The sequence below is a fragment of the Vulpes lagopus genome, chromosome X, assembly GCF_018345385.1.
Source record: "Vulpes lagopus strain Blue_001 chromosome X, ASM1834538v1, whole genome shotgun sequence".
Classification (NCBI taxonomy): domain Eukaryota; kingdom Metazoa; phylum Chordata; class Mammalia; order Carnivora; family Canidae; genus Vulpes; species Vulpes lagopus.
Window position 1 is genome coordinate 97,706,767 of NC_054848.1, and position 72,089 is coordinate 97,778,855.

The window sequence follows — 72,089 nt, forward strand, 5'->3', positions numbered from 1 at the left end:
TAGGTTAGTTTGTTAATCTAGTCAAATGTGGACAATGATTGAATGACTGCTATCTTTACTGAACTGCTTTAGGTGATGTGATAAGATACAGTAACTGTCTTTCTGTACATAGATGAGAAACCTATAGAACACACACACACACACACACACACACACACACACAGATTGGAGGAATATATTTCAATGTGAAAATAGCACTAGAAGAGAAGTCAAAGGATAATTTAACCCAGGCTCTACTGCTTGTCATCTGTGATTTTGCAAGTTGTTTAAACTTTCTATCAAATTTTCAGTTTCTGCCTTTACAAAAAATGAAAAAAAATAATAAGAAAAAAATATGTGTTTGGTATTAAGGGAGACTAAAGACACATGCAACTAAACAGAATGAGTAATTTTTGAGTGGGACCTGGACATTAGAATGACAGTAGCAAGAATTGAATAAGGTGAGTCTTAATTTCCAGATTTTCAAAATTATGCTGTAGTTATATAAGATAATGCCCCCCACCTTTTTTTTTGAGAGGAGGGAGTTAAGTATTTAAAGGTAAAGTGGCATCATGTATTCAATTTATTCTGAAATTCTACAGAGAGAAGGAGAGGGGAAAGAACAAATGGCTAGCAAGTATGTTAAAGCATTAACATTTGGGGCATCTGGGTGAAGGACATAATGCAATATTTTTTACTATTTATTTAATTTGTTACTTTCTAGTTTAAGGTGGAATCAAAGGTGGTTGATTTGAGACCTGTCTTTCTTTCTAATATAAGTATTTAGTACTAAACATTTTCTATTAAATACTCCTTTAGTTGCATCCTACACTATTGTATATGTGGCATTTTCATTTGAATAAAAACTAATTTCTAATTATTTTATTAATTCTTCTTGGGCCCATGGGTTATTTAGATATGTGTTATTTAACTTCCAAACAATTGAAAAATTCCTGGACAAAATAGCATCATTGGTAATTTGGCCAAACATTTAAGGAAGAAACTATAACAATTTTAGGGAAATTAGTTAATGTAGTTGAATAGAAGGGGGATCCTGAGTTTGCCTCATCCCACCAACACAGCTAAATCAATAGCAAATAATTTTTAGCAACTAGGAAATTGATCTGAGGATTAAGAAAACAATCTACACAGTTGGAGGGAGAGAATACAGTAGATGCAAGGTTTAGAGCCATGGTACAGTGAAGGGGAGGGAATTCTTTTCATGGAGCAAAGCCAGGCAGAAAGGGAGAGAGTAGGAGAGAAAGCAGCAGGTAGTTTTCACAATATGCCTTGGTGAGGGGATCCCCTGGGTTGCACTGGGAGAAAATGCTCCCCTTCCTGCAGTATGTTTGGAAGAGGGTATTTTGCCTCTCTAAGGTCAAAAGTCCTGCCAGGAGCCATTAAGTGGCCATTTAAAAGCAGGGAACAGAGGTACATGCACAGCGGGCAGAAAACCTGGTTGCAGCTTTTCACTTCCCAGCCACCATGTGCATGTGTGTGACAGCTTTTGTGGGACAGAATGGTACCAGGCACAGTGCAAGGCTCTCCTCCAGGAGAGGGAACTGGGCCCCCATCTCACCAGGTCCTTTAAGATGTGGAGGTTTGAATCCCAGCCACCAGCCAGAGGTAAAACCTAGGAAAACTGTGCCACCAGGCATGCCAATAGGTGGGCACAAACAGATAAAGGGTGGGGGTCTGATAAAAGCCTGGTACAAAAGAGAAGAGATGATTCCCTTTTCTGGGAGGGCCTCCTCAACAGCACTGCCTTGAGTTCCAGTCCCCAGTGACTAGAAGGAGGCATGATGCCATCTTCCACCCCCTGACCACCAGCAGGTCAGATTTCAGAGAGAAACAGCATCTCCAGTGGAGGCTGGAGTCCCTTGCATCAAACCACCACCTCCTTGCACCCAGCAGAAGCATTTTTGCAAAGGCAGGTCTGACTGTAAGCCAGCACTATGGGCCTCTCTTAGAAGACCAAAATAAGCCCGTGAATATACCAAGTCTACTGAATATAGAATGCTCCAAAGTGTCACTTCAGTTCTAGTGGAAACACTACCAAGATTTCTTTTTTTTCCCCTTTTTTCCTTTGATTATTTTTCTTCTTTTTCCTTTGGTATCAGGGTTATAGGTTTTTGTTCATTTGTTGGTTGATTTGTTTGTTTCCTTTTCTCATTTTTTGGATCAGGTTTCAATTTTTTTTCACCCTTTCTCCCTATTCTTTAAATCAGGCTTATAGTTTTTTGTTTGTTTGCTCGCTTTTCTGTTCCTTTTTCCTATTCTTTTTTCTTAGATCAAGCCTGCTTTTTTTCCAGGCTTATCTTAATAAACAGTTCAAAGCACACACAGTTAAAGGTCCAAAAACTCCACACTGCAAGCAAGAAGGAACTCTACAGAGGCCTGATCTGTGGGATGAACAGCCAAAACATAACAGCATACACCAAAAACACTTCCTGAAGTGCCAGATCCTGTACGTATAGGAATGTTTTTTAATATAGTATTACTATCAGGAGCAAGAAACATAGCAAGCTTTCATAATATGCAAAAGACAAAAACCTAGACAAAATAACAAGACAGAGGAATTCTCTGCAAAAGAAAGATCAAGAAGAAATCACAGCCAGGGATGTGCTCAAAAGAGATAAAAGTAATGTATCTGAACTAGAATTTAGAACAACAGTCATAAGAATACTAGCTGGATTGGAAAGAAGCATCACTACACCATAGAAAACCTGGTTGCAGAGATAAAAGACCTAAAAGCTAGTCAAGCAAATTTAAAAATGTTATAACAGATGCAAAACTGACTGGATTTAATCACAATGAGGATGGGAGAAGCAGAGGATTGAAGAGGTGATAGAGAAGATACATTTATGCACAATTATGAAACTGAAAAAAAGAGGGAAATAAAACTTTTCAGTTTTCATAAATATAGACTTAGGGAGTTCTGAGATTCCACAAAGCACAATAATATCTGTATCATAGGATTCACACAAGAAGAGTGGGAAAATGGGGCAGAAGTTTTATTTGAAGAAATTATTTATAGCAGAGCAGTTATCTAATCTGGGGAAGGAAACAAGCATTTTAGTCCAAAAGGCACAGAGAACTCACCTCAAAAATCAACAAAAATAGGTCAACATAAATTCATATCATAGTGAAATTTGTAAAATACAAAGATAAAGAGGAAATTCTGAAAGCAACAAGGGACCAAAGATCCCTAACCTACAGGAGAGACACATAAGTTTAGCTGCAGACCTGTCCACAGAATCTTGGCAAGCCAGAAAGCAGTGGGATGATATGTTCAACATGCTAAATGGGAAAAATACACAGCCAAGAATACTCTATCCAACAAGGGTGTCATTCATAATAGAAAGAGATAGAGTTTCTAAGATAAGCAAAAACTAAACCAGTTTGTGAACACTGAACCAGCTCTGCAAGAAATGTTAAAGAGGACCCTCTGAGCAAGAAAAAAAGGCTGAAAGCAACAAAGATTAGAAAGGAACAGAGACAAAGTATAGGAACAGTGACTATACAGGTAATACAATGGCACTAAATTCATCTCTATTAATAATCACTCTGAACGTAAATGGACTAAGTGCTCCAATCAAAAGACATAGGATATCAGAATGGATAAAAATATAGACTCACCGATTTGCTGCTTACAAGAGACTCATTTTAGACCCAAAGACACCTACATATTGAAAACGAGGGAGTATAGTATAGTATAATGTCATGCCAATGACATTAAAAAAGCTGTAATAGTGATATTTATATCATGCAAACTTGTTTCTAAACCAGTGATTATAAGAGATGGTGAAAGGCACTATATCATAATAAAGGGGTCTATCCAACAAGAAGATCTAACCATTGTGAATATTTATTCCCCTAACTTGGGAGCAACCAAATATAGAAATCAACTAATAGGAAGCATAAAGAAACTCATTGATAATAATAAAATAATAGTAGGGGACTTTAATACCCCACTGGCAGCAATGGACGGATCATCTAAACAGAACATCAACAAGAAAACAAGGGCTTTAAATGACATGCTGGACCAGATGGAACATTCTCCAGAATAGATCACATACCAGTCACAAATCAAGCTTCAACAAGTACAAAATGATTGAGATCATACCATGCATATTTTCAGACCACAACCCTATAAAACTTGGAGTCAACCACAAGAAAAAATTTAAAAAGACCACAAATACATGGAGGTTAAATAGTGGAGCCCACTATAGAATGAGTGGGCTAACTAGGAAATTAAAGAAGAAATCTTAAAAAGACATAAAAGCAAATGACAATAAACACACGGCAGTCCAAATGTTTGGGACATAGCAAAGGAAGCCATAAGAAGAAAGTATGTAGCAATACAGGCCTTCTTCAAGAAAAAAAAAAACACACAACCTAACCTAATGCTTAAAGGAGGTGGAAAAAGATTGGCAAATAAATAAAAAACAAGCAGAATAAGGAAAATAAGATTCAATAAAAAATAAATGATATAGAAATTTAAAAACACTAGAACAAATCAGGGAAACCAGGAGCTGTTTCTTTGAAAGACTTAATAAAATTGACAAACCACTAAGCAGACTTATCAAAAAAAAAAAAAGAGAGAGAGAGAGAGAGAGCGAGAGAAAGGATCCAAATAAATAAAATGAAAGACACAAATGAAAGACAAATTTGTGTCTTTCACAAATGAAAAACAAAAAGTTACAACCAACAATGCAGAAATAGAAACAATTATAAGAAAATATTGGGAGCAATTATATGACAAAAATTAGGCAATCTGGAAGAAATGGATAAATTCCTAGAAAGATATAAACTACCCAAACTAAAACAAGAAGAAATAGAATACTTGAACAGACCCATAATAAATAAATAAATTGAATCAGTAATCAAAAATCTCCTGACAAACATGAGTCCCAGGGGAGGGTGGCTTCCCAGGGGTATTCTACCAAACATTTAAAGAAGAGTCAATACCTATTCTTCTGAAACTGTGTCAAAAAATAGAAATGGAAGGAAAACTGCCAAACTCATTCTACAAGGCCAGCATTATCTCAATTCCAAAACCAGAAAAAGACTCCACTAAAAAGAAGAGTTACTCCAATATCCCTGATAAACTTAGATACAAAAATTCTCAACAAGGGGTACCTGGGTGGCACAATCAGCTGAGCACCTTAGGCTCAGGTCATGTTCACCATATCATGGGATTGAGTCCCCCTGCCTCTCCCTCTGTCTCTGCCTCTCACTCCCTCTGTCTCTTATGACTAAATAAATAAATAAAATCTTAAAAAAAAACTCTCAACAAGAAATTAGCTAATCATATCCAACAGTCCAGTAAAAGGATTATTCACCATAATCAAGTGGACTTATTCCTGGGCAGCAGAGCTGGTTCAATATCTGCAACTCAATAAACATGACACAACACATTAATAAAAGAAATAATAAAAACCATATGATCCTCTAAATAGATGCAGAAAAAGCATTTTACACAATACTTCATCCTTTCTTGATAAAAACCTTCAAGAATGCAGGGAAAGAAGGAACATAGCTCAATATCATAAAGGCAATATACAAAGACCCACAGCTAATATTCTCCTCAGTGAAAAACTGAGAGCTTTTCCCTAAGGTCAGGAACACCACAGACATGTCTACACTCACCACTGTTATTCAACATAGTACTGGAAGTCTTAGCCTCAACAATAAGACAACAGAAAGAGATAAAATCACCCAAATTAGCAAGAAATAAGTCAAACTTTCACTAATTGCAGATGATATGATACTAGGTGTAGAAATCCTAAAAGATTACACCAAACGTTGCTAGAACTTTTACATGAACTCAGCAATTGCAGGATATAAAATCAACCCACATTTCTATACACCAATAATGAAGCAGCAGAATGAGAAATCAATGAATTGATCCCATTTACAACTGCACCAAAACCATAAGATACCTGGGAATAAACCTACACAAAGAGGTAAAATATCTGTATACTTAAAAGTATAAAACACTTATCAAAGAAATTGAAGACACAAAGAAATGGAAAAATGTTCCATGCTTATGGGTTGGAGAAATAAATATTTTTAAAATGTCTACACTACCCAGAGCAATCTACACATTCAATGTGATCACTACCAAAACACCATGTACATTTTTCACATAACTGGAATAAATAATCCCAAAATTTGTATGGAACCAGAAAAGATCCCAAATAGCAAGAGGAATGTTGAAAAAGAAAACCAAAGCTGGAGACATCATAATGCCTAGCTTCAAGCTATATTATAAAGCCGTGATCATCAAGATAGCATGGTACTGACACAAGAACAGACACATAGATCAATGGAGCAGAATAGAGAACCCAGAAATGGACCCTCAACTCTATGGTCAACTAATCATCAACAAATCAGGAAAGAATACCCAATGGAAACAGTCTCTTCAATAAATAGTGCTGCCAAAATTGGACAGCCACATGCTGAAGAATGAAAATGGACCATTCTCTTACACCATATGCAAAGACAAACTCAAAATGGATGAAAGACCTAAATGTGAGAGGAATCCTTCAAAATCCTGGAGGAGAACACAGGCAGCATCCTCTTCGACCTCAGCTGCAGCAACTTCTTGCAAGACATGTTTCTAAAGGCAAGGGTAACAAAAGTAAAAAATAACTATTGGAACTTCATCAAGATAAAAAGCTTCTGCACAGCAAAGGAAATTGTAAACAAAACTAAAAGGCAGCCTACAGAATGGGAGAAGATATTTGTAAATGGTGTATCAGATAAAGGGCTAATATCCAAGATCTGTAAAGCACTTAATCAAACTCAACACCCAAGGAACAAACAATCCAGTCAAGAAGTGGGCAGAAAGCATGAACAGACATTTCTCCAAAGAAGACATACAAATGGCCAACAGGCACATGAAAAACTGCTCCACATCACTTGCCATAAAATAAATTCAAATCAAAACCACAATGAGATACCACCTCACACTAGTGAGAATAGCTAAAATGAACAAGACAGGGAACAACAAATTTTAGCGAGGATATGGAGAAAGGGAAACCCTCTTACACTGTTAGTGGGAATTCATGCTGGTGCAGCCACTCCAGAAAACATTGTGGAGGTTCCTCAAAAGTTAAAATAGAGCTACCCTATGACCCAGCAACTGAACTACTGGCTATTTACTCCAAAGACACAGATGTATTGTAATGAAAGGGCACCTGCACCCCAATATTCATATCAGCAATGTCCACAATAGCCAAACTATGGAAGGAGCTGAGATATCCTTCAACAGATGAAAGGATAAAGAAGAAGTGGTATATATATATATATATATATATATATATATATATATAGTAATATTACTCAGCCACCAGAAAGGATGAATATCTACCATTTACATCCATATGGATGGAACTGGAGGGTATTATTTTGAGTGAAATAAGTCAGTAGGAGAAAGACAATCATCATATGGTTTCACTCACATTTAGAATGTAATAAATAGTGAAAGGGACTATAAAGCAAAAGAGGAGAATTGAATGAGAAAAATTAGAGAGGAAGACAAACCATGAAAGACTCCTAACTCTGGGAAACAAACCAAGGGTTGCTGAAGAGGAGGTAGTTGGAGGGATGGGGTACCTGGATGATGGGTATTTAGGAAGACACATGATGTGATGAGTACTGGTGAATTAATGAAAACCATATCTGAAATTAATGATGTACTATATGTTGGCCAATTGCATTTAAAGTTAAAAAAAATAAAGGGGAATACAAAAATGTAAGGTTGATTTAACATTTGAAATTCAATGGATATTAAGAAATTCAAAATAAAAAAGTATGGTAATCTCAGTAGATGCAGAAGAAGTTTTTGATAAAATCTGTCATCCATTCATGATAAAAACTCTGAGCAAACTGGAATAAAATGGAACTTCCTCAACCTTATAATGTACTATGGCAAAACATATGGCTAAGATCATACTTAATTGTGAAAGACTGAATGCTTTTCTCATATGATGATAAGAAAGAATGTTCATTTCTACTACTTCAATTAACATTATAGTGGAAGTTCTAGTTATTGCAATGGGGCATACAAAAGAAATAAATTCATCCAGATTGGAAAGGAAGAAGTAAAATTCTTTACGGCTACAGAATAATTTCATCTATGTATAGAATCCTGTAAAGTCTTCAAAGAGGTGCAAAAACAGTCATAAAACATTAAGCAAAACTGATTCAAGATCACCAAAATATAATTTGTATTATTATATAAAAACAATGAGAAATAATATATTCAAACAAAAACATACCATTTATAATAGTAATAAATTTAGTCATACTTACTAATACATTTGACAACCTATCTGCAAGAACTATGCATTGAAAAGTATAAAGCATATTTGAGAGTTATTTAAAAGACCTAAATAAATATATCATTTTTATGAATTAAGAGACTCAGTTATTGATAAAGTATTAATTCTCTCCAATTTGATCTATAAATTCAGCAAAATCCCAATCAAAATACCAACTTTTTCAGAAATTGACAAGTGGATTATAAAGTTCATATGGAAATTCAAAGTCCTAAAATAAGCAAAATACCTGTGGGGGAAAAAAAGAACAAATTTTGAGAACTTATACTGTGTGATTTTATTTTTTTTAATATTTATTTATTAATTCACGAGAGACTCAGAGAGAGAAATAGAGGAAGAGACACTGGCAGAGGGGGAAGCAGGCTCCATGCAGGGAGCCTGATGTAGGACTAGATCCTGGGTCTCCAGGATCACACCCTGGGCTGAAGGCAGCACTAAACCACTGAGCCACCAGGGCTACCCTATGCTGTGTGATTTTAGAACTTCCTATAAAACCACAGTAATCAAGGCAGTATTATGTTGTTATAGAGAGACAAATAAATCAATAAAAAATAATATCAAGTCCAGAAATACACCTACACATATAAGCTCAATTTGATTCTTGACAAAGTTGCCAAGATAATTAAATATTTTAAATAAACTTAGAAGCCTTTTCAACAAATAGTACTGGAAAGATTTGATAGCCATAATAAAACTGAAAGAAGAAGAGAAAAAGGAATATAGGTCTTTATCTCACGCCCTGCACTAAAATTAACTCAACAAAAAAAAAAGGGGGAGGGATTTTTGGGTGGCTCAGTGGTTGAGCATCTGCCTTCGGCCTAGGGCGTGATCCTGGAGTCCCAGGGTTGAGTCCCACATTGGGCATTCTTCATTGAGCCTGCTTCTCTCTCTGCCTATGTCTCTGCTTCTCTCTCTGTCTCTCATGAGTAAATAAATAAAATCTTTTTTAAAAAGGGGGATTAACTCCATTGGATTAGAAACCTCACTTTAAGAGCCAAAACTGTAAAATTTCTAGAGGTAAACAGAATAATGATTTAGTAATCTTGGGTTTATTAGTTACAACATAAAAGTATGAAGTGACATCTGGGTGGCTCAGTCAGTCAAGTGTCTGCCTTCAGCTCAGATCATGATCTCAGGGTCCTGAGACTGAGCTCCAAGTCATAACTAAAGTGTTTGCTCTTCAAAGGACACTATTAAGAAATAAAAAAGCAAGCTGTAGTTTGGAATACAAATCCCAATCCTAACAAAGGACTTATAACTAGAACATATAAACAACTATTTTGACTCAATAAGAAGACAAAGGCCTCAATGAAAAAGGGACAAATAATTTGAAAAGATGTATCTCTAAAACAGATATACAAAGGACAAATAAACATGAATTAGTCATCAGGAAAGTGCAAAATAAAACCACAACTAGGTATTACTAAAGACCTATTAGAATGGGTAAAACTAAAAACACTAACTTTACCAAATGTTGGCAAGAATGCAGAGAAACTGAAACACTCCTAGTGGGAGCATAAATTCGTAAAGCATAGTTGGACAACAGCTTTATAATTTCTTATAATGTTAAACATACTCCTACTATATAAATCAGCTATTCCACCTGTAGGTAATTAACCCAGAGAAATTAAAACATATGTCCACACCAAACACATGTGGATAAATGTCTATAGCTGCTTTCTTTGTAATAGCCCCAAAGGGGAACAGCCCAAAGTTCATGAACAGGTGAATATATAGAATAGTGCTCAGCAATAAAAGGGAATTCGTTATTTATATACATAACAGGATGGATGAATATCAAAATAATTATGTGGAGTGAAAGTAACCAGACCAAAAAGAATATTATTCCATTTACATAAAATTCTAGAAAGACAAAGTAATGTATATTGACAGAAAGTAGACCAGTGGACCTGCAGACCTGGACAGAAGTTGGAGGTTTGGCTAGAGGGAGGAATAAGAAATGAGCAAGTGGCAGCTTTTGGGGGTGATGAATATGTTTATAATCTTCAGTGTGGTGATGGCTCCATGGGTGTATTTCTATGTCAAAATCCACTAAATTTTGACCATGTGCAGTTTATATCAATTATACCTCAATAATGATATAAAAGAATCAAAACAGGACACTTTAGAAATAGAAGACATTCCTCAGAAGATATTTGAAAACAAAAATGAGATCCTAGAACCTAATGAAGTTTGTCTAAATCTCAAAGGTTTAGCTTAATTCATAAAAGAATATTGTACAGTTTTATATACTACAAATATGTAACATGATTTTTTAGTTATTAGTACACCTAATTAATAACACTTACAATCAGAAATGAAGACTGCTGATGGGGATGCATATTGTTCATTGTTTCCTGCATTCTGCATTGTAATTTATGGGAAGATTATAATTGCAAATAATTATTAGAAGAAACCCCTAAAAATGCTCCGCATCACTGGCCATCAGGGAAATAAAAATCAAAACCACAATGAAATACCACCTCACACCAGTGGGAATGGAGAAATTTAACAAGACAGGAAACAACAAATGTTGGAGAGGATGTGGAGAAAGGGGAACCCTCTTGCACTGCTGGCGGAATGTGAACTGGTACAGTCACTCTGGAAAACTGTGTGGAGGTTCCTCAAAGAGTTAAAAATAGATCTGCCCTATGACCCAGCAATTGCACTACTGGGTATTTACCCCAAAGATACAGATGCAGTGAAACAGCAGCACACCTGCACCCCAATGTTTATAGCAGCAATGTCCACAATAGCCAAACTGTGGAAGGAACCACAATGTCCTTTGACAGATGAATGGGTAAAGAAGATGTGGTATGTATATATATAATGAAATATTACTCAGCCATTAGAAATTACAAATAACCACCATGTGCTTCAACATGGATGGAAGTGGGGGGTATTATGCTGAATGAAATAAGTCAATCGGAGAAAAACAATAATTATATGGTTTCACTCATATGGGGAGTATAAAAATAGTGAAAGGGATTACAGGGGAAAGGAGACAAAATGAGTTGGAAAAATCAAAGAGCGGGACAAAACATGAGAGACTCCTAACTCTGGTAAATGAACAAGGGGTAGTGGAAGGGGAGGTAATCTGGGGAATGGGTGATTTGAGGACGGGCACTGAAGGGGGCACTTGATGGGATGAGCACTGTGTGTTATACTGTATGTTGGCAAATCGAACTCCAATAAAAATATACATAAATAATAGAAAACACTCTCCTGGGACATGTTAATAGATGTGTCACAGAACAGAGTTTCAGGGGTTGGATAAACATGGAAAATGCTATATAATATATTCTTCCTCTTGAAGATTTACATAACCTATTCACATAATATGTCTCTGAATGTCACTTACATAATATTTCACTGATCTTTCTCATGTATGGATATTCACTATACTATAAGAAAATATGCTATTGCTTGAGAAAAGGCACTGGACTCAGAAAACTGACAGCCCTTGTTCTAGCTCTGTGGACTTTGACATGACACAACTTCTTTGACAATTAATCTCTTAGTAGGAAAGAAAGCACTAATGATACTTGCCCTAGTAAAAGACTACTAGGTAGTCTTATTATTATCAGGTAGAAATAAAGTATATATGTATAATCACTTTAGAAGTTATAAGCCAATATAAAAAGAGAGATTTTTATACACACATACATACATACATACATATACATAAATGTGTATATATATATATATATATATATATATATATTCAATATATATATATTCATATACTATTTTGATCTCTTTGGGCTGCTATAATAAACTTCCATAAACTGGGTGGCTAAGCAACAAACATTTATTTCTCACAGTTCTGGAGTGGAGGCCTGGAAGTCCAAAATCATTGCACCAGTAGAGTCAGTGTCTGGTGAGGGCATACTTCCTGGTTAACAGACAGCATCTTCTCGCTGTGTCCTGACAGGGCGTAAGGAGTGAGGGAGCTCTCTAGAGTGTCTTTTATAAGGACACTCATACCATTCATGAGGTCTCCACTGTTATGCTCTAATCACCTCCTAAAACCCATCTCCTTATACCATCACATTGGAAGTTAAGATGTCATCACGTTTACTTTGGAAGGAAACGAAAATTCAGTCCCTAACTGAAAATTAATGATGTATTAGAACAAAACAGTTTGGTTATTTGGATATTAATTTGCCTATGATTCATTGTAAAATATTTCACCTGTTGATGGTGAGAAATGTGGGCAGACACAGGATATAAAAATCTTACATATGATTTAGAAACAAATACAAGGATGAGCACTGGGTGTTTTTCTGTATGTTGGTAAATTGAACACCAATAAAAATTAATTTTAAAAAAAGAAACAAATACAAGAAAAATAAAACACTATACTTTAGTAAAAGTCATCCTAAGAAAGAATATGAAGAATAAATTAAGTAGAGATAGAAAGCAAGGATAGAGAAAAAAAAAAGAAGGAAAGGAGAGCAATATCCCCTTAGGCTTAGTTGCTAAGCAATTATAGATCTGTTATACTTAAATAATTTAACAAGGTAATGTCGAAAAATAAGAAGTGAAAAATTTGACCTTCTCCTCAACTTGGTTTTGAGAAACTATGAGGAAAACATCCCAGAAAGCCACCTACATAACAAATTTGTAAAATGAGATTCTGTCACAGTGAAATGCCACCCTGTATGTTCATGTGCTTGAGAGTTAATGTCGTTAGGAATTACCTAACTTACTTCCTATACTAGTAATTTATCCAAATGGCAGGCAAGGATGAACATAAAGAAAGTATAATATAAATTGTTTAATATAAGTTAGAAATCCTAATCCTACATTTTTCTGTTTTATTTTATTTTTTTTACTGCAGTTCAATTTGCCAACATATACCATAACACCCAGTGCCCATCCCACCAAGTACCCCCTCAGTGCCCGACACCCAGACACCCTACCCCCTGCCCACCTCCCTTTACACTACCCCTTGTTCCTTTCCCAGAGTGAGGTGTCTGTCATGTTCTGTCACCCTCTCTGATATTTCCCACTCATTTTCTCTCCTTTCCCCTTTTATTCCCTTCCACTATTTTTTATATTCCTCAAATGAATGAGACCACATAATGTTTGTCCGTCTCCAAATGACTTACCTCACTCAGCATAATACCCTCCAGTGCCATCCATGTCGAAGCAAATGGTGGGTATTTGTCATTTCTAACGGTTGAGTGATATTCCATTATATAATATACCGCATCTTCTTTATCCATTCATCTTTCGATGGACACCGAGGCTCCTTCCACAGTTGGGCTATTGTGGACATTGCTGCTATGAACATCGTGGTGCAGGTGTCTTGACTTTTCATTGCATCTGTATCTTTGGGGTAAATCCCCAGCAGGGCAATTGCTGGGTCGTAGGGCAGATCTATTTCTAACTGTTTGAGGAACCTCCACATGGTTTTCCAGAGTGGCTGCACCAGTTCACATTCCCACCGACAGTGCAAGAGGGTTCCCCTTTCTCCACATCCTCTCCAACATTTGTTGTTTCCTGTCTTGTTAAATTTCTCCATTCCCACTGGTGGGAGGTGGTATCTCATTGTGGTTTTGATTTGTATTTCCCTGATGGCAAGTGATGTGGAGCATTTTCTCATGTGCTTGTTAGCCATGTGTATATCTTCCTCTGTGAGATTTCTGTTCATGTCTTTTGCCCATTTCATGATTGGATTGTTTGTTTCTTTGGTGTTGAGTTTAATAAGTTCTTTATAGATCTTGGGTACTAGCCTTTTATCTGCCATTTGCAAATATCTTTTCCCATTCTGTTGGTACTCTTTTAGTTTTGTTGACTGTTTCTTCTTCTGTGCAGAAGCTTTTTATCCTGAATAAGTCCCAATAATTCATTTTTGTTTTGTTTCCCTTGCCTTCATAGACGTATCTTGTAAGAAGTTGCTGTGACCAAGTTCAAAACTGGTGTTGCCTGTGTTCTTCTCTTGGATTTTAATGGATTCTTGTCTCATGTTTAGATCTTTCATCCATTTTGAGTTTATCTTTGTGTATGGTGTAAGAGAATGGTCTAATTTCATTCTTCTGCACTTGGCTGTCCAATTTTCCCAGCACCATTTATTGAAGAGACTAGCCTCTTTCCAGTGGATTTTCTTTCTTGCTTTTTCGAATATTAGTTAACCATGGAGTTGAGGGCCCATTTCTGGGTTCTCTATTCTGTTCCATTGATCTATGTGTCTGTTTTTGTGCCAGTACCACACTGTCTTGATGACCACGGCTTTGTGGTACAACCTGAAATCTGGCATTGTGATGCCCCTGGCTCTGGTTTTCTTTTTTAATATTCCCATTGCTATTCAGGGTCTTTTCTGTTTCCACACAAATCTTAAGATAATTTGTTCCAACTCTCTGAAGAAAGTCCATGATATTTTGATAGGGATTGCATTCACTGTGTAAATTGCCCTGGGTAGCATTTACATTTTCACAATATTAATTCTTTCAATGCATGAGCATGGAATATTTTTACATCTTTTTGTGTCTTCTTCAATTTCTTTCAGAAGTGTTCTGTAGTTCTTAGGGTATAGATCCTTTACCTCTTTGGTTAGATTTATTCCTAGGTATCTTATGCTTTTGAGTGCAATTGTAAATGGGATTGACTCCTTAATTTCTCTTTCTTCAGTCTCATTGTTAGTGTAGAGAAATGCCACTGATTTCTGAGCACTGAGTTTGTATCCTGCCACATTACTGAACTGTTGTATGAGTTTAAGCAAACTTTGGGGTAAATCCCCAGCAGTAGAAGCACAAATTCTTCTCTCTGTAGCATTCCAGCTATTCTCTCTTTCAATCTCAGTCTGAATTTATAGGTTTTCAGGATGATTTGAAAATTATCTAGGTAAGTTGGTGGGGACAGGTGACTGAGACCCTACTCTTCTGCCATCTTGCCCCACTCCCCAGTACAAGAGGTTTTCTTTTTGGTTTTATATATTTTTAATAACACAGTCATGATCATATTTTCTCTTCCTAAGAACAGACACATTTTTTCAGTGTGAAATCAGAAAGGTGGCAGTAAATGGTCAAATTTAAGAAGGAAATTAATATTTCTTCAGAGAAAATATAATGACTAGATTTATTCATTCTAAAGACACTGGAGGTGGCTCATATCTCAATCTTGGTAACAAGGTGGGGGTTTAAAGATGAAACAGCTTTTAGTAGGAATTTAAATTCTAGTTTTTTAATTCAGTAGGACCTGTGAGAACATTTTAGATTTTTGAGTTCATACAGATTTACAAAATCTCCAGGGTCACTGAAGAGAAATCGTCTTTATTTTTAAAATTGGGATTTTTATATTCACTTATATAGAGAGGGAATATCTAAGCTTCAATTGTAGTAGCTATAGTAAGATGCAATATTTTTTCTAATCATTGTATGTAAGTCATCAAAGTTGGCAGAGAAGCAAAGTTTCTAGATCTGACTAAATGAAAACTCTTTAAGTATAAAAAGTATTCACATTATCAATGTATATAAGCTATGGATATACAAATTATGTATTTTTAAATTTTCTTACTTTCATACATAATCATCATAACACAGCTATCTTATGTAGAATACATTGTTGGACAGAAGAAATAAAAAGAATACTGTTAGTAGATAGATGTAAGCTCAATTCATTTCAGAGTGTAAGCTCCTTAAGGACAAAAGTTGTATATTTCAATAGTTTCACTTTCTCCTTAATATCAAAGTCTAGGATGACCAGGGCAGTCCAGAATAATTCAGAATATGTGTATTGAATAAATAATTTCATTTGTCTTTTGTCTTAAAGTATTAGTTACAGAAGTTTAGGAAAAAAGACTTAATGACATCAAATATACAGAAGACTATTAGTAAGGATTACACATGAAAGGCTAAAAATGAAAGCACAAAGTATTAGTTTTTGAAAACTGCAAACCCAAATAAATCAGAAGAAATATTAATATGAAATGAAGAATTAAAATCAGCAAATCATTGAATGGGAAGAACAGATATATTTTATACAAGTTGAGCATACACAAAATGGCGAAGGTATGAGACATGAATGAATAACACTAACACTTATTCCTTATTAGGTGTCAGGTGTTATGATAAGTCTTTAGGAAATATCTCATTCAATCATCACAATCATCCTATAAAATAGGTACCATTTTACATATCAGGGATCTGAGTCTAATGTTGAGTAACTTGCCTAAAGTAAAAACAAAAACAAAACAAAACCCCACAGATTACAAGTGTCTGACTCCAGAGTTATATTGTCACCTTAGGCTACTAAATTTAAAAATCTCACTTTATTTTTTTAATATTTTATTCATTCACTCATTCATGAGAGAGAGAGAGAGAGAGAGAGAGAGAGAGAGAGACAGAGATAGAGGCAGAAGGAGAATCAGGCTTCGTGCAGGTAGCCTGATATGGGTCTCGATCCGGGGTCTCCAGGATCAGGCCCTGGGCTGAAGGCAGTGCTAAACCACTGAGCCACCCAGGCTGCCTAAAATCTCACTTTCAAGGAATGCTAATTTTTTGGAAAATATAAATTCCCAAAATGCTTTCCCTTAGAAATGTAAGGATGACCTAATGTTAAGAATCTCTCAATGTGTCATGTTAATAGGTCAATTTCAGATACTGAACAATTACTTGATAAATTCCATTCCATACCAAATACTAAAGAAAGAATACTTACTAATTTGACAAATAATAGCTCTTATGTCAATGGATAATACGATACTTCCTGTGAAACAACAAAGGTAACCCCACTAAATTAGAAACAAAAACACTAGTTAATATTGGCTGGGAAATTCCATCCAGTGTGATTGAGATATGAACTAAATAAATAAAAGGTGTAACTGTTGCAAAGATGAGGACAAATTTTAAGTACTTACACATAATTAAATTATGTACCTAGAACCTCTCTGAAAACAGAAAAACAAAAACAGTTGCTAATGCTTACAAAGCATTCTAAATAATTTACATGAATAAATAATTTAAGCTTATAGCAAAACTATGAAGTAAATACTATTTTTAGCATCTCCATTTTACAAATAAGGAAACAGAGGCACTAATCATGTTAGATTACTAGCTTAATGTCACACAGTTAGTAGCTTCTGGCTCTAGAATCTGTATTGTGAAACCCTGCACTGTATACCCTCTATTATTTTTCAGAGTTACAGAATTTGGATTAAAATTCAATGTCAGAAAGTCAATTCAGAAGCACAATTATAAAGCTACTGGTGTCTCTGGATAAAAGCATAAAAGATTCAAGAGATTTCATGACTGCCGAATTTAGATCAAATCAGGCCGAAATTAAAAATCAATCAAATGAGATGCAATCCAAACTGGAGGTCCTAACAATGAGGGTTAATGAGGTAGAAGAAAGAGTGAGTAATATAGAAGACAAGTTGATGGCAAGGAAGGAAGCTGAGGAAAAAAGAGAAAAAAAATTAGAAGACCATGAGGAAAGGTTAATGGAAATAAATGGCAGCCTCAGAAAGAAAAATCTGCATTCAATTGGGGTTCCAGAGGGCACCAAAAGGGAGAGAGGACCAGAAAGTGTATTTGAATATATCATAGCTGAGAATTTCCCTAACTTGGGAAGGAAAACAGGCCTTCAGATCCAGGAGATAGAGAGAGATCCCCCTAAAGTCAAAAAAAAACTCTTCAACACCCCAACATTTCATAGTAAAACTTGCAAATTCCAAAGATAAAGAGAAGATCCTTAAAGGAGCAAGAGACAAAAAATCCCTAATCCATATGGGGAGAAGTATTAGGTTAACAGCAGACCTATTCACAGAGACCTTGCAGGCCAGAAAGGGCTGGCAGGATATATTCAGGGTCCTAAATGAGAAGAGCATGCAACCAAGAATACTCTATACAGCAAGGCTCTCATTCGGAATAGAAGGAAAGATAAAGAGCTTCCAAGATAGGCAGAAAATGAAAGAATATGTGACCACCAAACCAGATCTGTAAGAAATAATAAGAGGGATTCTGTAAAAGAAAGAGGAAGTCCAAAGAAACAATCCACAAAAACAGGGACTGAATAGGTACTATGATGACACTAAATTAATATCTTTCAATAGTAACTCTGAACGTGAATGAGCTTAATGATCCCATCAAAAGGCACAGGGTTTCAGACTGGATAAAAAAGCAGGACCCATCTATTTGCTGTCTACAAGAGCCTCAATTTAGACCTAAGGTCACCTACAGCCTGAAAATGAAAGGTGGGAGAAAAATTTACCATTCAAATAGTCCTCAAAAGAGCAGGGATAGCAACCCTCATATCATAAAATTAAAGTTTATCCCAGAGACTGTAGTAAGAGATGAAGACAGACACTATATCATACTTAAAGGATCTATCCAACAAGAGGACTTAACAATCATGAATATTTATGCCCTGAATGTGGGAGCTGCCAAGTATATCAATTAATAACCAAAGTTAAGATATACTTAGATATTAATACACTTATACTGGGAGACTTCAACATGGCGCTTTCTGCAAATGACAGATATTCTAAGCACAACATCTCCAAAGAAACAAGAGCTTTAAATGATAGACTGGACCAGATGAATTTGACAGATATTTACAGAACTTTCCATCCAAACACAACTGCATACACATTCTTCTCAAGTGCACATGGAACTTCCTCCAGAATAGACCACATACTGGGCCACAAATCAGGTCTTAACCTATCCCAAAAGATTGGGATTGTCTCCTGCATATTTTCAGACCATAATACTTTGAAACTAGAACTCAATCACAAGAAGAAATTTGGAAGAAATTCAAACACATAGAGGTTAAAGACCATTCTGCTAAAAGATGAAAGGATCAACCAAGAAATTAGAGAAGAATTAAAAAGATTCAGGGAAACTAATGAGAATGAAGATACAACCATTCAAAATCTCTGGGATACAGCAAAAGCAGTCCTGAGAGGGAAATCCATTGCAATACAAGCATTCCTCAAAAAACTGATCATCTCAAATGCATGTTTACAATAATGCTACAATTCAACCCCAGGTCTTTCTATTTTGTAACTCTACCATGTTCATAGATATCCTCATTCCCAAAGAATTTCCCATTCTTTTAAGTTATTTCCAGGAAATAAGATATTTTCCGTAAAAGACATCATTATTGTTAAGCACATTGGTCGTTTTTCCCATAAGCTTTTCTTAAACAAAAATTGGTATATAATTGACATAACATTATATTTGTTTCAGGTGTACAACATAATGATTCAATTTTTGTATGTATTACAAAATGATTTAGTTCACATCTTTCACGAAACATAGTTGATTTTTTTTCTTGTGATGAGAACATTTTAAATTTGTATTTAAATTCAACTTGCCAGCATATACTCTAACATCCAGGGCTCATCACATCACATGCCCTCCTTAATGCCTATCACCCAGGTATCCCACCCCCACACCTACCTCCCCTTCAGCAGCCCCCAATTTGTTTCCCAGAGTTAAGAGTTACTCATGGTTTGTCTTCCTCTCTGATTTTTCCCCATTCAGTTGCCCCTCTTTCCCTTATGGTCCCTTTCAGTATTTCTTATATTCCACATGTAAGTGAAACCATATGATAATTTTCTTTCTCTGATTGACTTATTTTACTCAGCATATTAGTTCCATCCATGTTGATGTAAATGGTTGGTATTCATCCTTTCTGATGGCTGAGTAACATTCCATTATATATATATATATATATACACACACACACACACACACACACACACACACACACACACACACATACTGCTTCTTCTTATCCATTCATCTGTCAAACTATATCTCGGCTCCTTCCATAGTTTGGCTATTGTGGACATTGCTGATATGAACATTGGGGTGCAGGTGCCCAATGTATTCATTACAATACATCTGTGCCTTTGGAGTAAATAGCCAGTAGTGCAATTGCTGGGGATCATAGGGTAGCTCTATTTTAACTTCTTGAGGAACCTCCACAATGTTTTCTGGAGTGGCTGCACCAGCTTGTATTCCCACTAACAGTGTAAGAGGATTCCCCTTTCTCCAAATCCTAGCTAAAATTTGTTGTTTCCTGTCTTGCTCATTTTAGCCATTCTCACTAGTTGTGTCTCATTGTGGTTTTAATTTGAATTTCCCTGATTACAAGTGATGTGGAGCATGCTTTCATGTGCCTGTTGGCCATTTGTATGTCTTCTTTGGAGAAATGTCTGTTTGTGTCTTCTGCCCATTTCTTGAGTGAATTGTTTGTTTCTTGGGTGTTGAGTTTGAAAAGTTTTTTTTAATATTTTATTTATTCATGAGAGACACAGAGAGAGAGGCAAAGACATACGCAAAGGGAGATGCAGGATCCCTGTAGGGAGCCTGATGCAAGACTCAATCCCAGGACCCTGGGATCGTAACCTGAGCCAAAGGCAGACACTCAACCACTGAGCCACCCAGGGGCCCGAGTTTGATAACTGTTTTTTATAGATTTTGGATACCAGCCCTTTACCTGATATGTTATTTGCAAATATCTCCTCCCATTCTGTAGGTTTCTTTTAGTTTTGTTGACTGTTTCCTTTGCTATGCAGAAGCTTTTTATCTTGATGAAATCCCAATAGTTCATTTTTGCTTTTGTTTCTCTTGCTTTTAGAGATGTATCTTACAAGAAGTTACTGCAGCTGAGGTCAAAATTTGCTGCCTGCATTCTCCTCTAGGATTTTGATGATTTCCTCTCTTTTGTGATGAGAACTTTTAAGCTAAGAGTTCTTTATATATTCAAATATAATCACATTATCAGGTATATTATTTGCGAATAGTTTTAATAGTATTTGACTAGCTTTTTCATTTTTTTATTTTTTATTTATTTTTTAAAGATTTTATTTTTTTATTCATGAGACACACACACACACACACACACACACACAGAAAGATAGAGAGAGAGAGGTATAGACACAGGCAGAGGGAGAAGCAGGCTCCATGCAGGGAGCCTGACGTGGCACTTGATCCTGGATCAAGCCCTGAGCCAAAGGCAGGCACTAAACCATTAAGCCACCCAGGGATCCCGACTTTTTCATTTTTTAATGGTATCTTTGGAAGCACAAAGATTTTCAACTTGGCAAAGTCTAATTTGTGGTTTTTAAAAATTTTATGTGCCATGATTTTTGTTTTGTATCTAAAAAATCCTGGGCCAAACCAAGATTTTGAGTATTTAGTCTTATGTTACAAAGTTTTAACATTTTAATTTAGGTCTATTACCCATGTTGAGTTAATTTTTGCATATAATGTGAGTTAAGGATGTAAGTCCATTTTTTTTTTTGTATCTGGCTATCAATTGTCCCAGCATTATTTGTTAAAAAGCCTATCATTTCAGGCATCTGGGTGACTCAGTCAGTTAATAATCCACCTTCAGCTCAGGCCATGATCCCAGGGTCCTGGGATTGAGTCTCACATCATGCTTCCTGCACAGTGGGAAGTCTGCTTCTCCCTCTACCCTTCTCCCTTGCTCATGATCTTTCACTCTCTCACTCTCATGCTCTCTCTCAAATAAATAAATAAAATCTTTTTTTAAGCCTATCAGTTCCCCCATTTTATTGCCTCAACACCTTTGTCTAATATCCTTTGATCATAAACATAAGGATTTTTTCTGGACTTGCAATCCTGTTGCATGTCTATAATTTTAAGAGCACCATATTATATGGATTATTATAGTTATAAAGGAAATTATGGAAAAAGGACATGTGAGTCTTCAAACTTTGCTCTTTTCTTTCCAGATTGTATTAGCTATTCTGGTGTACTGCTTTTCTATTTGAATTTTACATTTGACTTGTCAATTTCTACAAAGAAGCCTGCTGAAATTTTGACTTTTTTTGGTTAAATTTATGTATCAACTTGGACAGCATTGCCCTTCAGATGGTGTTTAATCTCCCAATCCATGAACCTGAAATACTCATATTAAATTTATTTGAGTAGTTTTTGAGGTTATTACAACGGGAATTGCTTTTTTAACTCGATTTTATGCCTGTTAGTATATAGAAATGCAATTGATTTTGTAAAGTGATGTTGTGGCCTGTGATTTTGCTGAACTTGTCTATTAGTCCTTTTATTTTGAGGGGATACTCCTTGGGATTTCCTATATGCAGAATCATGGCATCTATGAATAAAGAAAGTTTTACTGCTTATTTTCTGATCTGGATGTTTTTATTTTTCTTGCCTTATTTTACTGGCAAAATCTCAAATATTATGTAGAACAGAATTGGCAAAAGCATATATCCTTTTCTCATTCCCAAACAATAGGAAGAAGCATTCAGTCTTTCACCATGAGATAGAATACTAGCTGTGGGTTTTTCATAGATGCTTTTTATTGAGGAAGTATTCTCCTATTGCTAGTTGTTTGTTTTTATCATTAAATGATGTTGGACTTTGTTAAATGATATTTCTGTGTCTATTGAGATATGAATATATTTTTGTCCTTTATTCTAGTGTATTAAATTTGTTGATTTTGAGATGTTAAATTATATTTCCCTTCCTGGGATAAATTCCACTTGGTCATGGTGTGTAAACTTTTTTTTATATATTGCAGACTTCAGTTGGCTAATATTTTCATAAGGATTTTTGTGTCTATAGATGAGTTATGGCATATTTCCTTCTCTGTGTTCTAAAATAATTTATGGAATATTGGTATTATTTCTTCATTATTTTATAGAATTCACCAGTAAAGTCATCTTGGCTTGAACATTTCTTCTAAGATTTTTAGTCATTAATTCAATTTCCTTGCTCATTATTAGTCTGCTCATGTTTTCTATTTCATTTTGAATCAGTATTGGTAATTGGTGTCTTTCTAGGAATTTGTCCATTTCATCTAATTTATATTATTTGTGTGTATAGCTTTTTTAAAAAATAATTCTCTCCTCCTATCCTCTGGGACTCACATTTTGTCAAAACTAATGTCTCATGGGTCTTGGAAGCTCTATTTTATTGAATAATCTTCTTCTTCTTTTTGATTGGATAATTTTACTAATCTATCTTCAAGTTAATTCAGTCTTCTATTACCTCTATTCTAATGTTGGGTTCTTTTAATGGATTTTGCATTCAGTTATTGTACTTTTTTCAACTCCATAATTTCTATTTTGCTATTTTTATATAATTTCTACCTCCTTGAAAAATTCTACTTGTTGAAACATTATTGTCATATTTTCTTTTAATTATTCAAGTATACTTCTAAAAGATGTTTAAACATTGATAAATGCTGTCTTGAAGTCCCTGTTTGCTAAATCCAACACCCTAGTCCACTCAGAGACCATTTTGTAGGGGTGCCTGAGTGGCTCAGCTGCTTAAGCACCCAACTCTTGATCTCAGCTCAGGTCTTGATCTCAGGGTCATGAATTCAGATCTTGCATTGGCCATCATTATGGGCATGGAGCTTCCTTTAAAAAAAGGGAGTGAGACTGTTTTGTATTGACTGATTTTTTTCCCCTGAGCATGGGGCATATTTTTTGTTTCTTTGCATATTTCTTAAATTTCTGTTACAGATATTTTATTTTTTTTTATTTTATTTATTTTTTTTTTGTTACAGATATTTTAGATAATATGTTAGAGCAAATCTGGGTTTTGATTTTCCTCCTAAAGGTTTTTGTTGTTGCTATTTATTTGTTTAATAACGTGCTTAGGTTAAATTTATGACATCTATATTCCCTGCCATTTATAGATGCTGTCTTCTCAGCTTGGTTTTTTAAATGAATTAATTTGTTTATAACTTACTTATATTCTTATTTTTAAATTTAATTCTGACTTCCTATGGGAGTTCCCATGTCTGAATAGCTAAATGGTTACGCAATAATTCTACAGAAGTTATGTTTTTTCTTTAATTTAAATTCAATTAATTAACATATAGTGTGTTATTAGTTTCAGAGTTACAGTTCAGTGGTTCATTAGTTCTATATAACATCTAGTGGCATTACATCATGTGCCCTGCTTAATTCCTGTCACCCAGTCACCCCATCTCCTCACTACCCTCCCCTCCAGCAATCTGAAGTTTATTTCCTATGATTAAGAGTCTCTTATGATTTATCTCTCTCTCTTATTTTGTCGTTTTACTCCCTTACCATTCTCCTATGCTTCTCTGATTTGTTTCTTAAATTTCAATACAAGTGAAATCATATGATTATTATCTTTCTCTGTTTGACTTATTTCACTCAGAATAATACCCTCCAGTTCCATCCAAATCATTGCAAATTGTAAAAAAAAAATTGATAGCTGAGTATTCCATTGAATATATACATCACTTCTTTATCCATTCATCTGTCAATTGACATCCAGGCTCTTTCTATAATTTGGATATTGTGAACATATGAATATTGGGGTACAGGGGAACTCTCAAATCACTACACTCATATCTTTGGGGTAAATACCTAGTAGTGGAATTGCTGGGTCATAGGGTAGCTCTATTTATAACTTTTTGAGGAAACTCTTTATGGTTTTCCAGAATGGCTACACGAGTTGCATTCCCACCAGCAATGTAAAAGGGTTCCCCTTTCTCCACATTTTCAACAACATCTATCGTTTCCTGTCTGTTAATTTTAGCCATTCTGACTGGTGTAAGGTGGCATCTCATTGTAGTGTTAATTTGCTTTTTCCTGATGCCAAGTGATGCAGAGTATTTTTTCATGTGCCTGCTGGCCATTTGTATGTCTTCTTTGAGAAATGTCTGTTCATATCCATTTCTTGATTGGATTCTTTGTTCTTTGGGTATTGAGTTTAATAAGTTCTTTATATATTTTGTATACTAGCTTTTTATTTGATATGTCATTTGCAAATATCTTCTTCCATTCTGTAAGTTGTCTTTTGGTTTTGTCGACTATTTCCTTTGCTGTGCAAAAGTCTTTATCTTGAAGAAATACCAATAGCTCACGTTTGCCTTTGTCTCCCCTAATTTTGGAGACGTATCTTTCAAGAAGTTGTTGTGGCTGAGGTCACAGAAGTTGCTGCCTGTGTTTGTCTCTAGGAAATTAATGGTTTCCTGTTACGCATTTAGGTTTTCCATCCATTTTGAACATGTTTTTGTGTATGGTGTAAGAGAATGGTCCAGTTTCATTTTCCTGCATGTGGATGTCCAATTTTCCCAACACCATTTATTGAAGAGACTGTTTTTTTTTCCATTGTATATTCTTTCCTGGTATGTCAAGATTAGTTGACTATAGAGTTAAGGGTCTATTTCTGGGTTCTCTATTATGTTCCATTGATCTATGTGTCTGTTTTTGTGCCAGCATCATGCTGTCCTGATGACGATAGCTTTATCATAGAGCTTGAAATCCAACATTGTGATGCTACCGGCAAATATTTTCTATTAAAAAAGAAAATAGATATGAGAGAAACACAAAATAAGATGATAAAGTAAGAACAAACTTTTCAGTTCCAGGAATAAACTTAAAATGAATCACCTTATTAAAAGAAAAGACTCTTAGGTTGGATTTAAAGATAAATTTGTCTATACAATACTTATAAAATACATTTATAAAGTAAATGATATGAGAAAATTAGATGTTAGACACAAATATATCAGTCAGATATAATAATAAGAAAAAATTCAGACTATTATTATAAAAAATAAAATTCAAAGTAAAATGAAGAATCTTAACAATGAATAGTTTTTAAACTCTTGGACAAAGGATACAATCCACAATGAAGTTATAATTATCATTCTCTAAATACCATGCCATCAAAATATAAAAATAAAATGCTCTTTGAAATACAACTCAGCTGGGACTGCTTCAAAGGATTAGTGAAATAAGAGATCAACATTCAACTATTGAGGTATATACTAATGCTTCAAAGAAAGAAGTAGAAAAAGGATGCTTTCTTCTATTCTGTTTCACAAGTTACACAAAACTAAAAAATTCTGAAGCAGAAGAAAATAAAAGTTTTAAGGAACAAATGGCAGAGGACATATTCATTCTTTCTTAGCCCGTGAGAATACAGGTTTGGAAGCATCAACGGGAACATCTATTTAGAAAAACCTTGGGGGGTGTGCCCAACTGAAAGAAATATCTAGAAGTAGGGCAAGACTCATCTAGGAGATATCATACATAAACCTAAGCAATTCTATAGCAGAAGGTAGAAGCCGTTGCCAAGGTGCACAGAACTAAAAATGCCCTGACAGGATGCTAGAGATGGAAGAATATAGAGAAAAGAAGATATCTTTTATGGAGAAAGCAAAGCAAGACACTTCTGAGTATTAAAATATCCTTTATTTTACAAAATGCTGAACTGTAATCAGGATTACATTTCATCATTAGTTACAGAAACCTAGAAAATAATGGTTTAAAAAAAGGGGGGTATTTTCTCTCATGAGAAGTCCTGCAGTAAACCAAAATTGATAAGGTGGGTTCAAATGCTGTTAAGAACCACGCTCTTTTTCATCTTCTCCTCTAATTTCTTAGCATATAACTTCTATCTTTATTCCATCACATGTCACAAGATGGCTGCTCCAACCCCAGCCTCATATCCAAGTACGAAAAAAAAAAAAATAGGACACAACAAGGAAGGTGGCTGCCTATATTAGGGATGCAAAAGCCTTCCATTAATCCAAGCAGATTCTCCCTTACATCTAATTGCCCAGAACTGTATTTTATGGTTACTCCTAGGTACAAAGGAGACTGATAAATGTATTTTAGCTGGGTGTGTTGTGTCTGTGAACAAAACTTGAGATTGTATAAGTGAGGAAGAAAGGAAATAGATATTGAGTAGGCAACTAGCAGTACCTGCCATAGATGGTGATGATAATTGATAGTTCTTCATGCATTTATTGGTGGGTTTTTTTTAATTAATTTTTATTGGTGTTCAATTTACCAACATACAGAAAAACACCCAATGCTCATCCCGTCAAGTGTCCACCTCAGTGCCCGTCACCCATTCCCCTCCAACACCCACCCTCCTCCCCTTCCACCACCCCTAGTTCGTTTCCCAGAGTTAGGAGTCTTTATGTTCTGTCTCCCTTCCTGATATTTCCCAACATTTCTTTTCCCTTCCTTTATATTCCCTTTCACTATTATTCATATTCCCCAAATAAATGAGAACATACACTGTTTGTCCTTCTCCGATTGACTTATTTCACTCAGCATAATACCCTCCAGTTCCATCCACGTTGAAGCAAATGGTGGGTATTTGTCGTTTCTAATGGCTGAGTAATATTCCATTGTATACATAAACCACATCTTCTTTATCCATTCATCTTTCGATGGACACCGAGGCTCCTTCCACAGTTTGGCTATTGTGGCCATTGCTGATAGAAACATCGGGGTGCAGGTGTCCCGACGTTTCATTGCATCTGAATCTTTGGGGTAAATCCCCAACAGTGCAATTGCTGGGTCGTAGGGCAGGTCTATTTTTAACTCTTTGAGGAACCTCCACACAGTTTTCCAGAGTGGCTGCACCAGTTCACATTCCCACCAACAGTGTAAGAGGGTTCCCTTTTCTCCGCATCCTCTCCAACATTTGTGGTTTCCTGCCTTGTTAATTTTCCCCATTCTCACTGGTGTGAGGTGGTATCTCATTGTGGTTTTGATTTGTATTTCTATTGGTGGGGTTTTATTGTATCTTTACCTGGTGAAATAAGAAACTGGGAGCATTTTATTTATTTTTTTTGGTGGAATTATTTTTTATTTATTTTTTAGAATTATTTCAGCAAACATTGAGTATGTAAAATTCAGCTTTTATCACAATGTAAAGCATTGCAGCAGGCTCTTTGGGATTACAAACATATATTTTTTAAGTTTTTATTAAATTGCAGTTAACATAGTGTAATATTAGCTTCAGATATACAGTATAGTGATTCAACACTTCTATACAACACCTGGTGTTCATCACAAGTGCACTCCTTAATGTCCATTTTAGTCTATAACATTATTTTTTTATTTTACTGTTTCTCAAAGCCTGTAAATTTTAGAATCATTGGGTTAACTTTCTCAAGGTCATTAACTCTGAAAATGACAGTCAAGAGATTTGAATCCATATCTAACTCCAAAGCCCATGATCTTTCCAAGAAATCAACTGCATCTCACCAATTACTGAAATTAACTCAATTACTTTTCTGGCTTGAAAATCTTAAGACTCTTCCAGCCAAGTTTCATACTCATCTGTCAATATATGACTCAAATTTGTTTGTTTTCTCTTACAACTGGTCAAATGAAATAACATAGCACAGCAAATGTTCCACACTGAGGAAAACAAATAGTAGAAAGGCTCCATAAGATAAACAGTCTCTCCTTGGGCTGTTCAAATAAAATGACATCTGATAATAAGTTAGTTTTGACCTTTATTATATGTGCAAATACAGATCTGTGCAATGTGTTTGAACAATCAAAAGGTTTCACTTTGATGGCTTTAGTGTAGGCAGACATAGAATTTCCCTTCATGTTAGGCACAAAGATAAGTTTCAATTCTTTGATTTTCTCTAAAAATACATTTGTTCTTTTACTTTTGGAACTAGCTACTAAATGGAATTTAGCTCAGGGAATAATTTCACTTTCTTCCCTGGTCAACAGTTGGCTACTGGGAACTTTTCAATCTCTATGTAAGACAATTTCTCCCAATTGTAAAACAGGGATAATTAGAATTGGCAAACAAAGAGAAGAAAAATTAAGCATAGCATAGAAATTTCTGAGTTTTCAAATAAAATATGATCTGATTAACATATATGTTTTTGAGGCAATTAAATCACTGTGAATTAATTTTTTCTTAAGAAGACTATCTTATTTAGGGTACAAGCAGTTTTATATCTCCCACTTCAATCTCTATCTGCCAATAGATAGATGATAGATGATAGAAAGATAGATGGATAGATAGATTTTTAGATAGCTATGCAGATATGCCACAGAAAATGTGACAATAAATTTATTTGAATTTGAAGTGATTATTTAGCTCAGAAGGAAGAGAAGGAGGTGATGGAGTTTTTATTATCTATGTCACTGTTCTCTTACCTCTTTTCTTAATCTCTGCAGTCAGTAAAAGGTCAAACAAACCTCCTAGAATCAGAAGCTGGTCAGTCAAATTCACATGATGAGATAACAGATTTCTAAGTAATTTTAAGGATCCTTAACCATAACGTCTCATGTTAAAAACAAAACAAAACAAATCATTAATCCAGCAGGGGCATGCTTCTTGAAAGGTTATCAGACAAACAATGCCATTAGCCATAGTAGAGAGAAGACCATACACTCAAAATCTGAACAATAATCAATAATCAATAATCAATATACAGTTAATCAAATGTAATATCAAATTAGTATCAAAATATATAATATAAAATACAATTTCAAAAGTGCAATGTGAAAATACAATAATAGAGAGTAGTAATCTTCCATGAACACATAGCTTACCACTGAATACCTTGCTTATTGGGGAAAACAAAAGCAAGTAAAAGAAACAAGCTTACCAACGTTCTTTGGAAGTGAGGATCATTATGCCTCACCTTTACATCTGCCACCAATACTCCAATTTGTCTTTCCGTGACTCTTCTTTTGCAGCCACTAAAATCAAGCTCAGTGTAAGATATAATATCAACTAATTTATTTTGCCTGTAAATATCTATGGACTTAAATTTATCCTTATCTTTTTTTCTGCTCTGCCTGAATCAGATGAATGAGTTGTACTACTCAAATTAGTTCTAAAATTCCTGAAAGGATTCTCAGGATGCTCCTGAAATTTGGGGCTGTATTCTATCCTTTTCTACAGTCTTCTGTAATTACATCTACCATCTCATTACATATTAAGAGGTCTTTTCCCATGATTCCTGTAGTAAGCATAATAAGCATTTCCTTGGAATTATCTCTACTGTCAAAGACTTATTGTAAGGTAATAAAGCAACTTACCAAAAAGAATATGCATTAATATATTTATGCTAATATACCCTAGAAGGTATGATGTTTCAAACACTCTGTGACCCTTCTTCATTTCTCAAATTGTTAAAAATTCCATTGCTGACACCCTTACTTAATATAATCAAGCCATAGTTCAAACTCCTCTGGAAACACACTTCATTTTCCATATCTAATAATTGTGTTGACCACAGGTCATATTGTCTTTCCCTGATGTCTACCACAGCTCCTTAATCCAGGATACATAATTAGCCACCAGCCTGTCAGTGCTTGCTTGATTATCCAAGTGGATCTCAACATCATGGAGAAATATTTTACTTTTCTATCAATAACTCATATAAATTTCTTAAAACTAACAAGCAAGCCAACAAACAAATCCCCTAAAACTATTTGTTAAAATGTGAACAATCACACATGCCTGTGGTCTACCCTGCCCATAAGAAAAAATTAGCCTGAGAAATGTACATGACACTGTAAAATTCCATACTTATACACAGAATATCTATTCTCAAATGGTCAAATGGCACAACACAGAACACTAGTTGTACTCCCAATGTGAGGGTTCCGTTTTGATCACATCCCTCTTAAATATAAGATGTTAATACAAACACCTTAATTGCTTTTGCTGATTTCATTTTGTCTTGTGGCACCATTCTGATAACATTTTGGTGATCAGGGTGGGAAAGCACTCCTGGTTCAATTCTAGGATAGGGTTCAGTTCAGACTTAGCCAGGAAATGTATTGACATTCACAGATAATACAAGAGCTACCACAAATCTAACCAATGTGATAGGCTCTTGTCTTCTGTCACATAAGGCACCTAAGCTCTCTAGATCTAAGCAGGACTGGGTGAATAAGCTGTTTCCTAACAAGAAGGTTAAGTCTTTGGCAGTATAGATAATTCCAAGGAAATGCTTATTATGCTTATCACTCTCTAGGACACAATGAAGCTGTTTCTGGGCACCTGCCACTGACTGTAGCATAAAAGGGAAAAGGTAGTTGGTGACAGCAGCCTCCTTTGTTCCCTCTTCCAAATATGCACAACCTTGGTAAAGAGAAAGATTATGTCCAAACCATACAGAGAAAAGAGGGGTGAAAAAGTGGCTGGTAAGCATTTAGTCTGGTTACCTCTTCCCTGTCCTCCTCATGTTATCCCTTGTTTCTTTGTCCTGCAGTCTGTCTTGATTAATGTCCCCTGTGAAAAAGTCTCTTTTCCTGCCCCATCCCCTTTTAGGTTACTTCTTCCCCGGGAAACGAGGCCCAAACTCCTTTATATGTCTTGAAAATCCATACCTTCAGAAGGATTTACTTTGAATCAGAAATGTGGTCTTCTCAACAACGTTTCTGCTGTTATCTAAAAGGAAGGTGTAAGATCATGTCTCACATTTTACATTGCAATTTGCATTTCCCCAAATAACTAAAAATTTAGACACATTTCATATTTTAAGAATTAGTTTCTTGCCAAACTCATTCAACAAGTCTAGATAAGAGGGATATTGTGTGGTCAATATAATATCAACCTTATAATGCTCAAAGAATACTTTTCTTCCTCATGACTCAAGGTTGTATTTACGAAGTCATATTCCACTAACTTGATCATGAAGAACATTAAGTACAATTGGTCTTCCCTAATTTCTGGATCTCTTCTTTCTTCCTTAGAGGTTATAGAATTTTCTGCCATACATAGAAAGTTATAAACTCCTTATCAGATGTAGTTATCTTTAACTTGTCATTCAAAGCCTTCTATGATCTTTCACCACTCTAGTTTATATACACTTATGTACATCTGGAAACCATGATGACTTATATATTCCCAAATACTATCCTTTCTTTCCTGTTTCTGTTACTTTGCTTATGCCATTTTTGCTATATTTTTTATCCCCTTCTCTGTCCAAAAATCTTATTGAATTTTCAGGTTCCAACTCTACCATTATTTTTTCATGAAGATTTCCTTGATCAGCCCAGGTAGCAAGTATCTCTAACTACTTAGCTTCAATAGAACAGTGTGCTTCCTTTACTCATCTTATATGTTCTTTATCATAGCAATTTTTAATAAAAATTTAAATTGTACTCATCTCAGAACTTAGTAGAGTAGGTTCTTGGGAACAAAATGAGTTCTTTATAAATGTTTTCTGATTAAATACATAAATGCACAAATATTTTACAACAGACAAGTAAATGGAAGGGCACTTGAAAGTGCTCACATGCTGCCTAAACTCATAACATTAATTATTTGAAGGTAGGTGAAGTGTGGTCAATATACATGCAGGTACACTTGTACACACACACACACACACACACACACACACACACACACACAAAGACCCATCATTTTAGCATCCTATTTCTAGCCCTTTTAAAAAAATATTCTAATTATACTCCCAGATAAACCTTAATCCACTGGTTTTATAACTGTTGGTATGATAATATTGTGTGGCATAACAAACCTGGGCTTTAGTTTAAGAATGAATTGAAAATGAATTCTGACTCTTAATTTCTAGGTGTGTGAAATTGAGCAAGACATTTAACTTCTCTGAGCCTTAACTCCCACAACTGTAAAAATTGTAGAAAATAGAATTATTATGATGTTCACATGAGATAGTATACATAAGACATTTAGCATGATGCCTGCCAAGTGGTAGATATTCAATAAATGTAATTTCCCTTCCCAGTTCAGAATCATGTTTTATATATGTATTTAAAGACTTGAGATCATTCTCTAGTAATTTACTATATTTCACTTTCTCTTCTCCAATTAGATTGTGATCTCAAGGTAAAAAAAAATCAAACCAAACCAAACAAAACTTTTTTTTCTGTTCCTCTACATTGGTTAATATTGTTACACACATAATAGACACTTAAGAAATTGAGCAAGAAATGTTTATTACAATTACACATTGAAGAACTCATCCGGTAAATATACTAAAAAATATTGAATGTGTGTTTTAAATAGATGAACTTTATGATATGTAGATTATATCTCAAAAAATCTCAGTGCACTTGGGTGGCTCAGTGGGTTAAACATCTGCCTTCAGCTCTGGTCATGATCCCAGGGTTCTGGGATTGAGCCTCACATTGGGCTCTATGCTCAGCGGGAAGCCTACTTCTCCCTCTCCCTCTGCTGTTCCACCCTTCCCCACTCATTCCCTCTTGCTGTATCTCTCAAAAAAATAAAATATTTTAAAAACGCTTTTAAAAATCTCATCTTACAATAATATATGACCCACTAGGAGAAAGAAGCCTGACACTGATATCAATATTTTGTGATAAGCCTTTCTACTGTTTATCAATATCTGATTATCATCTAATTCCATGTGTATGGCAAAATTCCATTTATCTTGTCTCTTGAAGTCAGACATAGCCATTTGATACTCACTGGCCAATATAACATGTGAGTGGAAGTGGCATATATCACTTCAGGCTGAAAATATTTAATTGCTTGTTCTTATCTCTCCAATGCTTCATTCCCAGCCAACGCAGTTGAGAAAAAAGTGTCATGTTGATGTAGCAGTGCCAAAAGACTGAAACAGTCAGAATTGCTAAGTATGAAGGATGGCTGCCCTGAAGAGTCACACATACCTACAACAAACTTTTATTAAGCAAGAAATCAACATTTGTTATAAACTGTGTATAGCAGAATTCTAAATGGATTCTTAATAACCCTGCTCTCTAGTGTATATCTCGGGTCTAATCCTATCCCTGGAGTGAGAAAGGATGTTACTAGGATGGGATATTCACTCCCTGATTAGTTTCTTTATATGACAAAGGTGATCAGATAGTTACATTTTTTACATGATACAGACTCCCCTGTACCCAAATGCAGTGAAATTCTCTTGCTGGCCCCGAAGAAGCAAGGTAATATGTTGTAAGAGAACTCACTCTAGAACCGAAGAGTGACTTATATGGCCAACAGGAAAAATAGGATCTCAGTTTACAACAAATACAAACTGAAATTGGCCAAAAATTTGAGCCTAGAAAAGGATCTTAAGTCTCAGATGAGATTACAGACTCAGCTGACACCTTGATTTCAACCTAGTGAGACCCTGGTGAACCAGATTACATCCTGCCAGGACTTCTGATTTATAGAAACTGTGAGATAATAAATGGGAATTAGTTAAGTTGCTAAATTTGTGGTGATTTGTTATGTGGAATTAGAAAACTAACACACAGACCATTTAGATTTGAGTGCTGCTTGTTTATTTTGCATCATTTTGCCTTTCTTGACTGACATAACATTTCAAACAGACATTTTTAAGAACTTTGCGAGGAGGAGGGGCAAGACGGCGGAAGAGTAGGGTCCCCAAATCACCTGACGCCACCAAATTACCTAGATAACCTTCAAATCATCCTGAAAATCTACGAATTCGGCCTCAGATTTAAAGAGAGAACAGCTGGAACGCTACAGTGAGAAGAGTTCGCGCTTCTATCAAGGTAGGAAGACGGGGGAAAAGAAATAAAGACACAAAAGGCCTCCAAGGGGGAGGGGCCCCGCGAGGAGCTGGGCTGAGGCCGGGGCGAGTGTCCCCAGGACAGGAGAGCCCCATCCCGGAGAAGCAGGAGCTGCACCAATCTTCCCAGGCGGAAAGGCCTCCCGGGGAATTGGAGCAGGATCCCAGGAGGGCGGGGATGCCCTCAGGCTCCCTGGGACACTAACAGAGCAACTGCGCCCCGGGAGAGTGCGCCCAGCTCCTAAGGGCTGCAGCGCGCACGGCGGGACCGGAGCAGCTCGGAGGGGCTCGGGCAGCGGCTCCGCGGAGAGGGCTGCGCCACCGGGAGCGCGAATCCAACAGCGCAGGCCCCGGAGAACAGGGCGCCGGGACACAGTCCAGGATCCGGCCTACCCCGGGACAGGCAGAGGCCGGGAGGGCCCAGGACAGCAAGGACGCTCCTGCCCCGAGCTGAGCAGGTCAGCGGCCCCGCCCGGGAGCCCCAAGGCCCTGCAGACGGAGAGCCCCGGAGTTACTGCAGGAGCTGACTCCAGGTTCCCAGAGCTGCTGCCCCGCCACTGTGGCTGCTCCTCCTGGGGCCTCACGGGGTAAACACCCCCCACTGAGCCCTGCACCAGGCAGGGGGCAGAGCAGCTCCCCCAAGTGCTAACACCTAAAAATCAGCACAACAGGCCCCTCCCCCAGGAGACCAGCGAGACGGACCAGTTCCAGGGGAAGTCAAGGGACTTAAAGTATACAGAATCAGAAGATACTCCCCCGTGGTGTTTTTTTTTTTTTTTTTTTTTTGGTGTTTTTTTTTTTTTTTTTTTACTATTTGCTTCCCCCACCCCCTTTTTTCTTTCTTTTTCTTTCTCTTTTTCTTTTTTTTATTTTTTTCTTCCTTTTTTCTTTTTTCTTTTTCTCTTTTCTTTCTTTCTTTCTCTCCTCTGTTTTTCTCCTTTTCCCAATACAACTTGTTTTTGGCCACTCTGCACTGAGCAAAATGACTAGAAGGAAAACCTCACCTCAAAAAAAAGAATCAGAAACAGTCCTTTCTCCCACAGAGTTACAAAATCTGGATTACAATTCACTGTCAGAAAGCCAATTCAGAAGCACTATTATAAAGCTACTGGTGGCTCTAGAAAAAAGCATAAAGGACTCAAGAGACTTCAGGACTGCAGAATTTAGATCTAATCAGGCAGAAATGAAAGATCAATTGAATGAGATGCAGTCAAAACTAGAAGTCCTAAAAAAAAAAAAACAAAAAAAAAAACTAGAAGTCCTAACGATGAGGGTTAATGAGGTGGAAGGAGTGAGTGACATAGAAGACATGTTGATGGCAAACAGGGAAACTGAGGAAAAAAGAGACAAACAATTAAAAGACCATGAAGAGAGATTAAGGGAAATAAACGACAGCCTGAGGAAGAAAAACCTACGTTTAATTGGGGTTCCTGATGGCGCCGAAAGAGACACAGGGCCAGAATATGTATTTGAACAAATCCTAGCTGAAAACTTTCCTAATCTGGGAAGGGAAACAGACATTCAGATCCAGGAAATAGAGAGATTCCCCCCCCTAAAATCAATAAAAACCGTTCAACACCTCGACATTTAATAGTTAAGCTTGCAAATTCCAAAGATAAAGAGAAGATCCTTAAAGCAGCAAGAGACAAGAAATCCCTGACATTTATGTGAATAAACATTAGATTAAGAGCAGACCTCTCCACAGAGACCTGGCAGGCCAGAAAGGGCTGGCAGGATATATTCAGGGTCCTAAATGAGAAGAACATGCAACCCAGGATACTTTATCCAGCAAGGCTCTCATTCAAAGTGGAAGGAGAGATAAAGAGCTTCCAAGACAGGCAGGAACTGAAAGAGTATGTGACCTCCAAACCAGCTCTGCAAGAAATTTTAAGGGGGACTCTTAAAACTCCCCTTTAAGAAGAAGTCCAGTGGAACAATCCACAAAAACAAGGACTGATTAGATATCATGATGACACTAAACTCATATCTTTCAATAGTAACTCTGAACGTGAACGGCCATCAAAAGGTGCAGGGTTTCAGACTGGATAAAAAAGCAGGACCCATCTATTTGCTGTCTACCAGAGACTCATTTTAGACAGAAGGACACCTACAGCCAGAAAACAAAAGGTTGGAGAACCTTTTACTATTCAAATGGTCCTCAAAAGAAAGCAGGGGTAGTCATCCTCATATCAGATAATAAACTAAAATTTACCCCGAAGACTGTAGTGAGAGATGAAGAGGGACACTATATCATACTTAAAAGATCTATCCAACAAGAGGACTTAACAATCCTCAATATATATGCCCCGAATGTGGGAGCTGCCAAATATAACAATCAATTAATAACCAAAGTGAAGAAATACTTAGATAATAATACACTTATACTTGGTGACTTCAATCTAGCTCTTTCTATACTCGATAGGTCTACTAAACACAACATCTCCAAAGAAACAAGAGCTTTAAATGATACACGGCACCAGATGGATTTCACAGATATCTACAGAACTTTACATCCAAGCTCAACTGAATACACATTCTTCTTAAATGCACATGGAACTTTCTCCAGAATAGACCACATACTGGGTCACAAATCGGGTCTGAACTGATACCAAAAGATTGGAATCATCCCCTGCATATTCTCAGAGCATAATGCCTTAAAATTAGAACTAAATCACAACAAGAAGTTTGGAAGGACCTCAAACACGTGGAGGTTAAGGATCATCCTGCTAAAAGATGAAAGGGTCAACCAGGAAACTAAGGAAGAATTAAAAAGATTCATGGAAACTAATGGGAATGAAGATAGAACCGTTCAAAATTTTTGGGATGCAGCAAAAGCAGTCCTGAGGGGGAAATACATCACAATACAAGCATTCATTCAAAAACTGGAAAGAACTCAAATACAAAAGCTAACCTTACACAAAAAGGAGCTGGAGAAAAAACAGCAAATAGATCCTACACCTAGCAGAAGAAGAGAGTTAAAAAAGATTCGAGCAGAACTCAACAAAATCGAGACCAAAAGAACTGTGGAACAGATCAACAAAACCAGGAGTTGGTTCTTTGAAAGAATTAATAAGATAGATAAACCATTAGCCAGCCTTATTAAAAAGAAGAGAGAGAAGACTCAAATTAATAAAATCATGAATGAGAAAGGAGAGATCACTACCAACACCAAGGAAATACAAACGATTTTAGAAAGATATTATGAGCAGCTATACGCCAATAAATTAGGCAATCTAGAAGAAATGGACGCATTCCTGGAAAGCCACAAACTACCAAAACTGGAACAGGAAGAAATAGAAAACCTGAACAGGTCAATAACCAGGGAGTAAATTGAAGCAGTCATCAAAAACCTCCCAAGACACAAGAGTCCAGGGCCAGATGGCTTCCCAGGGGAATTCTATCAAACGTTTAAAGAAGAAACCATACCTATTCTTCTAAGGCTATTTGGAAAGATAGAAAGAGATGGAGTACTTCCAAATTCATTCTATGTGGCCAGCATCATCTTAATTCCAAAACCAGACAAAGACCCCACCAAAAAGGAGAATTACAGACCAATATCCCTGATGAACATGGATGCAAAAATTCTCAACAAGATACTAGTGAATAGGATCCAACAGTACATTAAGAAAATTATTCACCATGACCAAGTAGGATTTACCCCCGGGACACAAGGCTGGTTCAACACTCGTAAAACAATCATTGTGATTCATCATATCAGCAAGAGAAAAACAATCACCATAGGATGCTCTCATTTGATGCAGAGAAAGCATTTGACAAAATACAGCATCCATTCCTGATCAAAACGCTTCAGAGTGTATAAATTGCACTTGATGGGATGAGCACTGGGTGTTATTCTGTATGTTGGTAAATTGAACACCAATAAAAAATAAATTTATTATAAAAAAAAGAACTTTGCTCTTAGGAAGGACACAAAAGAAGACCCTTTCTTATTGGCTAGGGTCCATTTATTTCCATTTGTAAATAAAAGTAGTCTGCTGAATTTTAAAGACTAATGTTTTAGAATTTCCATTTTACTTACTCATTTTACTGCATCATTACAATGGGAATATCATAAAAATAACATACATATAACAGAGTGGAATGATTTTCATCAGCAAAGCAGGTGAGCATTCTTGAAATATTATATAGCACATTAAATATTTTTGCATTTACACTGGACCAAAATGTCATCATCATCACACTTTGTCTTTAAGCTAGCAGGACTAATACTATTATATTTAGACTTCTGAATGAGTGACCATAAGCTTATGCAAAAGAAATTCTATAACAAAACTCTTTCCTAATAAATAAATGTACAATCTTACATTTAGACTCGGAACCACCAAGCATTAAATGGAAATTTTATTGAGATGAAAAATTCATCCATTCCTGATCAAAACCCTTCAGAGTGTTGGGATAGAGGGAACTTTCCTCGACATCTTAAAAGCCATTTACGAAAAGCCCACAGCAAATATCATTCTCAATGGGGAAGCACTGGGAGCCTTTCCCCTAAGATCAGAAACAAGACAGGGATGTCCACTCTCACCACTGCTGTTCAACATAGTTCTGGAAGTCCTCGCCTCAGCAATCAGACAACAAAAAGACATTAAAGGCATTCAAATTGGCAAAGAAGAAGTCAAACTCTCCCTCTTCGCCGATGACATGATACTGTACATAGAAAACCCAAAAGCCTCCACCCCAAGATTGCTAGAACTCATGCAGCAATTTGGTAGCGTGGCAGGATACAAAATCAATGCCCAGAAATCAATGGCATTTCTATACACTAACAATGAGACTAAAGAAAGAGAAATTAAGGAGTCAATCCCATTTACAATTACACCCAAAAGCATAAGATACCTAGGAATAAACCTAACCAAAGAGGTAAAAGATCTATACCCTAAAAACTATAGAACACTTCTGAAAGAAATTGAGGAAGACACAAAGAGATGGAAAAATATTCCATGCTCATGGATTGGCAGAATTAATATTGTAAAAATGTCAATGTTACCCAGGGCAATTTATACGTTTAATGCAATCCCTATCAAAATACCATGGACTTTCTTCAGAGAGTTAGAACAAATTATTTTAAGATTTGTGTGGAATCAGAAAAGACCCCGAATAGCCAGGGGAATTTTAAAAAAGAAAACCATAGCTGGGGGCATCACAATGCCAGATTTCAGGTTGTACTACAAAGCTGTGGTCATCAAGACAGTGTGGTACTGGCACAAAAACAGACACATAGATCAATGGAACAGAATAGAGAACCCAGAAGTGGACCCTGAAATGTACGGTCATCTAATATTTGATAAAGGAGGAAAGACTATCCATTGGAAGAAAGACAGTCTCTTCAATAAATGGTGCTGGGAAAATTGGACATCCACATGCAGAAGAATGAAACTGGACCACTCTCTTTCACCATACACAAAGATAAACTCAAAATGGATGAGAGATCTAAATGTGAGACAAGAGTCCATCAAAATCCTAGAAGAGAACACAGGCAACACCCTTTTTGAACTTGGCCACAGTAACTTCTTGCAAGATACATCCACAAAGGCAAAAGAAACAAAAGCAAAAATGAACTATTGGGACTTCATCAAGATCAGAAACTTTTGCACAGCAAAGGATACAGTCAACAAAACTAAAAGACAACTTACAGAATGGGAGAATATATTTGCAAATGACATATCAGATAAAGGGCTAGTTTCCAAAATCTATAAAGAACTTATTAAACTCAACACCAAAGAAACAAACAATCCAATCATGAAATGGGCAAAAGACATGAAGAGAAATCTCACAGAGGAAGACATGGACATGGCCAACAAGCACATGAGAAAATGCTCTGCATCACTTGCCATCAGGGAAATACAAATCAAAACCACAATGAGATACCACCTCACACCAGTGAGAATGGGGAAAATTAACAAGGCAGGAAACCACAAATGTTGGAGAGGATGCGGAGAAAAGGGAACCCTCTTACACTGTTGGTGGGAATGTGAACTGGTGCAGCCACTCTGGAAAACTGTGTGGAGGTTCCTCAAAGAGTTAAAAATAGACCTGCCCTACGACCCAGCAATTGCACTGTTGGGGATTTACCCCAAAGATTCAGATGCAATGAAACGTCGGGACACCTGCACCCCGATGTTTCTATCAGCAATGGCCACAATAGCCAAACTGTGGAAGGAGCCTCGGTGTCCATCGAAAGATGAATGGATAAAGAAGATGTGGTTTATGTATACAATGGAATATTACTCAGCAATTAGAGACGACAAATACCCACCATTTGCTTCAACGTGGATGGAACTGGAGGGTATTATGCTGAGTGAAATAAGTCAATCGGAGAAGGACAAACAGTGTATGTTCTCATTTATTTGGGGAATATGAATAATAGTGAAAGGGAATATAAAGGAAGGGAAAAGAAATGTTGGGAAATATCAGGAAGGGAGACAGAACATAAAGACTCCTAACTCTGGGAAACGAACTAGGGGTGGTGGAAAGGGAGGAGGGCGGGTGTTGGAGGGGAATGGGTGACGGGCACTGAGGTGGACACTTGACGGGATGAGCACTGGGTGTTTTTCTGTATGTTGGTAAATTGAACACCAATAAAAGTTAATTTAAAAAAAAAGAGATGAAATATTTACTGGATTTATAATTTCTATCTAAACATACGCTAGAACATCATCAGGGCCTGGGTTAACTATTATAAAAAAATAAAAAATTAAATAAGTTAAAGGAATAGTTGCTCAAAATATTTGAAAAACCACCACAGTATAACCTGCGCTATCAAGTGCTGTTCTACCACGCCACCAGGTTTTCATATTGAAGACTAGTCAACTGCATTCATGGTAAGATTAATAGGCTCCCAAATCTTCCCACTCCAATGGTGTTCCTCATTCACCTATTCCCAGATGCCTATAATTTACTATTAGAGAAGAATTTACTTGACTCCATATTTCTTGTCTTCTGCTATAGGGTATCCCTCGGAGGGATATCTCTTTAATTCCCATTATACATTTATATTTTTAGTAGAAATGCTTTGCCGTGTCTTTTCTAGGAAATGCATTTTGATAAGAAAATAAATATTCTTTATTCTTCTAGGAAAGTGACAATATGTTGACGAGGTGGGGAGAAAGAGACACTAAAGGAAAGAAAGTCAGAAAAAGTAAGCATGGTTTCCAGGAAAAAACTGCAGTAATTTAATTTTTATTCCTATGTTTGGCATAATTCCATTGTATTTCAAAGTGTACTTTTTAAAGTTAAGCTAGCAATGAAATAAAGAAATGAGCACTGGAAATATGTTTAAGGATTGCACAAAGCAAGGATAGTTAACTGGTTTTCATGGATGAATTTTCAGAGTCAGTAAACCTCTTGAAATTATATGCAAATTTTTGCAGATATGTGCAGTTTTTGGGGGAAAGAATCCATAGCTTTCAACAGATTCTTAAGTAGGTTCATGACCCAAAAGATGATAAGAACCACTGGCATATAGAATTAAAATGTTTCTTATACAAATAGGTAAAGGTTGCCACAGTAAGAGCATCCCACAGCCCATGTGTGAAACCACCCACTGTTTATCTGTCACAAGCCATTATCTTAACCTATTATTGGGTACTATTTTTAACTTACCATATGAATTGAAAACAAAGGCAGAGACAAAAGATAGGTGAGAAAGAGCTTCTTTTCCAATCTGCAATGAGTCTGCAAAAAAACTATAAAATAAATGTTTCTTCAATGAAGGATCAATGACATGGATAAATGATGTCTTTGGGGAGATAAATGCGTGTAAATCACCAAAAGAGAAAAGGAGAAAAAGACATATATATAGATATATATCAATATCTATATATATATATATCTTTTGATATATATATAGATATATATATATAGATATATCAACTACACAAGGGAGGCAAAAGAAAATTTTCCTGATTTGATTTTTTTAAAAGATCATTTGCACAAATGCAATCTTAACATAAGCAATGGCGTATTTCACCAAAATAATAACTGTCTGTTGAATTTTTTTAAATCATGTTTTTCATATACCAGGAGAGCTCACTAAATAAGGAAAATTAAAAAAAAATACTTCCAATTAAAATAATGCATGTGGAAAAACAATTCAAAACATAATTAATAATTTAAAATATGCACTAGCCTTAGTTTATTTGCACTTAAAACTCAAAAATGACAGTTACTGAGACAAGACAAGTTTTTCTTTCTCTTGGAGCAAGAAACAAAATCTGGAGATAAGTAGCTCAGGGATGGTTAGGCTGCTTCTACATTTTCCAGAACCCTATCTAGTTGCTCTGCCATCTGTAACTTTCATCCCTGAATCATCTAGAGCTCAAGACATCATGTTTGTATTCTATCATAGAGGAATAAGGAAAAACTGAAAAGAAGTACTTACTTTTCCTCCTCGTTTAAAAAATATTTTATGAAATTAGTGAAGGGGAATAAAGGGAAAGGAGAGAAAATGAGTGAAAATATCAGTGAGGGTGACAGAACATGAGAGACACCTAACTCTGGGAAACGAACAAGGGGTAGTAGAAAGGGAGGTGGGCAGGGGGTTGGGGTGACTGGGTGATGGGTACTGAGGGGGGCACTTGATGGGATGAGCACTGGGTGTTATGCTAAATGTTGGCAAATTTAACTCCAATAAAAAAATAAAAAATAAAAAATATTTTATGAGAAATCACATTATAGGTTGATTAATGCACTCCCGAATCCATATTTTAAAGTCTTAACCTGTAATACCTCAGAACATGACTTTATTTTGAAATAGGGTAATTGCAGATGGATTAGTTAAGATGAGATCATTAAGGTGGCCCTGGTCTAAAAATAACTGGTATCTATATAAAGGGGATATTTGTACAAGAGTCATACATGCACACAGGAAGAACATGGCCATCTCCAAGCCAAGGAGAAAGGCTTGGAATAGATACTTCTCTCACAGCCCTCACAAGGCCCAACCCTGCTAACGCTTTGACTTTGGGCTTCTAGCCACCAAAACTGTGGGATCATAAATTATTGTCATTTATTCTACCCAGTTTGTGATACTTTGCTATGGCAGCCCTAACAAACTATTACATCACACAAAACCTTTCTGTTTACATCATGTAGGTAGACAAAAGTCAGTCCGATGGCCAAATCTAGTTTCAAGAAGGCTGAGAAATGGAATTTTTATTCTGGACAGTCATGTGACCCGCTAAAAATGTGGGATAGTATTATTGAAGAAGGGACGAATGGCTGTGGGGAGGCAATAAACAGTGTTTGCCACAAAGTGAAAAGGGGACATCTCAAGTTCCTACCCTAATTCTCTTTAAGAGAGTGTAAACAGTTTAAAAATTTTGTGTGCAACTCCAGATATTTTTTTGCACAATTTTTGAAAAGCATCCCAGGCGATTCCAACATGCACCCCTCCCTCCATATTTGAGCACTATTGATCAAAACCAACTTGATGTTATACAGTGGCATTAATAAAATCTACCTGTGTACCTTCTAGAGTTTGTAGGCTTCAATGATCATTTGGCATGTTTGCATATAAGATTATTTAGCACTATCACAACCTCTGGCATTTAATATGTTTTAAATATATGTTAGCAGCTGTTATAAAATAGGCAACCTTCTACACCTACTTTCTTTATCACCTGACTTAAGTGGCATTTCTTCTATAAAGTGCTCCTTTGCTCTTTCATACGGAATTAAGCACTCTTCTGTCTTCATTGAACTTGTGTATAACTCTATCAAAATAAATAACACTTGAGTAGTGTTTTGTTTTTCAAAGACTTCATATATTATCTCAATGATCTTAAGTGTCATGGAGATTGATACATTCCCAACCCCTCAGGTCAGACGAAGAAAACTGACACTTAGATCATTAGTAAATATTATGGAACTGGAGTTTTATTTTTTAAAATATTTAATTATTTATTCATGAGAGACACACAGAGAGAGGAAGAAGAGACAGGCAGTCAGAGAAGTAGGCTCCATGCAGGGACCCCGATGTGGGACTCAAACTTGGGTCCCTGAGATCATGCCCTGAGCCAAAGGCAGACGCTCAACTGCTGAGCCACTCAGGCATCCCATACGACTAGTAAGTTGCAATGCCATAATTTTTATCCACGTAGTCTACTTCCAGAGACTGTGAAATATTAAGAACCACTATGCTACGTGGTCTATTGAATAAATAGTGAATAAATATATATTAAATTGTTTGTTGAATTAACTTCAAGGAAACTACTTCCTCCTTTAGGAGGAAGGCCAAGTATTCAAAATAAAGGTTGGGTTTAAAAACTGTGGCATATCTATCTATCTATCTATCTATCTATCTATCTATCTATCTATCATCTATCTATCTCCATATATATAGTGAAATATTGTTCAGTCATAAAAAAGGATGAGTTCTTGCCATTTGCAACAACATGGATGGATGTAGAGGGTATTATCCTAAGTGAAAAATAAGACAGAAAAAGACAAATACCATATGGTTTCATTTATATGTGGAATCTAAAAAAACAAAAGTGTTTAGGCAATTCTTTTTTGCAGTGTCTCAAATTTGCTCTGGGGTCTTTACCTAGATATTTATTTCCCTGATGATGAGAGATGTTGCACATTTTTCCTGTGTCAATAAGCCATATGTATGCCTTCTTTGGAGAAATCTCTGTCCACATCTTCTGCCCATTTCTTAACTGGATTACTAATTTTTGGGGTGTTGAGTTTGATAACCTCCTTATGAATTGTGGATACTAGCCCTTTATGCATGTTATTTGTAAATATCTTCTCCCATTTTGTCAGTTGCCTTTTAGTTTTACTGATTGTTTCCTTCCCCATGCAGAAGGATTTTATCTAGATGAAGCCCCAAAAGTTTGTTTTTGTTTCTGTTTCTCTTGCCTCTGTAGACATGTCTATTAAGAAGTTGCTACTGCTGAGGTCAAAAAGGTTGTTGCCTGTTTTCTCCTCTGGGATTTTGATGGCTTCCTGTCTCACATTTAGGTCTTACATTCATTTTGAGTCTGTTTTTGTGTGTGGTGCAAGAAAGTGCTCCAGTTTCATTCTTCTGCATGTGGCTGTCCAATTTTCCCAACACCATCTGCTGAAGAGAGTGTCTGTTTTCCATCGGCTATTCTTTCCTGCTCCATCAAAGATTATTTGACCATAGAGTTGAGGGCCCATTTCTGGGTTCTCTATTCTGTTCCATTGATCTATGTGTCTGTTTTTGGTGTCAGTACCATACTGTCATGGTGATTATAGATTTGTAATACATCTTGAAGTCTGGGATTGTGAAGTCTCCCATTTTTCTTTTCTTTTCTTTTTTCTAAATTCCTTTGGCTATGTGGGGTCTTTGCTGGTTCCATACAAACCTTAGGATTGTTTGTTCTAGTTCTGTGAAAGATACTGATGTTATTTTGACTGGAATTGCATTGAATGTGTAGGTTGCTTTGGGTAATGTAGACACTTTAATAATATTTGTTCTTCCAATCCATGTGGATTGGACAGCCACATGTTCAATCCATGAACATGGAATATTTTTCTATTTCTTGGGGTCTTCAATTTCTTTCATAGATGTTCTATAGTTTTCAGAGTACAGATCCTTTACCTCTTTGGTTAGGTTTATTCTTAGATATCTTATGGGTTTTGGTCCAATTGAAATGAGATTGATTCTTTGATTTCTCTTTTTGCTGCTACATTATTGGTATAAAGAAATGAAACAGATTTCTGTACATTGATTTTATATCTTGCAACTTTTCTGAATTCATGTATCAATTTTAGCAATTTTTGGTGGAATCTTTCAGATCTTCTACATAAAGTATCATGTCATCTGCAAATAGTTAAAGTTTGACTTCTTCCTTGCCAATTTGGAAGCCTTTTGTCTCTTTTTGTTGTCTGCTTGCTGAAGCTAAGACTTCTAGTACTGTGTTGAACAACAGTGGTGAGAGAGGACATTGCTGTCATATTTCTGACTTTGGGGAAAAACTCTCAGTTTTTCTCCACTAAGGATGATATTAACTGTGAGTCTTTTGCATATGGCCTTTATGATATTGAGATATTTTCCCTCTATTCCTACTTTCTTGCGGGTTCTTATCAAGAAAGAATGCTGTGTCTTGTCAAGTGCTTTTTTTCTACATCTACTGAGAGGATCATATGGTTCTTTTCCTTTCTTTTATTAATGTGGTGCATCACATTGATTGATTAACCAAAGGAATATTTAGTATCATATTCAAGAATACATTAGGGACTTCCAAATATTTCACATAACTTTGAAATGTAAGGCTTTCTTGTATTTTGAGTTTAAAAAGATCATAACAAAAGGATAAGTATCAAATTCAGTTTCCCTCATAATCATTTAAATTTCTGTTGGCAATTTACATGACTTGTTGTTAAAGTAAAAAGGTCCTTTTAAACAGTGCTAAGGTATATTTATGTATGTTGTACACTGAATATTTTATCACAAGCTTTCAATGAATTGTTTTATTGTACTGAATTTATCATAACAAGTTATTTATTACATGTTCTCTTATTCGTGTTGTTACCCTGCTCAGTGAAAAATAATTTATATTTTCATGACATTTACTTGTTGATAGTAATTTTTATAACCTTGCATTTTGATTCTACTATTCATTTTTATCCATAATGATTTGTGATTTAAAGATTTTATGGCAGCCTTCTGAGTTTTATGCATAGTGAATCATAATACTGGCCAACTGTCTCCTTGTGTATGATGTCAATAGTAGAATGAAAATACATTATTATTACAATATTTTAGATTAAATATAAATGATGAAAAGTTTAGCTAAATTTTAATTCAGTAAGGAATAGATGTGTACTTATTCATTTAGATATAAATTATCTTTTCATTGTTTCATAGCTATGAGGACAGATACTTAGTATATAGATGAAAAATTATGATGAATTATGCTCAATAAATTGTGTTCCTATTCATTTGGTTATGTCTTATGAACCAAATACAACTGCCTGCATGCAGAAAATCCACCTGGAATTCTCTATTTACTGGGATAACCTATATTCATAATTATAGAATGAAAATTATATACTATACTGACGTGTTTCCTTAATCAACAGGGGAAGATTAAATTATGCCCAGCACATAGTATGTGTTAAATCTATTTTATTTATATTCTAAAAATCTGTAAATAATAGTGATATATGCATGATATATAACAAATATCTACTAAATAGAGTTTTTTATTTTTCAAAACACTTCATCCAACCTGTGTATTGTTGGATAGCACTTTGCCAAACCGTATACTTAGGCATTCTCCCATTTTCTTCCTAAATTAAATCTTAGCTGCAACTGCCAGATGTCATTCATTCTGAAAAATGTGACAGAGGACTTGAGGATGCTTAGAAGTGCCTAGTCCAGCCCCAATGAAACTGCTTCTTTCTGAAAGATGTGTGGGGAGGATCAGGGAAAGCCATTTCAGTAGATAAGAGAGTCTGATTTCCCCTTAAAGTTTTTCCCAGACACACTGAAAAGTGCCATTAATTAGTGCTCCATTTGGGTTACGGAACTACTTTTATAAAAGACAGATCAACTTCAATTCAAATTTTATGCTTCAATTTTTATGCTTTTTTGTTGTTATTCCTTTTGCTTGTCTAGAGTTACTTAGCTGCTGAGGAATCTTTGCTATAATTTAAGAACATGCAACACAGAAATCCATAGTAGTTCATTCTACAACTCCTATCTCCTTCCTTGTTATTTCTCAGCCTATCAAACTTTTCTAATATAGCTTCTCCTTAGCTGCAGCTTCAAATATACTACAGTTTTGCTATAACAAAGCAGTTAACAACAATCATTAAATCAGCAAACATACTTTAAAATAATGCTAAGTCAATTGATTGTCTCATTATGGTTTGAAAGAGGTATTTTGGATTAATTCCATGAGTTTTTTTCACTACTCAGTGGACTGTTTTGTTTAGTTTGATTCCTGGAAAACTCATGCTGAAGTGTGAAAACTGATGGGGGGGGGTTAACTCTACTCATTAAACTTAGGCCTTTAATATAATAAGTCAACAACAAAATCTTTTTTTTTTTTTTTTTTCAACAACAAAATCTTAACATTGGAGACTTTATACATTTCCACAGATATTAAAAAAAATAAACATTGCTTCCGCTACTAATACTACAAAGCAAAATACAGTAATAGGCTATTGTTGCTTCCAGAACATAAACAAACAATGCTAAGGATACAATATATATATTCTTATTTTTAAAAAATATATTTAAAATACATTTTTAAAATATTTTATTTAAATTCAATTGGCCAACATGTAGTATAACACCCAGTGCTCATCTCATCATGTGTCCTCCTTGGTGCCTGTCACCCAGGTACCCCTCCCTACACCCACATCCCTTTCTGCAACCCTTTCTTTCCCAGAGTTAGGAGTCTCTCCTTCCACAGTTTAGCTATTATGGACATTGCTGCTATGAAGATTGGGGTGCAAGTGCCCCTTCAGATCACTGCATTTGTATCTGTGAGGTAAATACCTAGTAATGCAACTGCTGGGTCACAGCATAGCTATATTTTTAACTTCTTGAGGAGCCTCCATACTGTTTCTCAGAGTGGCTGCACCAGCTTGCATTCCCATCAACAGTGAAAGAAGGTTCACCCTTCTCTACATCCTCGCCAATATTCGTCGTTTCCTGTCTTGTTAATTTTAGCCATTCTAACTGGTGTAAGGTGGTATTTCATTGTGGTTTTGATTTATATTTCCCTGATGACAAGTGATGTGGAGCATCTTTTCATGTACCTGTTGGTGATGTGTAGGTCTTCTTTGGAGAAATATCTGTTCATGTCTTCTGCCCATTTCATGACTGGGTTGTTTGTTTCTTGGGCATTGAGTTTGATAAGTTCTTTTTAGATCTTGGATACTAGTCTTTATTTGATATGGCATTTGAAAACACCATCTCACATTCTGTAGATTGTCTTTTAGTTTTGTTGACTCTTTCCTTTGTTGTGCAAAAGCTCTTTATCTTGATGAAGTCCCAACAGTTCATTTTTGCTTTTGTTTCCCTTGCCTTCATAGATGTGTCTTGCAAGAAGTTGCTGTGGCCAAGTTCAAAATGATTGTTGCCTGTGTTCTTCTCCAGGATTTTGATGGTTTTTTGTCTCACATTTAGATCTTTCAACAATTTTGAGTTTACCCTTGTGTATGGTGTAAGAGAATGGTCCAGTTTCATTCTTCCACATGTGGCTGTCCAATTTTCCCAACACCATTTATTGAAGAGACTGTCTCGTTTACATTGGATACTCTTTCTTGCTTTGTCGAAGATGAGTTAACTATAGGGTTGAGGGTCCATTTCTGGGTTCTATATCCTGTTCCATTTTTATATGTATAACACATATTTTCAAATGCACTTATATTTACACAATAATAGCAATTACCTAAGGCATGATTCAGTACCAGGATGTAAGTTTTTACTTCTGCCCATTTCCTTTATGTGGCATCTTTGAAGATGAAAATGTTCTTATTCAATTCTCCATTCTCTCATTCCCAGCCACAAACAGTGCATTTTTTCTAATATACCAAACATCAGTGAATATTTGTTGAATGAATGACTATCTAGATTATCTGTCCCTTATTAAATAGCTATGTAATTACTTACTAAACTATTCAGAAGATGATACTCTCTTTTAGGACAAGGACCTTGTCTAATTCATTTCTATTTTATTACCACCTCATACATTTTACTTAACACGCATGCATCCAATAAAACATTTTTTTAATAGAATGGATGGAATTGAGTACAGAAAGTTATTAATGTGACTGAAGCAGTTTTTCCCACCTTTGAGTCATGCAATTTGGATTCACAAATACTATTTTTGTTTTAAAGATTTTATTTATTTATTCATGAGCGACAGAGAGAGAGAGAGAGAGAGAGAGAGAGGCAGAGACACAAGCAGACAGAGAAGCAGGCTCCATGCAGGGAGCCCCATGTGGGACTGGATCCCAGGACTTCAGGATCACACCCTGCACCAAAGGCAGATGCTCAACTGCTGAGCCACCCAGGCATCCCAATAGGCTGATTCTTGAAACATAATTTAAATCAACTACCTAGAAAATGAATGCTATTGATTTTAAAAGGCATGCATCAGAAAATATTCATGGCTTAAAGTACTGTTTGTCAAACAGTGCTCAGGGAAACCTAGGATTGTGTACAGTGTCCTCAAGTAGGAAAATGAAAGCACAAAGTGAAGCTCCATGACCCTTCCTAAAAAGATTTTATCTATTGAACATATTATACGCATAAGACTTCATTTCTATAAAGTATTCCTGGAATTTAATATATTGGAAATCACTGGTCTAGAGCAACTTATCATTAGTAAAACAACTGGAATTGAAGCCCTACTAAGAATAAACAGAATAAGACTAGAGCTTGCCATGTAAGGGTTAAGTGCATAGAAACTCAAAAGGGAAGACTTCTCTTTGATTTTTATTTTTTGGTTCCCTCAATATGAGAGCTATTTCATCTTTTACCAAGCACTTATGGCAAGGGAAAATATGGATTTATTTTTTTAGTTCATTAAGATATAATTAACATATAGCACTGTATGAGTTTAAGGTGTACAGCATAAGTATTTGACATATATCCATTTTCTAATATAGACAAAAAAAATGTTTGGCTTTTTTTCCCTGTTATGAGAACTCTTTGGATTTATTCTTAGCAACTTTCCGATATTATACACCAGTGTTCCCCCTCACCCTCCATCTCAGAAAATGTGGATTTCTTATGGATTTTTAAAACAGTCATAAAAAGTATATCTCATTAATGCATTGAAACTTTAAGAGTTAGAACTACCATCTAAAAGGATTTGACTCAATCTGATTGAGATTATAATCAGTGCTTTATCACATTATTTAAATGGTATTTAAATTAAAGACTATTTGATTCTATTAAAGAAATACAACTTATGAATCACAGTAGGTAAGAACGTCAAAATGGTCAATTCTTCACAAATACAAAACTGGGCTTAGTGAAAAAATTAACTGTTTTCTATATTTTTCTCTCAATGTATATTTGGAATTAAGAAGACTTTCAAACTTTTTTTCATGGATAGCAATATATTGGAAAGAAATGAGCAGTCCTTGGTAAAGCATTCCTTTACTGTGAAAGGTTTTAAACCATGCTCTCATGAGCACTTATGCTGCTACCCAACAAGGTCACCATTGGACAAGTGCTATCAAGCACTTGAAATGTGAATAGTCCAAATTGAGATATGCTATAATTGTAAAATACACATTACATTTTGAATATTTAGTCCAAAATGTAAATATCTCATTTTTATATTGATAACATATTGTTGCTAATATTTTAATATATTACACTAATTAAATCTATCACTCAAAATAACTACATTTATTTCTTCTCACTTTTTTAACATAGCTATTAGAAAACTTAAAATCAGGGCACCTGGGTGGCTCAGCGGTTGAGCATCTGCCTTTGGCTCAGGTGGTGATCCCTGGGTCCTGGGATTGAGTCCTGCATCATGCTCCCTGTGTGGAGCCTGCTTCTCCCTCTGGCTATGCCTCTGCCTCCCACTGTGTCTCTCACAAATAAATAAAACTTAAAAAAAAAGAAAATTTAAAATCACTAACCCACCTCACAGCTGTAGCTTACATAACATTTCCATAGAATAGAGTTGCTCTAAAGATTTCTCCAAAGCAGGGGATAGATTGTTGAGAGGAAATAAACAGGCAAAACTTTGAGTCCTAATTTTTTCTAACTTCAATGAGAGCAACTCTGACTTAATTTGTTCCACATAGTTGGTTTCTTTTAAGACTTTGTTTCAAAAAAAAAAAGTTGCTAAAATTTTTTAAAAACCCTCTAATTAATTACATAAAAAATTTCATATTTATGAATGCAACTGTCTCAGACACTTCTTATAATCATGCTCCTCTTTCTCTCTCTTTTTTTGTTTTTTTTTCCACCTCTGCCTAAGATCGGATTAAATGACCATATATCACAGTTTGACTGGAAAAGTTTATAAACCTGTTATCTCATTTCAATTATTAATATCGCCCCTTCACTCTCATAAGTGTTCCAATTTGGACTATCACTTATATGGTCACCTTGGCTCTCACCAATTTTTTTACAGTTGTGATCTCAGAGTCTCTGGTGTCCTGCCCTCATAGCACACCTCTTGCCTCATGGCACAGGCTTTCCTGTTCACATTGCCATAAAACACTCCCATGGGATCAATATCCTTGACCATATATGGGAAACCTAGAAATATAGAGGAACTAAAGACCCATGAATAAATCTTTGACCAATGTGAGGAACAAGTAAACAAATTATTTGTTCTGCCTTTTCCCCCAAAACCTTGCCCTCCAGGAATAGCCTATATGTTGTCTGTATAACATAGAGGGTACAGATTATCAGTTCCAAGAATCAGGCAATCACATTTAATAGTAGCCCGCTCAATAACAACTCCTCATATTAGCACTTCTTCCTTCCCTGATTTTCTCTTCTTGTTCCTTACTCCTGCTCCCTGAGACTGGACTCTGTAATAATAGCATAGAAACCTGTATCAGGTATGCTTTCTGGTGAACACAGGCAAAGATAAGACCTCACCCTAGAAAGCTTAAATCCTTATGCTCTTTCAGATGTCCTGTGTCAATAGCCATCATTTATATTTCTTGGTCATTGGTTGAAAGCTGACAGATATAGAACTAATCCTGAATTTAGGCAAAAGGGATTTAGGGAGCTCTATTTTAGTATGACTCAACATTAAATCGTCCTATGCTAATTCAATCCAGGTTTTGATAGCTGGGCTTCCATCTTGCTTTTTTTCAAAGACGTGGTCACTATCTTATTTTTAGGAAGCAGATTTTTTGCCATACTCCTTTTATCTACACCCCAGAATCTTTATGTGGACAAATACTAACACCAAATATATTCTATTGTCACTGTTTCCAGATACCATGTTCTGGATGAGTATGAACCTTTAAGATCTGCCCTTTTTTTGGCAATTTTAGCAATTCCCATTCCTATCAGTGCCATAAAATATAACAAACAAACCAGTCCAAGACCATAATTGAGAAAATTTGGAGAACAGTCAGGGATAAAAACTCATTCTCTTGGATTCTAGCCCATTGCTCTTTCTACTTAAATAGTTGGGAAATATATACATATGTGATTGTGCATGCACACACACACACAGAGAACTAATCTTTCAGTAAATCAGTGTAGCATGAAACTATCAAAGGTATCAAAACACAAAAGGTATACATCATAAAGAACTTAAACCATATCCCTAACAGTCATATGACTTCTGGCATACAGTGAAAAGAAAAAGTAAAATAAAAAAAAATACTCTTCTTTACTAACAAACATGCTCTTTCAGTCAGGCAATTCCAAGGCCTTCTCCATGAAATCCTTCTGGACCAAGAGTTTATTCAACTTTAATGTGCATTAGATATATTTGTAGATCATGGTAAAACGTAGATCCCCAAATCTCATTTAAATGAGATCCAGATGCTATCAGTGTCCCCAGGGGTCACACTTTGAATACTGGTGATTTGAAATGCCAAAATATCAAGCCATTAGGGAAAAGAAATAATCACAACTGAGGAGAATAGAAAATGAAAGCATGCTAGTTACCAAAAATTAAAGTAGGCTCTATACCATTAATTTCTTTTCCAGTAACACATCTAAGAAGTGATTCCATTCATCCTCATATGGAAAGCATGCAAGAATAAAGGGAATCTAATATGTGCTGCCTGTTGGCAAATATTGAATTTCAATAATCTTTATTATTTAAGAATGGAAAGAGACTAAATGCAAAATTTGGAAAGTATTAAACAATATTTTAATTCATGTAAACTATCATTTGGAAGCTGCAGAAAATCATATTAAAGTAATTTCTTAAACAGAAAAATATTTTAGAAAAATATTTGGCATTATTACTGAGTTAATATGGTATATAAGACTGAGATATAAGTCATAAGGAAGCATAAAAATGGGATTTTTTACAAAAGAGATGCAGAGACAGGTATAGTTACAAATGCTGCCAAAATAACGTGTCTTGGGACGCCTGGGTGGCTCAGTGGTTGAGTGTCTGCCTTTGGCTCAGGGCGTGATCCTGGAGTTGCAAGATTGAGTCTTATATCAGGCTCCCTGTGAGGAACTTGCTTCTCCCTCTGCCTATGTCTCTGTCTTCTGTGTCTTTCATGAATAAATAAATAAAATCTTAAAAAAGTAAATAGTCTTGAGAAAATTAAAATCACAACAACAGAGTTAAAACTGTAGTATATAATAAATAACAAAAGTTCATCATATGCTGTAGCTCATAAAACATTTTACTGGTGAAATAATAGATATGGATATTAGCAGAATAGATTAGAAACAAACACAAGGGATGCCTGGGTGGCTCAGTGATTGAGCATCTGCCTTCGGCTCACAGCGTGGTCCTAGAGTCCTGGGATTGAGTCCCACATTGGGCTCCCCAAAGAGAGCCTGCTTCTCCCTCTGCTTATGTCTCTGCCTCTCTCTCTGTATCTCTCGTGAATAAATAAATAAAATCTATTAAAAAAAAGAGAGAGAGAAACAAACACAGCATAGTTAAGTACTTATGCCTGATAAAGGTACCATTTCAAATAAGAAGGTAGAAGATTTATTAATCAACAAATGGTCTTCATGAAATTAGTTAATAATTGAAAGAGTTAATTTCCTCACATCATATGCCAAAATAAATTCCTGATTGAAAAAAAATATTAAAAAATCAAATTACACTAAGATAAATAAATGAGGGTGAAATATTCGAACTTGGTGCAGAGAAGTTTTCCATGGATAACAGGAAAGGAATATTTCATAAAATAAAGATGGAAAAGAGGAATTGATTGATTGATTTTTAAAGATTTTTTAAAATTTTTTTATTCATGAGAGACACAGAGAGAGATGCAGAGACACAGGCAGAGGGAGAAGCAGGCTCCATGCAGGGAGCCTGATGTGGGACTCGATCCCAGGTCTCCAAGATCACGACCTGAGCCAAAGGCAGGCGCTGAACAAGTCAGCCACCCAGGGATCCCGAGAAATAGATTTAAACATACTTAAATATTAAAAATAAAATGTCTACAGGTCAAAATATACAATAAAAATGAAAAAACATAAACCATCATTTTGGGTAATTTTTAATATACTTTAATATCTAATTTAAACACCTTTAAAAAGCAATATAAAAAATAGGTGAAGTCAGGCCTCAAAACTATCTCCCATGGACCCGGGCTCCCATCCCACCGCATCAAAGACTAGACTACACAGACCCAAACCCCAGGCTTGCCCCCAAAGCCCCAGCTTCCAGGCTAGCTTCTATGAAAACAGGCCCTTGGTCTGTTCCAGTACCAGACTCCCAAAGACCCAGATGCCAGATCTACATCAGTGGTCTCTGGTGACGCTGCTGTGGGACTAGGATCCAGGTCTGCCCATGCAAACTCATGTAAAAATCCAACAACATAGACTCAAGCACCAGGCCCGACCCATTGAACCTAGCCTGAAGGTCTGAACCCCTGGACCCAGGCCTGTGTGCCTAGATACCAGGCTTGCTCATGCTGACCTAGGTACCCAAGGACTCCAATGGCAAGTCTGCCTATCAACACTACCAGATAACCCACCCAGAATCTCTGGATGCACTGGCTGGTGAAGTACTTTGCTCACAAAAGTCAGTCTGTAATGACTAGAAGAGGTGTCAACTTCCTCAATTGTGCAGGGACCAACACAAAGCCATAAGAAACATAAATAATCAAAGAGACATGAATCCACCTAAGGAAACTTATAAAACCACTCCAATGGCTGACCATAACAAAATGGAGATTTATGAACTGACAAAAAAAAAAAATTCTTAATTCTCTTAAAAGTAATTCAGTGGCCTATAAGAAACATGAATAGATAACTAAATGAAATTATGAAAACAATTCATTGACAAAAATGAGAAGTTCAACAAAGAAGTACAAAACAGTAAGAAACAGAAATCTTAGAGTTGAAGCATATATTGATTGAGTTAAAGAATTCAATAGAAAGCTTCAAAATCAGACTTGACCAATCAAAAGAAAAGTCAGTAAACTTGAGGACAGGTCATTTAAAATCATACATTCAGAGGCCACAAAGAAAAAAATAATGAAGATTGAAAAAAATCCTAGATGAATTGTGGGATATGATTAAAAGAAGCAACCTATGAATTATTGGAGTCTCAGAAAGAGAAAGGGGAATTAAAGAACAAAAATATTATTTTTAAAAAATTACTGAGAACTTCCCAAATCTGGGGAGAGATTTAGACATCCAAGTTCATGAAGGTAAAAGATGGCCTGAAAATTCCAACCTAAAATAATATTCTCCAGAGGACATAATAAAACTGTAAAATCAAAGACAAACAAAGAAGGTTTAGCAGCAGCAAAAAAAAAAAATGTATTCTCATGTATAAGAATCCTCATAAGGCTACTAGTAGAAACCTTGTAGGCCATGAGACAGTGGGGTAATATATCCAAAGTGCTGGAAATAAAAAACAAAACAAAACAAAAAAAAAAACACCCTGCCAAGTAAGAATACTTTGTGTAACAACATTGTCTTTCAGGGATGAAGGAAAATAATTTCATAAATAAAACCTGAGGGAGTTCATCACCACTAGACTTTCCCTCCAAGGAATGTTGAAAATAGTTCTTCAAGCTGAAACAAAAAGATGCTAACTAGTAACATAAAAATGCATAAAAGTATAAAGCATATTGGTAAATTTGAGTATATAGTCAAACTCAGAATACTCTAATACTGTAATATGATAGTGTGTTAATCACTTAACTGTAGTACAAAGGTTGAAAGAAAAAAATATTAAAAATTACTAAAGCTACAAATATTTGAGAATGAATACACAATAAATAGATGTAAGTTATGACATTAAAACATATAAAAGGGGAAAAAAATAAAACATATAAAAGGGGGAAGTAAAAGGATAGGGTTTTTGTATGTGAACAAAGATACATTGTTATAAAAAAGATACATTGTTATCAATGTAAAATAGTTCTATCTATAAGATATTTTGAGAAAGCTTCATAGTAACCACACCAAAACCCATAGTAAATACACAAAAGATAAAGAGAAGAGAATCAAAACATGCCACTTAGGAAATCAATTCACAAAGAAAGACAGCAAAAGAGAAAGAAAGGAATGAGGGAACCACTAAACCAGAAAGTAATTAATTAATTGGCATTAATAAATCTTTACTTATCAATAATCACTTTAATTATAAATGTACTCAATTCTCCAATCAAAAGGCTTAGAATCAATGAGTGAATTAAAAAACAAGACGTAACTATGGGCTACTTTCAAAAAACTTACTTCTGCTTTAAGGATACCATAGGCTCAAAGTGAAGGGATAAGGAAGATACTCTATGCAAATGGAAAAACCAAAGAAGAGCATGGGTACCTGTACTTAGAAGAAGTAGACTTTAAGTAAAAAAACTGTAACAAGAGGCAGAAAAGGTTATTATATAGCAATAAAATGGTCAATATATGAAAAGAACACAACAATTGTAAATGCATACGCACCAACATAGGAGAACCTAAACACATGAAGCAAATACTAATGATATGAAAGGAGAAGTGGACAACAATATAATAGTTGCAAAGAATTTCAATACTCCACTTTCAACAATGAATCCAAACAGAAAATCAATAAGGAAATGCTGGATGTGTACCTAACAGATAGATACAAATATTCCACCCAACAACAGCATAATACACATTCTTCTTAAGCATAACATAAAGTATTCTCCAGGATAGATCATGTTAGGTCACAAAACAAGCCTTAGCAAATATAAGAAGTCTGAAATCATACCAAGTATCTTTTCTGACTAAAATAGTATGAAACTAGAAACCAACAACAAAATAAAACTTGAAAATACACAAATTTGGAAAAATTCAACAACACACTCCTGAATAACTGATGAAACAAAGCAGAAATCAATAGGGTATTCCAAAAAATATCTTGAAACAAAACTGGAAAAACAACATACTAAAATTTATGGGATGCAGCAAGATGGAAGTATATAATGATGCAAACCTACCTTAAGAAAGAAAAAAAGTATAAATAAACTAACTTTACACCTCAAGGAACTAGAAAAAGAACAAAGCCCAAAGTTAGAAGAAGGAAGGAAATAAGAGCTTTCACAGAAGAAAGGAAATAGGGAGATCACAGCAGAAATACATGAAATAGAAAGAGAAAAAATACAAAAGTCAATGAAACTAAGATTTAGATTTTTGAAAGACAAACAAAATTGACAAGCATTTATCCAGACTAGGAAAAAAGAAGAATAAAATAAATAAAATCAGAAAATGAAAGAGAAGCCATAGATATATATAAAGTGTCATAAGAGATTACTATCAATGACTGCATGCCAACAAATTGGATAACCTAACAAAAAATGGATGAATTCCTGGAAACATATAACAAACCAAGACTGAATTAGGAAGAAATATAAAAATTGAACAGATAATAACGAGTAAGGATATTGAAACAGTAATCCAAAACATCCAATAAAGAACAGTCCAGGACCAGATGATTTAACTGGTGGATTCTACCAAACACTTAAGAAATAATCACAGCCAATGCAATTCAAACTCGTCCAAAAAGTTGAAGAGGGGGAAAACACTTTCACCCTTATACCACAAATAAAGACATTAAAAGAAAACTGTGAGCAAATATTCTTGATTAATATAGATGTAAAAATTGTCAACAAAATACTAGCAAACCAAATTCAAAATCATATTAAAAGAGTCACACAAAAAAGATGAAATGGGATTTATCCTTGAGATATAGATGATTCAATATACACATATTAATAAATGTGATAGAAGAGAATGTAATAGAATGAAAGATAAAAATTATATGACCATATCTTCAGATGCAGAAAAAAAAGCATTTGAAAAATTTAACATTATTTTATAATAAAAAACTTTAACATATCTGTTATAGAAGAAAGGCCATATATGAAAAATTCACAGTTTAGCTCATAATCAGTGGTGAAAAGGTGAAAGTGCTCCTGCAAAACTCAGGAACAAGGTAAGTGTGTCTACTCTTATCACTCCTATGCAACATAGAGCTGGAAATTGTGCCCAGAGCAATTAGGCAAGAAATGAAAACAAAAGTGGTTAAATTGGAGGAGAAGTTGTAAAAATTTCTATTTGCACATTATATGATTTTATATACAGAAAAATCTAAAGATTTCACTAAAAAATTCTTATAATTAATATAGCATTTATTTCTGACTCCAAATCCTGTGCTCTTTCCACTTTCCATCATTATTTAAAGATTAACACTATTATAATACCAAAAAAGTAGAAGAGTGTTGCCTAAGCAACCTTTTCGACCTGGACCATAGCAACTTCTTACTAGACATATCTCTGGAGGCAAGGGAAACAATAGCAAAAACAAACTTTTGGAATTTCATCTAGATAAAAAGCCTCTGCACATGGAAGAAAACAATCAACAAAACTAAAAGGCAACTGACAAAATGGGAGAAGATATTTGCAAACAACATATCTCATAAAGGGTTAGTATTCAAAATCCATAAGGAAATTATCAAACTCAACATCCCCAAAATAAATAATCCAGTTAAGAAATAGGCAGAAGACATGAACAGAGATTTCTCCAAAGAAGGCATACAGACAGATGACTTACAGATCCATGGAAAACTGCACAACATCACTCATCGTCAGGGAGATAAAATCAAAATCATGAGATGCCACCTAACACCAGTCAGAATAGCTAAAATTAACAATTCAGGAAGTAACAAATGTTGGTGAGGGTACAGAGGAAGGGGAATGCTTTGGTACTGTTGGTGGGAATGCAAATTCATACAGCCACTTTGGAAAACAGTATGGAGGTTCCTCAAAAAGTTAAAAATAGAACTACTTTATGACCCAACTATATTGCACTACTGGGTATTTATCCAAAGGATACAAAAATGCTGATTCTAAGGGGCACATGCACCTCTATGTAAATAGCAGCACTATCAGCAATAGCCAAATTATTGAAATAGCTCAAATGTCTATTGATTGATTAATGAATGGAGAAAGAAGAGGTGATATATATAATATCATATTATATGTTATATATATATATATATATATATATAATGTTACTCAGCCATCAAAAATAATGAAATCTTGCATTTGCAACCATGTGGATGGAACTACAGTGTGAAATAAGTCAGTCAGAGAAAACAAATGTATGATTTTACTAATATGTGGAATTTAAGAAACAAAATAGATGAACATAGTGGAAAGGAAAGAAAATAAAATAAGATAAAAACAGAGAGGGAGTCAAACCATAAGAGACTCTTAACTATCAAGAACAAACTGGGGAACATAGTTGGAAGGGATGGGTTAAATGAGTGGGGGGCATTAAGGAGGGCACGTGCTGTAGAAGTCCTAGCTTCATCAATCAGATAACAAAAAGAAATAAAAAGCATTCAAATTGGCAAAGAAGAAGTCAAATTCTCTCTCTTTGCAAATGACATGATACTGCATGTAGAAACCCAAAAGACTCCACCCCAAGATTGTTAGAACTCATACAGCAATTTGGCAGTGTGGCAGGATACAAAATCAATGCCCAGAAATCAGCGGCATTTCTATATACTAACAATGATACTGAAAAGAGAAATTAAAGAGTCAATCCGATTTACAATGGCACTCAAAAGCATAAGATACCTAGGAATAAACCTAATAAAGATGTAAAGGATTTATTCCCTAAAAACTATAGAACACTTCAGAAAGAAATTGAGGAAGACACAAGGAGATGGAAAAATATTCTATGCTCATGGGTTGGAAAAATTAATATTGTGAAAATGTCAATGTTACACAGGGCAATTTACATGTTTAATGCAATCCCTATCAAAATACCATGGACTGTCTTCAGAGGGTTGGAACAAAGCATCTTAATATTTGTGTAGGATCAGAAAAGACCCCGAATAGCCAGGGGAATATTAAAAAAGAAAACCAGAGCTGGGGGCATCACAATGCCAGTTTCAGGTTGTACTACAAAGCTGTGGTCATCAAGACAGTGTGGTACTGGCACAAAAACAGACAATAGATCAGTGGAACAGAATACAGAATCCCGAAGTGGACCCTCAACTCTATGGTCAACTAATATTTGACAAAGCAGGAAGTCTATCCACTGGAAAAAAGGACAGTCTCTTCAAAAAATGAGGTTGAGAAAATTGGACAGCCACGTGCAGAAGAATGAAACTAGAATGTTCTCTTACACCATTCACAGAGATAAAATCAAAATGGATGAAAGATCTAAATGTGAGACAATAATCCATCAAAATCCTAGAGGAGAACACTGGCAACACCCTTTTTGAACTTGGCCACAGCAACTTCTTGCAAGATACATCTATGAAGGCAAGGGAAACAAAAGCACAAATGAATTATTGGGATTTTAATAAAGATAAAAGGATTCTGCACAGCAAAAGAAACAGTCAACAAAATTCAAAGCAAACCTACAGAATGGGAGAAGATATTTGCAAATGTCCTATCAGTTAAAGGGCTCGTAATAAGATCTATAAAGAACTTATTAAACTCAACAGCAAAAAGCAAACAATCCAATCACTTAATGGGCAAAAGACATGAGCAGAAATTTCACCAAAGAAAACATACACGTGGTCAAGAAGCACATGAGAAAATGCTCTGCATTACATGCCATCACAGAAATACAAATTAAAACCACAATGAGATTCCAACTCATACCAGTGAAAATGGGGAAAATTTACAAGACAGGAAACAACAATATTGGAGAGGATGTAGGGAAAGGGGAACCCTCTTGCAGTGTTGGGTGGAATGTGAACTGGTACAGACACTCTGGAAAACTGTGTTGAGGTTCCTCAAAGAGTTAAAACTAGATCTGCCCTATGACCCAGCAATTGCACTGCTGGGGATTTACCCCAAAGATACAGATGCAGTGAAATAGCAGGACACCTGCACCCCAATGTTTATAGCAGCAATATCCACAATAGCCAAACTGTGGAAGGAGCCTCAGGGTCCATCGAAAGATGAATGGATAAAGAAACTGTGGTATATGTACACAACTGAATATTACTCAGGCATTAGAAATGACCAATACCCACCATTTACTTTGACATGGATGGAACTGAAGGGTATTATGCTAAGTGAAATAAGTCAATCGGAGAAGCACAAACATTATATGGTCTTATTCATTTGGGGAATATAAAACATAGTGAAGGGGAATATAGGAGAAAGGAGAGAAAATGCGTGAAAATATCATAGAGGGTGACAGAACGTTAGAGACACCTAACTTTGGGAACCAAACAAGGGGTAGTGGAAAGGGAAGTGGGTGGGCAGTTGGGGTGAGTGTGTGAGAGGCACTGAGGGAGGCACTTGATGGGATGAACACTGGGTGATATGCTATATGTTGGCAAACTGAATTCCAATAAAAAAAAATTTAAAAACTGAAAACATGCAAAAAAATAAATGACGATTATATGTAAAAAAATAAAATAAATTTATGTTGACTATTTAGGGGAAAAGAAAAGATCCCACCAAAAAGGAGAATATTGACCAATATCCCTGATGAACATGGATGCAAAAATTCTCACCAAGATTTTAGCCAATAGGATCCCACAGTACATTAAGAGGATTCTTCACCATGACCATGTGGGATTTACCCCTAGGTTGCAAGGGTGCTCAACATTCATAAAAACAATGTGATAGATCACATCAATAAGAGAAAAAACAAGAACCATATAATCCTCTCAATAGATACAGAGAAAGCTTTTGACGAAATACAGCATCCATTCCTGATCAAAACTCTTCAAAGTGTAGGGATAGAGGGAACATTCCTCAGCTACTTAAAAGCCATTTATGAAAAGCCCACAGCAAATATCATTCTCAATGGGGAAAAACTGGAAGCCTTTCCCCTAAGATCAGGAACACAACAGGGATGTCCACTCTCACCACTGCTCTTCAACATAGTACTAGAAGTCCTAGCCTCAGCAATCAGACAACAAAAAGAAATAAAAGGCATTCAAATTGGCGAAGAAGTCAATCTCTTCCATTTTGCAGATGACATGATACTGTACATAGAAAACCCAGAAGACTTCACCCCAAGATTGCTAGAACTCATACAACAACTCGGCAATGTGGCAGGATACAAACTCAATGCAAATAAATCACTTGCACTTCTCTACACTAACAATGAGACTGAAGAAAGAAAAATTAAGGAATTAATCCCATTGGCATACACAAAACAAAACAAAACAAAATAAAACAAAAATCCCATTTATATTTGCATCCAAATTCATAAGATACCTAGGATTAAACCTAACTAAAGAGGTAAGGGATATATTCCCTAAAAACTACAGAACACTTCTGAAAGAAATTGAGGAAGACACAAAGAGATGGAAACACATTCTATGCTCATGGATTGGAAGAATAATTATTGTGAAAAAATCTATGCTACCAGAGCAATTTACAGATTCAATGCAATCCCTATCCATATATGATAGCCTTTCTTCACAGAGTTGGAACAAATAATCTTAAGATTTGTAAGGAGTCAGAAAAGACCTCAAATAACCAGAGGAATATTGAAAAAGAAATCCAATGCCAAGAGCATCAGAATGCCAGATTTCAAGTTGTATTATCAAGCTGCGATCATCATCAAGACAGTGTGGTAGGGGCACAGAAACAGACACATAGATCAATGAAACTGAATGGAGAACCCAGAAATGGGTCCTCAACTCTATGGCCAACTAATATTCGACAAAGCAGGAAAGACCATCCACTGGAAAAAGGACAGTCTCCTCAAAAAATGGTGCTGGGAATATTGGACAGCCACATGCAGAAGAATGGAACTAGGCCATTCTCTTACACCCTACACAAAGACAAACTGAAAATGGATGAAATATTTAAGTGTGAGGCAAGAATTTATAAAAATCCTAGAGGAGAACACAGGCAAAACCCTTTTTGAACTCGGCGACAGCAACTTCTTGCAAGATACTTCTATGAAGGCAAGGGAAACAAAAGCAAAAATAAACTTTTGGGACTTAATCAGGATAAAAAAACTTCTGTAGAGAAAAAAACGTAGTCAACAAAACTAAAAGACAACCTACAAAATGGGAGAAGATATTTGCAAATGATATATTAGATAAAGGGCTGGATTCCAAGATCTATAAACAACTTATAAAACTCAACACCCAAGAAACACAAAATCCAAACATGAAATGGGCATAAGCCAAGAAAAGACATTTCTCCAAAGAAGACATACACATGGCTAATAAGCACATGAGAAAATGCTCCACTCACACTTGCCATCAAGGAAATACAAATAAAAATCACAATGAGACACTACCTCACACCAGTGAAAATCGTGAAAATTAACAAGATAGGAAACAACAAATGTTGGAGGGATGTAGAGAAAGGGAACCCTCTTGCACTGGTGGTGGGAATACAAACTGATATAGCCATTCTGGAAAACAGTGTGGAGGTTCCTCAGGGAGTTAAAAAATAGAGCTACCCTCTGACCCAGCAATTGTACTACTTGATATGTACCCCAAAGGTATAGATGTAGTGAAATGCCAGGACACCTTCACCCAAATGTTCATAGCAGCTATGTCCACAATTTCCAAACTGTGGATGGAACATCGATGTCCTTCAACAAATGAATCAATAAAAAAGATGTGGTATATATATATACATGGAATTTTACTCAGCCATTAGAAAGGATGAATACCCACCATTTGCCTCGATTTGGATGAAACTGGAGTGTATTATGTTGAGTGAAGTGAGTCAATTGGAGAAGGACAATCATCATATGGTTTCACTCATACGGGGAATATAAGAAATAGTGAAAGGGATTATAAGGGAAATGAGGGAAACTGAGTGGGAAAAATTAGATATGGAAACAATCCATGAAATTCCTACTGGTAAACGAACAAAGGGTTGTGAAAGGGGAGTTGGACAGGGGGTCGGGTGACCGGGTGACCGGCACTGAGGGTGGCACTTGGTGGAATGAGCACTGGGTGTTATAGTATATGTTGGCAAATTGAACTTCATTAAAAACAAAAAAACAAAACTAAATAAATAAATAAAATGAAATATAGACATTAAGATCATTCTGGTGAAGTGTCAGATGGAAATGAGCGGTAATTTAGAAACTGGAAGAAAGGCAATCCTTGTAATAAATTGACAAAGAACTTGGTTGAATTGTGTTCTAGTGTTTGGTGAAAGGTAGAAATTCCAAATGATGAAACTAGGTATTTAGCAGAAGAGATTTCTAAGCAAAGTGTTGAATGTGTGGCTTTGCTTCTGTTTAATACTTACCAGTAAAGTGTGAAAGGGGATTGCTAAATTTAAGAAGCTGTTAAGCAAAAAGGAACTAGAACTCAAGAATTTGAAAAATTCCAACCATATCCATGATACAACAAATGAGAAAGACATTTTTTAAGAGGACTTTAAGCATGTGGCTAAACACCCATTTGCTAAGGATATTCGTATGGTTATGAACCACAAATTTAGTCAGTAACCTCAGAAAAGCAAGCAAAAGAAATGAGATTATACCAGTGATAACACTGCCAGCTGGGACTAAAAGACACAGAGAAAATGAAACCAAATGAAAGAAGACTTCTAACATAGTTTATCTTTGAATAAAAGGGAATAACCATTCAGAAGGTGATTTGGAGATCATCAGGGCTCCCACTTCCCCCCACAGGCCAAAGCTGCCTTTTCCTCAGTTTCAGTGGATAAGACCCTTGCAGAGAAGGCAAAAGGCTGTCCATCTGAGCTGAATGGGTGGGGCCACCCTGAAGAGCTCTGTGAGTGGCATTGCTACCCCTGTGGGCATGAAGGGCAGAGCATCAAAGAGGATTATGCTCTAGCCTTAAAAGCTAATGGAATTTGCCTTGCTAGGTTTTGGACTTGCTTGGAACCCATCATACGTTCCTTTTTTAATTTAAAGATATATATTTATTTGAGAGAGAGAGAATGTGTGAGCAAGGGGAGGGGCAGAGGGAGAGGAAGAGGGGAAGCAAAGTCCCTACTGAGTGTGGAGCCCAAGGTGGGCTTTGATCCCACAACCCCAGAATCACAACGAGATCTGAAACCAAGAGTCAGACATTCAAGTGACTAAGCTACCCAGATGCCCCATCATCTCGTCCTTCTTTCCCATTTTTCTGTTCTGGAATAGGAATATCTATCCTATGCCTACCCCACCATTATTTTTGGAAACATGTAATTTGGTTTCATAGATTCACAGCTGGAAAGGAATTTTACCTTAGGACAAATTGCATCTCAAGTCTCACCCAAATCTGATTTAGATAATATTTAGATGAAACTGTGAACTTCAGGGGCAGCCCGGGTGGCTCAGTGGTTTAGCACCGCCTTCAGCCCAGGTTGTGATCCTGGAGACCCAGGGTCGAGTCCCATTTCAGGTTCCCTGCATGGAGCCTGCTTCTCCCTCTGCCTCTCTCTCTCTCTCTCTCTCTCTCTCTCTCTCTCTCTCTCTCTCTGTGTGTGTGTGTGTGTGTGTGATTGAGTCCTGAGTCGGGGTCCTTGCATGGAGCCTGTTTCTCCCTCTGCCTGTGTCTCTGCTTCTCTCGCTCTCTCTCTCTCTGTGTCTCTCATGCATAAATAAATAAAATCTTAAAAAATTCATATGTTGAAGTCTTAACCCCAGTATGTTTATATATGGAGATAGAGTCTATAAGATGTGATTAAGGTTAAATTAAGTCATAAAGATGGAGTCCAAAATCTGTAGGCTTAGTGTCCTTACAAGAAGAGACACAAGAGGTCACTCTCTTTCTCTCTCTTGAGATATAGATACATAGATATAGATATATAGAGATATATATCCCTATCATATGAGAACACAGTGAGAAGGAAGATGTCTATAAGCCAGAAAGAGAGCCCACACCAGAGACTAAATCAGCTGGCATCTTGATTTTGGACTTCCTAACCTTCAGAACTGTGAGAAACAAGATTTCTGTTGTTTAGACCACCCAGTCCATTGTATTCTGTTATGGCAGCCCAAGTAGACTGATATGGGGCATGGGGGTGACATACACTTAGAATGGTTAGGGCCATCAGTTCCTTAGACACTGAAATAAACAAGAATTCAGATTCCTCCCACAATTAATATTCAATGGATAGACAGTGGAATTGGGATGTCATGTTTTGCCTGGAAAAGTACATATGCTCTACAATAGAGAATAATCCAATTAGATTAAAGAGTTACTATTTAAAACTGAAAACACACCTGTAGGTGCTATGAGTAACTTCTTACATGGGGCCAGAAGATCTGATATTAGTGAGCACAGGTCAGGGTGAATTCATTTGTGACTTCGAACTGTTAGTGAATTTTTTTGTAGACAAAGTTCCATATGGGGATCAAGGCTCCTGCACTGGGACAATATTTTTGATCAGTGCTTCTTGTTAGTTATATTCTGATTTCTGGAAGAATACATATCATTTTGAATGGTTCCCTAGAGGCAAAAAGCTAGTGAAGTATAAGCAGCGGGGCAGCACAGGGCTAATGAAAGCCTTGGGATCTCTACAGGATAACAAAAACGCAGAGATAAGAGCAGAGGATTGGAAACTTGTGAAATTCAGGTCCACGAACTTTTGCCTTTTACAAATGTCAGGCGCCCTGATCATAATATAGAAATATAAGATAGATATATACTGAATGGGGGGGATTACTTATTTTTCCCTAAATCTTATAGATAAGTTTTTGGTGATGTGATATCTTTATGCATATTGGGATATTCATTTAAGCTTAGGGAGAAAAAAGAGTTTCATGAGAGATTTATGATTTTAATCCAGCTTTGGGTATGGGGAAATGGAAGCCAATTCTCGCAACCACCTTTAAAGAATAAGCACGTATAAGAGAATGGATCAAATTACTGAGAGTAGTTTTCTGTGGCTCTTGAGATTATGAGTGGCAATGTAGTGGTAAAAACTAGGCTCTCAAGCTAGACTGCTTGCTTTTGAATCTTGGCACTTATACTTACAAGTGTGACACCTTAGGAAATTCTTAAATTTTCTGTACCTTGTCTCTTCATTTGTTAAAAAAAAAGAAATAGAAAAATATCTTCTGCCTCTGGTTATTGTAAGCATTAAATAAAATAATCCATGGGAAAAAATAATCCATGGGAAAGAGAAAACAGAAGAATATCTGATCCACAGTTAGTGCTCCAACACTGTTACACTGTAAGTTATTATTTTCTTCAAAAATTTCAACATTTTCTTTTTAAAATATTTTTATTTATTCATGAGAGACACACAGAGAGAGTGGCAGAGACATAGGCAGGGAGAGAAGCAGGCTCCACACACTGAGCCTTTGGCTCAGGGCATGATCCTGGAGTCCCAGGATTGAGCCCCACATTGGGCTTCCTTCATTGAGCCTCTATGATGGTACAATTAATATTAAAGTTTTACTCTGTGAAGAATCTAAAAAAGAGACTTGTAATTAATATAAATTGTGAACACAGAGCATTTGAGGACATTATGAAATATCTTGAGATTTATAATGATAGAAAGGATTTCTTTTGTCAAATTCTGTTTATCTTGCTTGTGTGCATGAAATTGCCCTTGAGTAGTTAACAATCAGTGCCTCAATGCCATCTGGCATTTTGTGGATAGGCATATCTCCAAAATTATAAGGTGAAATATCATTCGTAAAAAACAGAGATTTATGTTCTCTGTAATGTACTAGCACAGGCTATGAAGTCAATAACTGTTCACTAGTCTCAAAAAGAACTTAAAAGTAGAAATTCAATGCCATAGAATATCAGACAGCCCTACTCTCACAATCCAAATAGCTGATACATCTCAATAGAAGTTGCCTTTTGTGAAATAAATGTTGATACAATGCATAATGCCAGCACCTCCTTGAAGCCTACCTATTCCTAAAGACAGCTTTAAGATCCATTTTTTGTTTTGGAATAGGTAATTTACCAGTTTTACTAAGTGAAAAATAGCAGCACTGATGCAATAGACTAAATTTTCCAAATTCTGAACCTTTTACTCTCCAAATCTGAATTCCTGATATATAGTGATTAAATACAGGGATATTTGATGTGAGGGAGACTTTGTTTTGAATCCTGCCTCCATCAATTTCTTGTGACAATGAATGACTTAATCTTTGAACCTCAATTTTCTTTCTGTTAAATGGTAGTAGTCCCCAGGTTTGTTATAAGGGTTAAATGAGTTCACATAATGATCTCCAATTCATTAGTCTATTTATTTCAATCTTCTGCTCTGAGAACTTCACTGAAATAGCAATGATCAAGATTAACAATGACGTCTATATTGCTCTCTCAACAGCATTTAACCCAACTAACTATGCTTTCCTGAAGCACCATATTCTCTTGACTATCTACTGAGTTCCTTGACTTTTTCTCAGTCTCCATTGGGAGTCCAACATTCTCTGTGCAATCCTAAATCTTGGTGTGCCTGAGGACTTAATCTTTGGATCCTTCTCTTTCACTCTGCTCTCTTTTTGTTCCCCTTCCCTTTTACCTCTATAATCACTTTCTAGGTAACTCCATTCTAGCATTGTGGCTTTAAATACTATTAGTTTTTTTGATGATTTTCAAATTTCTATATAAAATCCAGACCTCTGTTCTGAGTCAGATTTGTATATTACAACATTTTTGACATCACCATCATATTTATTAGGCATCCAAAGTTAATATGTTGAAAAAGACCTCATGATTTTTATCCCAAAACAATAACAACAACAGTTTGTTGTTCTCTTAGTTATCCTCAATTTACTAAATATGCCACTGTAAACTTCTGCTCCTCAAACTGAAAACTTAGAATTCATCATTAGTCAGTTGCGTCCCTTAATTCTCCACATCCAATGCATTACCAAAACCTGTGGCCTTATCTCCAAACCAGGTCCCCAAACAGTTCACTTCTCACTATTCTTAATGTTCACTACCAATTCTCCCCATAATAAATAGAAGAAAATTTTGAAAATGCAAAGCAGATTCTATCTTTTCCCTAGCATAGAATACCTCAATGGAGTCCCATCACTCCCAGAATAAAATCTATGTTTCTTACCTCAGCCTGGAGTGTTTCTAAATGATCTAGTTCAAACTACTTCTCCGATATCATTTCATATATTTCTCCTTAGTAAGCTCTAACAAAACAGTCCCCTCTCTCTAACATCCTAAATGCCTTTGTAACCTATGTCTGGAATGTTTTAACCCCACAGCCTTGTATGGTTGACTTCTTTTTTTACCTCAGTCCAAATGTCACCTCCTCGGAGAGATCTTTCTTAACTCTCTCCACTCAGTTATACTATCTTGTCACCCTGTTTACATTCTTTAGAATATCTCATATAATCTACAATTATCTTGCCTATTTACATATTTATCTATTTCCTCAAGTACACTGTAAGCTCTATATGAGCAGGGATAATTTTCCTAGAATAGTTTCTATCTTAGAAGTGCTCACCATGTATTTGTGAAATGAATAAAGAATATATACACTTAGAACAATGTCTATGTTCAATAAATGGTAGCTATAAATGTTATTAATTAAAGAAAAGGAAGATAAGGAGGAGGGAGGGAAAAGAGAAGGGGAGGGATGAAGGAAAAATAGAGAACTTGGGAAGAAGGTGAGAAATTTCTTAAGTAATTTCTATAAATTTATACTTTGTTGATTTAATGAAAAAGACAATGCACAGAATTTAGAAAAACTATCCTCATTAAGTTATGGAAAATTATAAGGAAAGAATAAATTTTGAACTGACACATAATGTCAAATAGCCCCTCAATACGAGAGATGTTTGGTCTCATTTGTAGCATCATTTTTCATATTGTTAACAGAGCATTGATATTCTCCACCAAATATTCCATAATCATTAAACTTTCCTGCAAGAGACCACTTGCGTTTCTTCACACTCTAGAAATTTATTTCTTCTTTGGAGAAATTGGCATATCTTTTACTTACAAGGGAATAGACAAGCTTAGTTGAAAAGATGCTAATTCAATCTTATAATACTTCCCAAAAAATACTTTTTAAATCTGTAATTGGATATTTTAAGGAATTTGTTAAACAATGATTCCAAGAGCTATGAATCACTTTATACTCCAAAGGTTTCTTTTTAACCCCCTATATCTCTAAATCCAAGCTGCTCTGAGCAGAAGCACTCCTGTATGTACATGTATATATGTATATATACATATATATGATGTCCACATTAATCTTGATTGGTACCATAGTTTATATAGTGAATTATTCTGCAAATAGTCTTAACCTACTTTCCTATTATGCTAACATGTTGTCAAGGGCTCTCTGTCCTCATATTATGTACTTCTTTTATAATAGAAACTATGTCGCTTGATTTTTTTTAATGACATATATTTTCTTATGCACTTAGGGATGTTAAATATGGTGTAATCATGTACAACCATTATTGAAGGGTCATTGCATAAACTCTGAAAGTTAATCTAAACACATTATGCCTCTATTTCTCTTTCCCT